The sequence below is a fragment of the Dasypus novemcinctus genome, chromosome 11 (assembly GCF_030445035.2).
Source record: "Dasypus novemcinctus isolate mDasNov1 chromosome 11, mDasNov1.1.hap2, whole genome shotgun sequence".
NCBI lineage: Eukaryota > Metazoa > Chordata > Mammalia > Cingulata > Dasypodidae > Dasypus > Dasypus novemcinctus.
In genome coordinates, this window is record NC_080683.1 from 33,921,218 (window position 1) to 33,993,306 (window position 72,089).

Sequence of the window (72,089 nt, forward strand, 5' to 3'; positions counted from 1 at the left end):
TCAAGGTTCTTAAACCAATTTGAGTTTAAGTAGAGCTGGCATACCTCTGACTCTCATTGCAAAAGTGTTGTGAACATCTGTCACTCCCATACCAACTCCCATACCTCCTGCCCACAATTGTTTTGTAAGATTTTAAAGAGTACTCTGTTGGGAAATTATGATTTTAAAGAGTACTCTGTTGGGAAATTATGATGAAAAGAAGTATATTTACATGATCACAAAGTTTTCTTCTTAGAAATATATGTTAATTGCCAAGAAAAAAATAATAACTACAGTGGAGGAATCTGGTGAAATCACCTTAACCAAGAGACCAAAGTTAACATCAGTAGCAGCACAAAATGATGTCATGTAATTCCTGATATGATACAGTGAAAAGGAATATCTCTGAGAAGCCTGCCTTCCCCACCAAAAAATTTAGGTAACCTAGATATAATCGTGAAGAAGCACCAATACAAACTCAAATTAAGTCACATTCTACAAAATAACTAGCTTGAAATCTTCAGAACTGTCAAGTCATGAAAGACAAAGACTGAAAAGTTGTCCTAGAGTAAAGGAGACAAAAGAGACATGAGAAGTAAATGCTATGTATGATTCTGGTTTGAATTCTAGACTAGAATTATTTTTTTTCTTTTATTTTAAAGGATATCAGTGGGACAAATGGCAAAATTTGAATGTCTTTGGACTAAGATCAAAGTATTATATCAGAGCTAATTTATTTATTTTGATAGCAGTACTATGGTTATATAAGAGAATCTACCAGTTTTTAAGATATATGCATTGAAGAATTATTTAGAGTAAAGACATCATGTTTTCACTTCTGAGAATGACTTGCAATTCAAAAAAATATATATTACATTAAGATAATATAAAGTGAGTGTGGTAAAATGTTAACCTTTGTGAAGTTGAATATAGACTTGCCATGTGACCCCGTAATATTATTATTAGGTATAAACCAAGAAGAACTGAGAGCAGTGGCATGAATAGACATCTGCACACTGATGTTCACAGCAGCATTATTCATGATTGCCAAAAGTTGGAAACAACTCAAGTGTCCATCAACTGATAAACGGATAAACAAATTGTGGTATATACTCATGAAGGAATACTATGCAGCTGTAAGAGGAAATGAAGTTATGAAGCATATGAAAACATGGATGAACCTGGAGGACATTATGTTGAGTGAAGCAAGCTAGACACAAGAGGGCAAATACTGCATGATTGTGCTATTATCACCCAAATATATTATGTAAACTCAAAGAATTAATAATTAGAATCTAGGTCACCAGAAAATAGAATGACAGTAGAAAATGGAAACCCGAGGGTTAATCTGTGCAGAATTGGTTAAAAGGTTGCTTGTAAAGCTTTGGGAATGAGTGGAAATGGCAAGGGGTGTTTATGACTAGCAGAGCTATTACATGGGTGTGACTGTGGTTGAAAGGGAAAGTCTAAGGAGATTTATACTACTAGAAGGAAACCTAAAAAATGTAATATATTGAAACCTCATGTAAAATATAAATATGGGTGACATTGCATATATAGGACTGATTTTACAAAATATAAATACAAATATACTAGAGAGAAGGAAACAGAATATGCATGGCAGGGGAAGCATAGAGAGATTGAGAGGTCATGGTTTTGTTTGGTTAGTTTTTATTTATTATTATCATTATTGCTATTACTGGAATAATGAAAATGCTCTAAAAATGATGATTGAAGTGATGGTGCACAACTATGTGATTATACTGACTACCATTGATTGTACATTTTGGATGAATTTATGCTTTATTAATATGTATCAATAAAGTTCTTTTTTTTTAAAGTTATCGTTTATGGAATCTGGGTCAAGTTTACATGGGCATTCTTTGTACTAGTTTTCTGAAAGCCTGAGATTATTTCAAAATAAAATGGTTTTAATAGTGCTCCAGCATTTTCTAACAAATTATTGACATCCATTCTGCAAGTTTTGTTGATGGTGTTTTAGGTTCACAAATGAGTGGGCAATGCAGCTACTGCAATTTTGATGCCTACCTAACAACAATTTTAAGATACTGATTTTAAGAAGCACCCCAATTTCCAAGATGTTAAAATGAAGAAAATATGCATTTTGGAATTGTAGATATATATATTATTGGTATAATATAATAAAACATAATTTATTATTATATATTATCTCTTCCCATCCTATCCTATCCTGTCCTGTCCTGTCCTGTCCTGTCCTGTCCTGTCCTGTCCTATCCTAGTGAAAGGAACTTTGAGTTGACTTTCAGGCCCTGGGTTACAAAATAGTTCCCAGCAAAGGAGGCACATGAGATGGATGCCTTGTGCTGATGCAGTCACACTTCAGACATGCGCAGCTTAGAGAATGAGACTTAATGCTTACAAGAAATAGGATAAGAAAAAGAAGCCTAAGCTCTGAATAAGCAACTTCTAACAAGTTTCCTGCTGCCTCAATGTTCCAATAAGCCGCTATAGTAGCACGCAATGACAACTGTACCATCCTTGTTGTTGTTGTTTTTTAACTATAAATTACCAGTACTTTCCCCCCTCCAACCCCACACTTTGGAACAACTACTTTTCTTGGTGTTTCCTAGTTCATGAATTGATATACTATTAATAAAACTCTCTTCTTTCTATTTGCAATAGCAGTTCTTTGGACATTTATTTTATATTATATTGCATTGTACTTTATTACATTGTATTAATATTATATAATGTATATTATTTGTCAAAATGTCCACATATTTAAACAAATTGTGATTCTTCCATTTAACATCTGTATTAATTTCCTACGACTGCTGTAACAAATTACCACAAATGTAGGGGCTTAGAACAACACAAATTTATTATTATTTTACTGTTCTGGAGGCCAAAAGTCTGAAATAGTTCTACAGACTGCATTGTTTCTGGATGTTCCAGGGGAGAATCTGTTCCCTTGCCTTTTCCAGCTTCTTAGAAGCCACCTATTTTCCTTGGCTTATGTTTCTTCCTCTTTCATCGAAGCCACCACTGCAGCATCTTCTCTCCTCTCTGACTTCCTACCTCCCTCTTTAAAGGACGCTTGTGATTACATTGGGCCAACCCAGATAACCCAGAAAAATCTCCCCACCTCAAAATCTTTAACTTAATCACATCTGCAAAGTTCTTTTTGCCATATAAAGTAACATATTCATGGGTTCTGGGGATGAGGACCTTAGCATATTTACAGGGCATTATTCTATTTACTACATTATCCCTGATTACAAAACGTCTACATGGCTTGAGCAATTAAGAGGAAATTTTGTCTAGAAATGAGAAAAAAATGTTGCTGGTGACAAAATGTTAGAAAAGTCTGACCTTTCAAGGAAGACAATGTAACATTTTGGCACAAATATTTCTTTATCAGCACAGGAGCTCTGCTTAGGTTTTAAGGCTTCTGCTGTTATTATTGATGTTGATTTTCTAGGGCAATAAGAAGATATTTCAGTGAGAAATAATAATTCATTTTTTTAACCATTATGGTAACCCATGAATACAATTGCTAATAAATAAATACTTCCAGGAACTTTTATTCAAAGTACCCAGGAGTAGCTAAAATAAAACATTATTGGTGTACTTTATGATCAATAGGGAATTTTGGAATTGTATTAAATTAATTAATATAATATATATAGTAAAAAATGCCTAGCAACAACTATGAAAGTGTTAACATTATTATACACTTATGTTTATATTATGATAAATAATTACTGTATAGCAATGATTATTATCTCTCATGGCAAATGTATAGTTTGCATTGAAATTACAAGGAGACCTTTAGAGATTTTTATTCAGATTCTTTAGGTTGGTTCATGAAGCAAAATATACACTCTTTTGTGTGTATATGTGTATATAGAGATGAAGTTTTCTATTTCTTTTTTACTTACCTAGAGGGCTTATTACCAAGAGCAGATGACAGAGCATTTCTGAGCAACACCAGTGGGGCTCTCAGCAGAGAGCAATGCAGATAACAAACACTCAGAAGTACTATTTGAAACCTAAGAAACATAAAAAATATTCCCCATCCTCACTTCTCTTAATCAATAGTTTCTATTTATTCAGGGCCAAGCTTATGAAGGATGAAGATTGTCTTGATGAAGAGCAAGCCCTCTGGCTACTAACACTGACATCTAGAAAAATCACTATTCTTGGATTCAATATTCTGCACTATAACTCCCTAATAGAGTCAAGCAAATGGCAATGTACATATTCAGTCTGTGCCGAGCATTCATCCAGCGCATTTCTCTTTTATTTCTTGCCTGATTATCTAGCTGCCTCTTACTTGAGCCCAATACAATTTCAAATATGAGGAAAGGAACCGATAGAAAAGAAGAAGGGGGAAGTGGGAAATTATACTTTATTTTATTCCCCACCCCCCAGCAACTTGTCTACTTTCAACATTTGAATGAGTTTGCTAGCTGGAACAAGATTTCTGGGTGAATGATATTCATTAAAACACTCAGGGTGTGTTTCTCTCTGTTTGTTTCAGGACTTAAGAGCTTAACAACACTGTACATTGACAAATAGCCACTATTTTGCCCAGACATTACTCTGCAGAGGGAAATTCTTCCTGGTTATCAAACCCAGACAAAACAGAACAAAAGAAAAATGTGGGGTGCCATCTTTCTGTTTTTCTCAACTTGAAGAATTGCTCCCATATTAAGAAAATTACCTTTGATCCAAAGATACCACAAAAGAAGCAGACAGGTATTTACTGATTATCCTTGACATTATAGCCATCAAATTTTAATTGGTTTTCTTATTTAGAAGCAAAATATCCTTACAGGAACAGCCACCTGTCCTCATCTGGCTTATGGTAAATATTTTCCACTTAGTATTCAGGAGCCAGTTAAACTTTTTAATCTTTGGCAAAAAATTTTAAAATAAATTTTAAAAAGTATGACATACCAACAGGGAAAGAGCAACTTCACAACGGTGTGAGGGGCCAGCAATCCACCAAGCAGCAGTAGAGCCGAAATTTAGAATAAGCTTCTGCATGGCCTGAAGGCAAATTTTCCATAGCCTTCCAATTGCTGCCATCCTGCCTCCCTTACTCGGCCTTTTGCTCCAGCTCTCCACACTCAGTTTTGGTGAGTTTGTTCATTTACTCATTCGTGCAATATATATTTATTGAGAGTTTACCATATGTCTGGCACAATTCTCCATGTTAGAAATATAATGGTGGTCAGTGTAGACAGGGTCTTTTTCCAGGCTTGTTTACAACCCAAAAGAACACAATATGATGTGAAGAGTAACACACCATGGGAAAATGCAACCAGGGGAAATTCAACTTGATATAGAATGGGCATCTAATGCAGGCTTAGAGAATCAGCCAAAGCTCTCTGGAGGAAATAATCTAATGACTGAGAAAAGGATGATGAGGATGAGTTAAATAAATGAAGAAGACCTCCTGGAAAAGCTATCTGAAAGAGAACAGCATATGCAAAGGATTAAGGGTAGGCATGGTCAAGGAGCTCAGTTCAGTTTGGCTGCAGCATCAAGAGTAAGGAGGATAGCAGCAAAAGATGAAGTGAGAACGGTAAGGCAGCTTCTATGCATTAGTCAGGATTGTTTAGATTACATTTCAGCAACACCAAAATATCAACGATTTGATGCAAATATAGTTTCTCATTCACTATGCATATCCACTGTTAGTCGGTGGCAAGTTGTTAATGGGATCTGTGATGCACACACCACTCAAGAGACCTGGGCCAACAAGAACTCACCATCTTGTAGCTGCACCACCAGAAACACTTGGTTTTCTTCATCATCACATCAGGAGAAGGGATATCTGGATGTCTTTTATATGCTTCAGCCTAGAAGTGACATTTGTCACTTATACCCTCTACATATTTGCTAACACCAGTCTTATGACCCCTCTCCCACAAATACAAGGACCTAGACAACAGAGAACAGATAGGAGGTTTACTGAGTGTTGCTGTTTGAGCTATAAATAGCCAATGAAGATTGTTAAGCAAGATGACTGAAGGATCATATTTTCCTTTTTGTAGCACTGCAGAGTTTTCTGCTCCATTACTCCTTCTTACACACCCCTCACCTCTAATTGGACAGAGGGCGTTAGTATAGTAACCATGGAATTAATGCTGTTAGAGAATGAGAGTTGGTTAAAATCAATAGGAGAATGGTTTATTTGCCCCACATTCCTCAGTAAATACACCCACATCTTTGAGTGTGCCCTAGAGTAAATACCAATAAAAATTAAGCTCCTACTTGTGATGGCACAACTTTGGGGAAGATGGATCAGGTAAGCACAGACGCTTTCGTAAATAGAACCAAGGGGAAGGAGATACCCTGGACCCAGAGCTCTGAACATGAGGAAAAACTGCTGTTTTCTTTGGCACACCCTTTCATTTCATCTAGACAAGAGCCTCAGGAGATACCAAGTGCCATCGGATCATAGTTAAAGAAGGGCATTAAACATGGCTGAAACTTGAAAACACTGGGCTGAGTGAAATAAGTAAGACACAAAGGGAAAATATTGTATGATGTCACTTATATAAAATATCTGGAAATTCCCATTCATAGAGATAGAAAATAGATTAGAGGTTACTAGGGTGGAGTGAGGAGGGAAGTCATTTGCTTGCTAGGTATAAAATATTTATAAATTTTGGACATTTTTAAGTCATATTAATAACAATTTAAAAAGTCAAGCCTAAAGGATCACAAATAGTATGATTCCATTTATACAACATTTTGAAATGACAAAATTATAGAAATGGAGAACACGGTTACCAGGGCTAAGGAAAAGGGGTGAACAGGACAAAAGTGTATGTGGCCACGAAAGGGGAACATGAAGGATCCTTGTGGTGATGGAAATGCTTGTTTTTAAGCAGTTTTACTGAGAATATTCACATACCATACAATCCATCCAAAGTGTACAATCAATGTTTTTTACTGTAATCACAGTGTTGTGCATTCATTACCACAAAAAAATTTAGAACAATTTCATTACTCCAAAGAGAAAACCTGCAAACCCCTTAGCTGTCACCTCTCAATTTCTCTATCCTTCCCAACCCTACATAACCACCAATCTAATTTCATCTTTATAAATTGAATTTATATTTACATTTTACATAAACGGAATCATACAATATGTAGTGCTTTGTGTCTGGTTTCTTTCACTTAGTATAATGTGGGTTTTGGTTTTTGTTTTTTCCTGATATTATTAACATCTTGTAACATTAACATACACTTATTCAGTATCAGGGAAAAACAGTTCTATATATGTAATATCACCCTATCCATATTTAACATGAGGTTTTACTCTGCTATACAGTCCCCTATTAAATTTTTAGCTTTCCTTCTTGTAATATACATAACCTTAGACTTTCCCTCTCAGCCACTGTCATACCCATATCATAGCATTTCTAGTTAGAAATGCTGTGTTGTGCTTTCACTTTTTCTATTCATTTCCAAAAATTAATAAACAACCTTTTACCAATTCTGTACAAGTTTCCATTCTCGAACCTCATTCTAAATTCTGATAAACTATAGTCTAGCTTATTAACTCAGTAAATTTAAACAATATATTTAGTTCATAATAGAGCAATCATGCAGAATTTGTCCTCTTGTATCTGGCTTGCTTCATTTAACACAATGTCCTCCAGGTTCATCCATGTATGTCATATGCTTCACGACTTCATTTCTTCTTACAGCTGCATAATATTCCATCGTGTGTATACAGCACAATTTGTTTATCTATTCATTGGTTGATGGACACCTGGGTTGTTTTCATCTTTTGGCAATTGTGAATAATGCTGCTGAAAGCATTGGTGTGAAGATATTGGTTTGTGTCACTGTTCTCAGGACTTCTGGGTATATACCTAGAAGTGGTATTGCCAGGTCACATGGCAAATCTGTAGTCAACAGATGACAACAGAAATGGTCAAACATTCCTCTACAGTGGCTGTATCATTCTACATTCCCACCAACAGTGAATAAATGTTCACTCTTCCCATCCTCTCCAATACTTGCAGTTTTCTGTCTTTTTAATAAGGCCATTCTAATAGGTATGAAATGATACCACATTGTAGCTTTGATTTGCATTTCGCTACATGCCAGTAGTGTTGCACATTTTTTCTGTTTTTTTGTTTGCTTGTTTGCCATTCATATATCCTCTTTGGATAAATGTCTACTCAAGTCTTTTATCTATTTTTTAATTGGGTCATTTATCTTTTATTGTTTAGTTATAACATCTCTTTTTTATTTTTTTTATTATTTTTCTTTTCTGTAGCATCTCTTTTTATATTAGGGATATTAAACTCTTAACAGATACATGTGATTTCCAAATATTTTCTCCCATTGTGTTAGTTGTCTTGTCACCCTTTTGATAAATACTTTGAGGTGCAAAAGTGTTTAATTTTGGAAGCAGGTATAAATCAATGGTTGATGTAGCAGTTTGATAAGGTTATGAATTCCAAAAATAGATATTGGATTATGTTTGTAATCTGGTCTGTACTTGGGAGTGATTAAGTTATAATTAGGGCTTTGATTGGGTCACGTCATTAGGGCATTGAGTCCCCTCCCACCAAGGGGTGGGGACCCACAGACAAAAGGCATGGCAAAGGACAGAATTGATGGTTTTTGATGCTGGACTTTTGATGTTGGAGTTTGACACTGAAGCCTCAACCTGGAGCACCAGGAAGTAAGCTCACAGAAGAAAAAGAAGCCAATCCCAGGAAGAGAGGAAACCTGAGCTCAGGAAGAAGAAAGCCCTGGGAAGAAAGGAATCTTGAACCCAGAGAGAAACAGACCCTGGAAGGGAGGAACCCAGGAAGCCTGAACCCTTGCAGCCATTGGCAGCCAACTTGCTCCAACACGTGAAAATAGACTTTGGTGAGGGAAGTAGCTTATGCTTTATGACCTGGTATCTGTAAGCTCCTACCCCAAATACATACCCTTTATAAAAAACAATCAATTTCTGGTATTTTACATCAGCACCCCTTTGGCTGACTAATACAGTTGAGTATCTCCTTCCCATATACAAGGTTCTCGGTTCAACCCCTGGGCCCTCCAAAAGAAAAAAAAGTATCATTTTGAGGAGATCCTATTTATCTAGTTTTTCCTTTGTTGCTTTTGCTTTCAGTATAAGATCTAAGAAACCGCCATCACCCACAAGATTTTAAAGATGGTTCCCTACATTTTCTTCTACTAGTTTTATGATCCTGGCTTTTACATTTTACATTTAGGTTTTTGATCCATTTTGAGTTGATTCTTGAATAGGGAAATGAGATAGGGGTCCTTTTCCATTCTTTTGGTTATGGATATCCAGTTCTCCCAGCACCATTTGTTGAAGAGACTGTTTTGTCCCATAAACATGAACATTGTCAAAAACCAGTTGGGGAGCAGATATAGCTCAGTGGTTGAGAGCCTGCTTTGCATGTACAAGGTCCTAGGTTCAATCACTGGCACCTTCTAAAAACAACCAACCAAACAAACAAGAGAAAATAGTTGGCAATAGAGATGAAGGTTTACTTCTCGACTCTCAATTCAATTCCACTGATAAATGTGTCTGTCTTTATGCCAATACCATGCTGTTTTGACCACTGTAGATTTGCAATATATTTCAAGGTCAAGTCACTTCCACATCATTCTTCTTTTTTAGAATGCTTTTGGCTATTTGCAACCTCTTTCCCTTCCAAATACATTTGATAATTGTCTATTACTGTAAAGTAGGCTGTTGGAATTTTGATTGGTATTGCATGGACTCTATAACATCAGTTTGGGTAGGATTGACATCTTCATGATATTTAGTCTTCCAATCCATGAACACAGAATGTGTTTCCATTTATTTAGATCTTCATTGAGTTTTAGCATTGTTTTGTAGCTTTCCATATAAAGGTCTTGTACTTCTTTGGTGAAATTGATTCCAAGGTATTTGAGTCTTTTTGTTGCTATTGTAAATGGAATTTTACCCCTGATTTCCTCCTCAGCTTGTTCAATACTAGTGTACAGAAACATAATTGATTTTTGCATGTTGATCTTGTATCGTGCCACTTCACTGAACTCATTTATTTGCTCAAGTAGCTTTGTTGTAGACATTTTAGAATTTTCTGAGTATAGAATTATGTCATCTGCAAAGGTGAGAGTTTTACTTCTTTTCCTATTTGATGCCATTTTTTTCTCCTTGTCTAATAGTTCTATCTAGAACTTCTAGCTCAATATTGAAAATAGTGGTACCAGTGGGCATCTTTGTCTTGTTTCCGATCTTGGTCAGAAAGCTTTCAACCTCTCCCCATTGAGTAGGATGTTTGCTGTGGATTTTTCACATATGCTTCTTATCCTATTGAGGAATTGTCCTTCTAGTAGTATTTTTTGAAGTGTTTTTATCAAGAAAGCATGCTGGATTTTGTCGAATGTATTTTCTGCATCATCGAGATGATCATTTGTTTTTTTTCTCTTCAATTTTTAAATGTCATGTATTATGTTAATTGATTTTCTAATGTTGAACTATCCCTGCATACCAGGAATAAATCCCACTTGGTGATGGTGTATAATTCTTTTGGTATGCTATTGGATTCTATTTGCACATATTTTGTTGAGAATTTTTGCATCTATGTTCATTAGAGAAATTGGTCTGTAATTTTCTTTTCTTGTAATATCTTTATCTAGCTTTGGTGTTAAGGTAATGCTGGCTTCATAAAATGTGTGGAATAATTTTCCCTCCTCTTCAATTTTTTGGAAGATTTTACATAGGATTCGTGTTAATTTTTCTCAAAATGCTTGGCAGAATTCACCTGTGAAGCATCTAGTCCAGGGCTTTTCATTTTTAGGAGGTATTTAATGACTTTTTACTCAGGATTGTTTGCTAATTCTTGAATTTATTATAGAATCAATGTAGACCATGTGTTTCTAGGAATTTGTCCATTTCGTCTTGGTTGCCTGTTTTGTTGACATGCAGTTTCTCATACTATCCTCTTATGATCTTTTTTATTTCTGTGGGGTCATTCATAACTTACCCCCTTCCATTTCTGATTTTATTTTCTTGCATATTCTCCTTTTATTCTTTCTTAGTCTAGCTAAGAGCTTGTCAATTTTGTTGATCTTCTCAAAGAACAAGCTTTTGGTTTTGTCAATTTTCTATGTTTCCCTCCCCACTCCCCAGATGGCTCTCTCTTCTCTTTGTTCGTTGTTTTTTGCTCATTGTATGCATGTCTGTGTTTTTTTTTTCACTCGTCTGTTTTTTCTTTAGGAGGCAATGGAAACCAAACCCAGGACCTCCCATTTGGGAGGTAAGTGCTCAACTGCTTGAGTCACATCTACTTCCTGCTTGTTTTGTTTTTGCTCATTGTCTGCTTATTGTTTGCTCATTGTCTTACCTGTTGTCTGTTCATTGTTTGTCTTCTTTAGGAGGCATTGAGGACCGAACTCAGAATCTCTAATGTGGGAGGCAGGATCTCAACTGCTTGAGCCACATCTGCTCCCCTCTCTATTCTTTTTTTGTTCTCAATTTAATTTATTTCTGCTCTAATATTTATTATTTCTTTCCTTCTGCTTTAGGAATGGTTTGCTGTTCTTTTTCTAGTTTCTTCTATTGTTCAGTTTGATCTTTGATTTTTGCTCTTCTTTCTTTTAATACAGGTGTTTAGGGCTATAAGTTTCCCTCTCAGCACTGCCTTCACCATATCCCATAAGTTTTGATAAGTTGTGTTCTCATTTTCATTTGCCTCAATATATTTACCTATTTCTCTTGCAATTTCTTTTGACTCATTGATTGTTTAGGAGTGTGCTGTTTAGCCTCCACACTTTTGCAGATTTTTCCCTTTTCTGCCTATTATTGATTTCCAGTTTCATTCCATTATGTCCTGAGAAGGTGTTTTGTATAATTTCAATTTTTATATTTACTGAGACCTGTCTTGTGACCCATAGGTGGTCTATACTGGAGAAAGATGCATGAGCACTTGAGAAAACTGTATAACATTGGATGTAACATTTTGTATATGTCTGTTAGGTCTATCTTATTTATCATATCATTCAAGTTCTGTTTCCTTGTTGATCTTCTGTTTAATTGTTCTATCTAATGGTGTGAGTGGTGTGTTAAAGTCTCCAGGTATTATTGTAGAGGTATCTATTTCTACCTTAAGTTTTGCAAGAGTTTGCCTCATGTATTTGGGGTATCCTGGTTATGTGTATAGATATTTATGACTGTTATTTCTTCCTGGTGGACTGTAGATTTTATTAATACATAATGACCTTTTAAGTCTCTTCTAAAAATTCTGCACTTAAAGTCTGTTTCATCTGGTATTAGTATAGCTACCCCTGCTCTTTCTGGTTACTGTTTGCATGGACATCTTTTTCCAACCTTTCACTTTCAGCTGTTTTGTATCCCTGGGTCTAAGGTGAGTCTCTTGTAGATAGCATCTGGATTGCCCATGTGTTATTTTTTTAAATCCCTTCTGTCAGTCTATATATTTTGATTGCAGAGTTAAATTCATTCAGATTCAATGAAATCACTGTAAATGCATTATTTACTTTCACTATTTTATTCTTTGGTTTTCATATGTCATATCTTATTTTCAACTATCCTTTTACTCTTTTGGATATCTTTTCTGCTATTTTTGCCTTATAGCCTCTCTCTCCTGTCTTTTTTATTTGGGGGGGGGGGGGGGCGTGGTTAAGGCTGCCTTTAATATTTCCTGCAAAGAAGGATTCTTTTTTATGAACTCTCCTAGTTTCTCTTTATTTGTGAATATTTTAAACTCACCTTCACAGTTGAAGGAAGTTTTGGCCAGATAAACAACTCTTGCCTGGAAATTTTCCTCTTTTAGCATCCTAATTATATCATACCACTATCTTCTTTTCTCCATGGTTTCTGATCCACACTTAAGTCTTACTGGGCACACCTTGTATATGGTTTGCTTCTCCCCTTGCTACTCTGAATTTTCTCTTTATCTTTGATGTTTGACAGTCAGAGTAGTATGTGTCTTGGTATAGTCTATGAGGATTTATTCTTATTGGGGTATGCCATGCTTTTTAGACAGGTAAATTTGTTTCTTTCATGAGAGTTGGGAAATTTTCAGCCATTATTTCCTCAAATTCTTTTCTGCTCCTTTTCCCTTCTCTTCTTCTTTGCAATTCCCTTTACATATATGTTGTTGTGCCAGAGGCTGCAGCTGCAGCTTCTACTCATGGTCTTTCCATAGAGGGTTTTTTCTGTGCCCCTCTCTCTCTTATGGGTGGTGTCCAGCCTTCCCCTGGTGTTCTAAACCCTAGAACATTTTTTTCAGGAAATTTCTGACTGCCTTTTAGCTATATTTCTGGGTGAGAAGAGAATCCCATGTCTTCCTAATTCGCCATCTTCCTGGAAGTCCCTGTCCTTTGTTTCTCAGAAATGTTTTAAATGAAAAATAAATAATTAATTAATTAAGAGAAGAGGATTAATATGATATCCATAATCAGTCACAATTCCTTTGAGGGCCAATACATGCACATGAGTGGAAAAATGGGAGGGAGGGTAGAGAGTTGATATCATTCTTTTCATTACTGCTATGGCCAATAGCTTTGTTATTGTTATTATTATTGTTTTTGAGGTCCCAGGGCTGGTGATTGAACCCAAGACCTCTATGTGGGAAGCCAGCACTCAACCACTGAGCCACATGGGCTTCCCTGATTTGGTTTTATGGCTTGTTTTGCTGGTTGTCTTTTGTTTTTGTTTTTTTCAGGAGGCACCAGGAACTAAAATAAACCCTGGACCTCCCATGTGGGAGGCAGGTGCCCAACTGCTGAGCCACATCTGCTCTCCCAATAGCTATTTAAAATTCCCCCCATGCCTGATATTAAGAGATATTTGTATGATCTTATGGGTGTGTCAAAACAATTTAAAGCTGGCCTTTCTTACCTAATTTTGTTTGGTGATCACTATCTAGATCATCAGTAGTACCTCAGAAGCTTTTATAATATGCAGATTCTTAGACTGCGCCCTTCATCAGCTGACTCAAACTATCTAGAGGAGGGTGCAGGAAACTGTTTTTCATGTTTTTTGTTTTGTTTTAAAAATTTTGCCAGCTGATTCTTAGAAAATGTTCCTCTAGTTCAGGGGTTCTTAACATTTTTTGTTCCATGGACCCCTTTGCCTGTCAGGTGAAAATCACAGACCTTTTATTAAATCCCCACAAGAACAATTCTTTTTGAATTTCAGTTTAAGCTCATGGGCCCCTGGTTAAGAACCCCTGCTTTAGTTGATATAGGAACATTCTAGTATAAATTATTTTCTATCTAAAAATCTATCATGGCTTTCAGTTATTTGAAGTTTTTTTCATCATTTAATTGTGTCTATTTCAACTTACCTCACTCAAAAACAAGTTTGCCATGAAACAGAAAACTTGTCTTCCTTCCTGCTCCTGAATTTCTGTGCCACATCACAATTTATAGGCACTCTGCCGACACCTCATAACTACAGAAGAGAAAGCGTTAAAATCAAACTGAATTGTCATTCTGGATAGAGAAGAGTTTGCAGACTCATATCACAGGCAAAGAAACAGAATTCCTCCCTAGGGCACAGAACTATTTTTATGTTGAAGGTGCTTTCTTTTGGTAGACAACGTCATAAGCATCACCAAGTTGAAGCTGCTCTGTTTGACAGGTGGAGAGTTATGTGATTGACTCAGTAAGATTTACTTTCTAAAAACATTTTTCTCAGCTCTCACAGAGAAATTAGGAAAGGGGCATTTTTATTTCTCAGGCTGTAAGTTGGCCAACAGGGCAAAACTATGTATCATTGTTTCATCAAAATGAAAAGTATCTATTTTCTCTTTTTTCTTCTAATTATTTGTGCCTTTGTGCTCATTCTAGATGTCATAAGTTTTATTTGTCTTTTACATGTGTTTTTGCTTTTCATACAAATTTGAATATTCTCTGAAATGTTATGAAAACATAGACACTCTATTTGTAATTTGATCTCACTTTGCTGAAGAAAAGTGTGGGAAAGTCATACTCAGTTGAGAACCAAGTAAGTAGCTATTAAAGGTGATGACAATCAATAACCTATGTAACAACACTGAAAACTACCCATGACACAAAGTTTTACTATTTTTTTCTAATTACAAAAGTAATATATGTTCAATGCTGAAAAGTTTAGAAAATATCAAAAACAATAAAGAGCAAAATTGAAATCAACTCTTGGGCACAATATGGCAGACTGATTCACAACTCCACCCCAATCCTCTGTAACTGCCCTAATGCATTTTAAAGGATGAAGAGCTGAAAATTAGAAGAATCCTAGGGTTCAATATCCATCTGCTTCCTGGCTTTCATCAAGCAGACACACCCATACAGATTTGGAAAGTGGAAAGAAGTTTGCATCTGTACTTCTGGGTTTTGCTGGCAAGCACAGTCCTAGCAATGTTAGTTTTTCTGCAGTCATGGTAACAGAGATAACTGGTCTCTGGTTTAGTGACTTCACCTTTTGCTGTTATAGTTCTCTGCTGGATCTCTGGCCCCTGATCCAGGAGACAAGCATCAGGATGACAGCTTCTGGATCATGGCAAAGGAGCAGCCACCTTGGCAATCTGGCATCATTCTGGGGCCCTCAGTCAAGAATCTGCTTCTCCTACTCTTCCAATGATTTTGTAACCACCTTATTCTCTGTATTAAATTCCTTACTAAAATATCTTCTGTTACTTGCAACTGAATTCAAACTATTTTAACAATAATATCATAAACTAAATGAAACCACCAACTTTTGTCTCTCTCTATAGTTATTTATACATATAGCTTTTTAAAATGGAATTATGCAGAATATACAATTAGTCAAATTTTCCTTATACCTATAGACCACAAACAATTTTCTTAGTAAATACACACACTTTGACTACATACTTTTTATAGCTAAGTATTATTCCATTTATTTGACCAATTTTCTATTTTTGTAGAACTATGTTTTTGCCCAACTTTTGCTATAATAAAACACTGATAAGTATTCTTGAACATAAATCTTTGGTAATATCTTTGATTTCTTTGAAAATTTCTCTAGATATAGTAGTGCCAGGTCAAAGAGTGTGAGCATTTTAAGTCATCTGCTATATATTAGTAATTTTTCCTTTAGAAAAATAACTACTTACACTGGCAGAGTGTGTACAAAATTTCTTAATTGGAAAGAGAAGGCTAAACAATTATATGTACAATATAGTTACAATCATTCAAATAAAAACTGCTTATAAGGAAGGTCACTGGAAGGAAATATCCAAAAGGGTAACAGTGATTTTATTAGTGTGGCAAGTTTACAGAAGATTTTTAGGTCTTTTCTCCATTTCCTAATGTTTCTGTAATATTACTTTCCTAATTCAAAATGCAAATAATAATTATAATAAAGCAAGTAAGTTAGCCTTCTTTAAATGAGCCTCCTTTTGCAACTGAAGCAGGTAGAAATTTGCCATGTAGTTGTATAAAAGGGTCATGTCTTAGTATGCCAGAGATGCTAATCACAAATACTACACAATAGGTTGGGCTTAAACAACAGAAATTTATTGGCTCATGGTTTTGAAGCTGGAAGAAGTCCAAAATTAAGATATTAGCCAGGCTTGCCTTCTCCTCAAAGACTATAGTGTTCTGGTGCTGGCTGCCAGCAATCGTTATGTTCCTTAGCTTGTGTTTCTGCCTCTCATCTCATGGTGATGTCCTATCCTCTCTGACCTCTGTGACTTCTGGGTTTTCTTTATAAGACCTCCAGGAATCTGGAGTAAGGCCCGCCTTGCATCAGCTGGCCACACCTAAACTAAAAATAATGTCTTCAAGAGATCTATTTACCATGGGTTCACACCTATAGGAATGTGGATTAAGAATATGTGTCTGTTGGTATATATAATTCAATCTATCACAGGTAACAAATCCACAAATTATTTGCTACTTAGAAGAACAGTTTGTAATAGAAAACAGACAACTGGATGCCAATTAATTTAAAATCAGGGAAGTGGATGTGGCTCGACTGATAGATTGTCCATCTGCCATATGGAGGGCTCAGGGTTCGATCCCCAGGGCCTCCTGACTCGTGTGGTAAGCTGACCCACGCACAGTGCAAGGAGTGCCATGCCACGCAGGGGTGTCCCCACATAGGGGTCCCCCTTGCACAAGGAGTATGCCCTGCAAGGAGAGCCACCCCACATGAAAAAAGCACAGCCCACCCAAGAGTGGCACCACACACATGGAGAGCTGACACAACAAAATGATGCAACAAAAAAAGAGATGCAGTTTCCCAGTGCCGCGGGATAATGCAAGCGGATGCAGAAGAATACAGTGAATGGACACAGCAGACAATGGGGGGGGGGGGGGTTAGGAAAAAATTAAATAAATCTTAAAAAAGAAATTTAAAAATCAGCTGTAATCTGTGGACTGGTGTCATAGAGAAACAGAATCAGAATCCACACCCTAAGTAGGTGATCACAAATGCACTATAATCTTTCCTCTGGCCTAAATTTTAACCACCGTCCGTAAGTTTCATCATTAGGTATTTGACACTAATAGTTAAAGAAGATGGTAGTACCAAGACAAACCTTGCCTTTTTCTCTATGCCTTGCCCTTTTCTTGGAAATAACCTCTGACAAATAATGTCAAACAGACCAGCATTTTCTTAGCTGAAAGACTTTTCTGTACAAATTGATGCCATTTGATGTTACTGCTCCTAAATGGTAACCATGGTTACTACAAACCTTACCTTATCACCACAGCTTTGCAGAGTAACCCATTCATCTGGGAAAAAAATTAAATTGAACCAAAATATGGTCATGATGACAATACAGTCATACCTTGGTTACTCAATTGCTTTGAAACCCATCGAGTTTGGTACTAGACTCATTTTGATGGAAAATTTTGTCCTGGTATAAAATCATCATTTGTTTGATACTCAACACACAAGCTACACCTTGTCAATGTCAGTTGCCTCATTACTCACTACCCTTTCCAGCTGAAACAAAAGGTCACCCTTTAGCCATGCAGCAGCACTTGCCTTGTGCACATCTCATTGAGGTCTTAGCTTCTGTGGTCATTTTGTGTATTTTTGCATTTTTTTTTTTGGCATTGTGGGTCCTAAGAAAATGAGCAGTGATAGTGCTGTGCAGGAAAGAAAATTACTTTGCACCATCATTGAGCAAAAAAAAAAAATATGAAAGAATAGGTAAATATGAGAGCAGAATTCGCATTACTGCTCTTGCTAGGGAATACAGTATGCCTAGAACAATGGTCTCCACCATCATTAAGAGTAAAGAATCAATAAAAGAAGGCTGATGGTGCAAAAGGAGTTAAAACAGTAACAAAGCAGCACTCCCACTCAAGGAAGTTGAAAAGCTGTTATTAATTTGGGTAAAGGAGAAGCTGTTAGCAGGCGAGTGTATTGGAAGTCATGATATGTGAAAAACTGAAAGTGTTGCATGCTGATCCTCTGAAAAACAAACCAGAACTGAGTGATGAGAGTGTTGACGTTTTTAAGGCCAGTCAAGGCTGATTTGTTAATTTTAAAAAGAGAGATGACCAGCATCCATAGTATCATGAGGCATGGAGAGGCAGTGAGTGCTAATAAAAAGGCTGCTGATGAATTAGTCTGTGAATTTCAAGACTACATAGAGGCTGAGGGTTTTATTCCTCACCCAGTTTTCAAATGTGATGAGACCAGAATTTTGGGGGGAAAAAAATGCTAAGTAAGACCTACATCACAAAATGGGAGACGGCATTCTTGGGTCACAAACCGATGAAGGACAGACTCATTCCATTGTTGAGTGGGAATTTTAGTGGGGATTTAAATCTCAAACCTCTATTAGTCTATCATAATGAAAACCTGCAAGTTTTCAAGAAGCATAATGTCATAGAAAGCAAACTCCTTGTGGTGTGGTAGGCGAACAGCAAAGTTTGGGTCATGAGGCAATTTTTCACTGAGTAGAAAAATGAAGTGTTTGGTCACTCAGTAAAAAAATAGCTGCTAGAGAAAGATTTACCTCTGAAAGCTCTTCTGCTTTTGAACAATCCATCTACCCACTCTCCAGGCTTGCAAGATGACTTACTAAAGGAGTTCAGCTTCATCACTGCAAGGTTCCTGTCCCCAAACACTACTCCTCTCATCTAGTTCATGGACCAGCAAGTCATTTCAAACTTCCAAGCTGCTTTTCCAGACATGCTTTGAGATCACCTCTGACAACCAGTTGACCCTCACAGAATTCTAGAAGAAGCATTTCAATATCCTGCACAGCCTTAACCTTCTTGATTAGGCCTGGAATAAAGTCTTATAGGACAATGAATTTAGTATGGAAGAATTTGTGACCAGAAGTGGTGACTCAGAGAGACTTAGGAGGGTTTGAGGGTGAACCCAAGCCTGCAGGTACAGAGCGTACAATTGTGCAGGATACCGTATCTCTGGGTTAATCCATGATCTGGAAGTTGATGCTGCTGATGTTGAGGAGTTAGTGGAGGAACATCATGAAGAGCTCAGCACTGAGGAGCTGCAGGAGGTACAGAAGGAGCAGCAGCGAGAGGTGGCTGAAGAGATTTCTTGAGGTGAGAAGGAGATAAGGGAGGATGTCCCCAGTTCCTTGATAAAAGAAATATGTGCAAAATGGGTAGAAGTTCAAAATTTTGTGGAGAAATCCCATCCAGACAAAGCTCTGACAAGCAGAAATATGAATTTATTGATGACCAAACAATTTCACACTTTCAAGGAATTCTGAAAAGACAGAAACAGTCTTCATTGGATAAGTTTTTAGTGAAGGTGACAAAGAGTGTGTGCAAAGAATGTGGTGCAAGTTGAAAAAAGGTAGGAAAGAGAAAGAACACCTGAAGTGCAAGTACCCAATATTCTATTGGAGAACTCTCCTTCAAAGCAGCACTCCATGTAACCTCTCCTTCTCACCCCTCTCCTCCCTAAATCCCATTAGACCCTGGGCTCCTCTCAGTACAGGTAAAGTAAAATTTTTATTTTATTTACTTTAAGTATTTATTAATTTTTATGTTTATTTCTCATAATAAAAGTAATGATGTACAACCCTATCTTCTTACATATTGCCTTTAAAATGTGCATTTACTTTGATTTAGGAACACATTAAATTTATTTATATTATTCCTTATGGGAAAAATTTGTGTGGTACTCATAATTTTTGGTACTTGTGTGCCTGCCAGAGCCAATTAATGAAGAGTACCAAGGTACCACTGTAATAACAATTAAAAATTGTAATAAAATGCAGTGGACTGGTCAATATTACCAGTTTATCTTGTAGACTGCAGAAAGTGTTGCAGCTCAAACATTTCTGACTATTTTGCTCCTAAAGTATGGCATTATACCTGAAAGCATAGTGTCTTCTGAGAAAATAGAAATGTCTCTCTCTGCCATTAGTTGGAATTCAACAAAAAGTCACAAAGCAATAAAACAGTTTTTTTAAATTACAAAGAAGATATTCCTTACTGACTGTTTGACAGACCTTAGTCTAATATCATATCATGTTTTCACACTCATGCTGGACCTACCAGCACACAAATAAAATCATCTGGAAATGAAAATAAAAGTAGTTCTCAAATGGCTTACTTTTTCAATCATTTATGTTTTTCTTCTTTTTTAAAAAGAAAAAGAAAGCATTTATAAAAGGACCTTTAAATATTGTATTTACTTGACCAAATATATTGAATTTGGTAGCTAAACATTTAAAAATATTAGGGAATGCTATCCACAGCTCTATATATACATGTGTTTTAGTTGACTAGGCTGCTTAAAGCACATACGATGAAAAGACTTGGGTTTAAACAATGGGAGTTTGAGGTCATGAGAATGTCCAAATTAAGGCATCATCAAGGCAATGCTTTCTTCCCAAATACGAAAGACTGGCTGCCAGTGATCCTTGGATTCTCTGCTATATAGCAAGGCACATGGTAGTATCTCCTGGTCTTCCCCTTCTCTTCTGGGATTCATTGCTTTCAGCTTCTTGTTTCCATGGTTTTCTCTCTCTCTCTCTGTGTTCAACCAGTTTATAAATGACTCCAGTAAGAGGATTATGACTAATCCTGAATGAGGTAGGTCACACCTTAACTGAAGTACCCTTGTCAAAAGATTCTCCTTACAACAGTTTCACACCCATAGGAATGGATTAGCTTTAAAAATATGATTTTCTGGGGTATGTACAGTTCCAAACCACCACGACATGCGTATAAAATACCTCTCCCCATAAATAAATACTAGTAATAATGTTTATTCAGCATTAAAATCCCAGCTACCCAAAATTATTGTGTATGTACAGTCTATTGGATATGTCTTATGCATCATTTCAGACACTCTTCGCCTCTTCTCTCTCTTATTCTGGCCATGGGCAACCAGTCTTTGTACCTCCAACTACTTTCAACATGAGTGCCCCTTGACACAGGTTGGTACCAGGAGGAACCTCTCACCTTCTTGTAATCACTTCATGGGATTACATACTCTGCACCTGTGCATGTCATACCCAGAAGGGTAAGGCCAATCATCTGATTTTGGTCAAGGGTAGGTTAAAGGTTTTCCCCCATCTTACAAGGTCAGTTCTAAGACTTACTTCATGTGACTGAAGTGATTGAGCAGTGAGTTGTCTGTCGAGAGATCTACCTGATCCTCATTTTGCATCCTCATTTTGCATTTTTTCCCTTTCCTGTTTGCTTCACCAATCACTCATTTTTGCTCCCTGGCCTCAAACACCCCAATAAAGTGGTTGCCATAAGCCTTTGTCTCAAGCTCTATTTTCCAAAGAAACCAAGTGAAGATATAACTATATATTGTATAGTTATACATAATATGAATTACAATAGTCATATATTGTTAAGTGCCAACTGTTTGAGTGGGTAAAAAGCAGCAGCAATAACAAGACGAGGAAGGAAGGAAGGAAGGAAGGAAGGAAGGAAGGAAGGAAGGAAGGAAGGAAGGAAGGAAGGAAGGAAGGAAGGAAGGAAGGAAGGAAGGAAGGAAGGAAGGGAGGGAGGGAGGAAGGAAGTAATTACCTGGGTCAATGATCTCCATGATTTGGTATATGACCCACATCCTAATTAATGAAATAGCTACAGGCATATATTTCAAATACGGAAGACATTTAGCTGCTTAACTTTCTGTTTGCTTTAAGAATTAAAATTCAAGCACCTTTTAAAAAACGGATTTAAAAAAATTCCTTTCCACAATGATGGAAGGAAAATTAACTTATTCACACATTCATAACCAGAAAAATGAACACGTATACCTTGCTTAACCATCACACTCACACACACATCATGCACTGGAGAAGGAACAACTGCATATTCACACAGGGAGAGGGATATAACAACAGAAAGGACTAAAGCTCAGAGATAACTAATTTGAATGGGGCAGTTTTTATCCAGGTATCCTACATTATCTGATAATTGCAATGCAAATTATGCCCTCATAATAAAAATGACGGATTATATTAATTTTGCTAAGTCTTTACTGTACTAAATCCCTCTCCCAAAATGCACTGGATGTAGACAAATCAAAAACACTAGATTAAATACTATTAATTATAAATTATAATAACTTCTAATATCTAGGTAAAAATATTTTTTAAGATTTATTTATTTATTTAATTACCCCCCTCCCCCGGTTGTCTGTTCTCTGTGTCTATTTGCTGCGTCTTGTTTCTTTGTCCGCTTCTGTTGTTGTCAGCGGCACGGGAAGTGTGGGCAGTGCCATTCCTGGGCAGGCTGCACTTTCTTTCGCGCTGGGCAGCTCTCCTTACGGGTACACTCCTTGCGCGTGGGGCTCCCCTACGCGGGGGACACCCCTGCGTGGCACGGCACTCCTTGCACACATCAGCACTGCGTGTGGGCCAGCTCCACACAGGTCAAGAAGGTCCGGGGTTTGAACCACGGGCTTCCCATGTGGTAGACGGACGCCCTAACCACTGGGCCAAGTCCGTTTCCCTAGATAAATTTTAAAGTTCAATAAATCCTTTCACCTAAATATCTTATTTAATTCTCCAAATCTATTGATTACCATCCCATTTTCCAAATAAAGAATTAAAGTTCTGAGAGGGTAAATAACTCAACTAGGACAGAACATACTACCCTTACTATTAATCAGGATTTGTGGAAATACTTCCTGAGTCATCCTTTCAGACTTCCTTTACCTCATTTTATCTCTGGTTATCCAGTACCAGTCATCTCTCATACACTGGCTCCTCTCCTAACTAATTCCTCTAACTTGACATTCTGAAAGAGTCCCAAATGTATGGCTTTTCTTCTTAGTCTCCACCAGTGCTTCTTCCCTCTGGCATAGCTTATTCATATTTTTCTCTGCTTCTAGTCCTTTAGGCCAACCCAAATTACCCATAGGCTACAAGCCCATGATTATTGTGACACAAATTGGCTGCCTTTCTAACAGCTCTTACCTTCTTTGCTTTAAGGACTCTGATTTCATTTAGATATTCACTTCTTCCCACCACATGATAAAGAGAAGGGTCACCCCATCCTTAGTTCCAACCAAAGCCCATAATTATAGCCCCATTTCTTTCTCCAGAGATTGGTTTAAGCATGAGTACAAAACAATGCTGGCCAACAAGACATGAGAGGAGACTATGAGGAACTTCTGAGAAGTTTTCTACTATTTAAAAATGACTGAAGGAAGAAAGCATCCTTTCTATCTATGGACATTTTCATGTCTAAATATGAAATAGGAACTACTGTAAGTATCTTGCAACTATGCAGAAAATCCATGTGAGAACAGGTTTACCTGCTTACATGCTATGACAGATGACCAAAAAAGAACAAACAAACAAAAAACTGCTTCCTTGACAATACCATTCAACCACTGAATTAACTAAACCTGGATCGGCCTACCTCCAAGCTTCCTTTTACATACTAAATATATTTTTCTGATTTCTTTAAGCCAGTTGAGCTATGGTTTTCTCTAACTTACAGCCAAAAATCATCAAATTGCTATAATCACTTGACTAAAGTTTAGTTTTTGACAAGCCAAATCTATTTTAGCAATTGCTCCAGATTTTACTCCCATATTCTTGACCTGTTCTTAGTCATATTCCATTTTCATCTAATTCCAAACTCTTGGCTCTTAAACTTTGCCTCCAACCTGTCTCTGACCTTATAACATATTATCTATGGTTATTTGTCCCAGCATTTGGCTCATAATTACACCTATAGACTCTAACTTAATCTCTCTTAGGTGGGAATTACCATCACAGATTCATCTACTTATAATGGACTCTTACTCCAAAATGTAGGCAAACGCAGAAAGATAAGCTAATAGCCCTTTCAGTTGGCATGCTCCAACACCCCCCCACACACACAATAACTGTGGTTTGCTCTGTTTATAAGTAATGGCAAGTTGCTGAAGGGCTGACACCCAAAATTACACAGGCGGAAAGTCTGAAGCATCAACCCCAGTCTTCTGGCACCAATCAGCTGCTATCTCCATTATTCTACATAATCAAAAATTAGATGTACACTTGTTGGCACCAGATAATATTCACTCAGCAGCTTTGAAAAAGTTAAAGAATGCAATTGGAGAAAGGCACAAAATTTTCAATCAATTTTACAAATAGCCAGAGGTTAAGGGACTTACAGATTATTAAAAGACACCTCAGGGGAGCCAGTGTAGATCAATGGTTGAGCACCTGCTTTGCAAGTACAAGGTGCTGGGTTCAATCCTCAGTACCTTTGTTTTAAAAAAACAAAAGCCTCCTTAGAATTATATACTCCTTCTGCCCTACTTGGAAGTATGATGAAATCCTTGGTAAGTCCCCTAAGCTGGGTCCCTAAGTAGATGTAACAGTTTGAAGCTTTTTGTAGAACCCAAAAAAATATCATGTTCTTTTTTTTTTTTTTTTAAAGATTTTTTTTTTTTTTAATTTAATTCCCCCCCTCCCCTGGTTGTCTGTTCTTGGTGTCTGTTTGCTGCGTCTTGTTGTCTTGTTTCTTTGTCCGCTTCTGTTGTCGTCAGCGGCATGGGAAGTGTGGGCGGCGCCATTCCTGGGCAGGCTGCTCTTTCTTTTCACGCTGGGCGGCTTTCCTCACGGGCGCACTCCTTGCGCGTGGGGACACCCTTGCGTGGCACGGCACTCCTTGCGCGCATCAGCACTGCGCATGGCCACCTCCACACGGGTCAAGGAGGCCCGGGGTTTGAACCGCGGACCTCCCATATGGTAGACGGACGCCCTAACCACTGGGCCAAAGTCCGTTTCCCAAATATCATGTTCTTGAAGCTAATCCATTCCTGTAGGTAAGGGACCCATTGATTGGATTTAATTCAGTTGGGGATTGAGTGAATTACTTCAATGAGCCATGACCGAGGGTGGGTCTTGGTCCTCTTGCTAGAGTCCTTTATAAATCAGAACTGAAAGCAGCAGCCATAGAGAAAAACAGCAAAGACAGAATGAGCCCAAGAGCTCAGAGAGGAAGCCACAGATGGAACAGCCAGAACCTGAAAAAATGAGACCTGGAAGAGAAGCAGATGCCTTCCTCCATGTGCCTTGCCATGTAGAAGGAATCCAGGATTGCCAGCAACCAAACTTAGGTGAGAAAGCATCTCTGACAATGCCTTGATGTGGACATTTTCACAGCCACAGAACTGTATGCTTTTAACCTAAAATTCCATTGTAAAAGCCAACACATTTCAGATATGTTGCTCCCAGGAATTTTTAGCAAACTAAAACATTAGATATGGACAGACAGGGCACATAGAAATTAACCTATAAGCCAAAGGTACATGAAAGAAGATGAGTCAGCAGGTAAACGTTCCCCTTTTTTGTGGTTTAACTACAAATGTATTTACCCTAATGTATTTTGGGGGATGAATATCAGTGACTTTCAGAATTTTTTGGCTGACACTCTTCATCTAATTCCCTAATCCTATTTTGACAACCTCCCTAACATATTGCAACCTAATTACCTACTTTTTGCATCTGCTTCTTATCAGATACTAATTTCTCTATTTGTAACCATATCAAGTTAACCTAAATGTCTGTCTTGAAAATTCTCTATACCAATAATTCAATTTCAATACTCTTGATGCTGTGTGATACCTTGACTATAAACTCAGCAATGAACTTCAACAAAAGAATTCAAGTTCCTTTCCCTGAATCCATACATGTTTGAGGAGGGTAATCTATTAGAAGGGTAATATGATTTCTGAAAGGGGATATCACAGTTATCTACTCTAATAGGATTCTTTGAAGGGATAAATTAGAAGATGAACAAGGAGAACAATCTGTCCTAAAGTACTGAGATTTTAAATTCCCTTTCATTCAGAGATTATATTAAAGTTGAATCACTACTGGATTGTATTCACAAAAATGTTTTATCTTGGATAAAGAAATGGCTTATTGACAAAAATAAGAGCATGGGAAAAGAAACAATCAATGGGCAGACACCACAGGGCTCAGCACTTAGATTAATTTTAATCAAAAATATTAGAAATAGAAAAGAAATGTAGAGTATAATTTCATAATTTGAAAACTATTCTTCTAGATAGTGAATTGCAAAGATAAGGAAAAAGTTTAAGAAATTTCACAAACAAAAAGGATGGGCAGAAAATTCATATTTAAGCTTCCTGGTACACAAGGTCATGTAGTATAGATAGAAATAAATAATAAAACTAATGGTCAAAGATCTGAACAGGTATGGGATGCAGACTTGACCCACTGGATAGGGTGTCCACCTACCACATGGGAGGTCTGCAGTGCAAACCCCGGGCCTCCTTGACCCATGTGGAGTTGGTCCATGCACAGAGCTGATGCGTGCAAGGAGTGCCGTGCTACACAGGGGTGCCTCCTGTGTAGGGGAGCCCCACACGCAAGGAGTGCACCCCATAAAGAGAGCTGTCCAGTGCAAAAGAAAGTTCAGCCCAACCAGGAATGGTGCCACACACACACAGAGCTGATGCAACAAGATGATGCAACAAAAAGAGACACAGATTCCTGTGCCGCTGACAACAACAGAAGCGGACAAAGAAGAACATGCAGCAAATGGACACAGAACAGACAACTGGGGTGGGGAGGGAAGGGGAGAGAAATAAATAAATCTTTAAAAAAAAAAAAGATCTGAACAGGTAAACAAGGGCTGCTTTACAGTTTCAGTATAAGCTGAACCAACCATTCAGTGTACAGACAATGTATAACAAAAGCTTAGACAAGAGGGAGAAACTGACTTTCAGAGTAAGTGCATCAAAATAATCACAGACAGCAGCAAAAAAATCACAAGCTATAATAAAATACAATGAAACAAACTGAATTTTCAGAAGAAACACAAACTTTGGAACAAATAATTACAAATAAGTTCAAAGAAATCTCCTAAATCAATTAAAGGAGTTGAAGAAAAATATGGATAGAAATATACTAAATATAGATAAAGCTAAAAAATATTAAGAAGACAACATGTGACCAAAAGGAACAATGAGAAAGTTCAAAAAGAAACATAACAGAATTTATGGGGATGAAAAACATGACAATGGGGAATAAAAATACATTAGAGGCATATAACAGGATATATGAACAGGCAGGAGAAAGAATCAGTGAACCAGAAGACAGGACAATCAAAATCACACAATTGTGGGTGCTAGCAGGGGAAGGTGGCCTTTTGGGTTATTGAGGAGGCTGCAAGTCACCACACCAGGGTCCAGAGGGAGATTATACCAGACTCTGGGCTGGGGCTCTTCTGCAAGCCTGTTGGGTGGCTGGACATGAGCCATGGCTCCTTGCACCATATCCAACCAGACCAGCTCTCCTGGTACCACCCTGTCCTGCCCTGCCAGCCATCCATGACTCCCATTTGGCTCCCTACAGAGGACAACTATGACAAGAAGGTGAAGCAGGCAGCCAAGGAGAAGGCAAGGAGGCAGCACACACCCATGCCCACGCAGCCCACAAGCCTGACCTGCAGATGTACCTGCCACTATGCCAAGATGTCTCTACCATCTAAGCAACCTAGACTACGAGGAGTCTGGTGAAATCAGCAGTAGTAGCAGCTCTGAGCTGGAGCTTTCTAGGGACCAGCTCTTCTGCTTAGAATACAAGGCCTACAACAGAGAGGTCACATCAGTTATCATGTTTCAGGATGACAATCCATAAAAGGTGAGTAAGGAGGTGTCAGCACACATGCCTCTGGGTACACCCATGAGAAAGGCCCTCAAGTTGCACATCCATGATGAGATTGCAAAGCACCAGAGTCAACACTGACCAGGTTGAAAACTTTATCTCCATGCTGGGCTCACTGCAACACTTGAAAGAATCTTGCTCTGGGTGCTCACCCCTAGTTTGGGCATGACAGAACACATCCGTGCTGACCTTGAGACAGACCACCACATCCCACTCCTAGGGCTGCTGCATCCACAAAAGAAGGGTGTTACTGGACTACACCTTGCCACTTTCCTTGCAGCCATTCTTTCCTATCTGCTGCCCCATCTGACCAGGTAATATTCTGGAATTTTCGGAGAACTCTGTTCAGCCAGCTTGGTGTGTTAGAAGCAAAGACTCCCGGCAGAGCTGGGGTTTATGAAGCTTTCTCATTGAGGTCTCATGCCATGGGACACCTGGCTCTGCAGCTACACCCAGACCTATGAGTCTTATTTATTATTTTATTGTTCCTTTCTTTTGTGTTCCTGCTTCTTTCCAAGCCAATGCTGTCTTTCCCTAGCTCTTTTTTTTTTTTCAGCTCTACTTCTCCATGCTGTCCTTCCTCCCAATGTTCTGTCTCAGGTAGAATCCATCATTCTCCTTCCACACCCCCACCCTCATGTGACTGCCCTCTCTGGTTGTCAGTCATACAAGAGTATTATCAAAGTTGTGGCACCTCCAGCTGCTTAGAGCTTTGCAAGCAGGGAGTTCTGAGAATCTCCATTTTTCACAAACTCTCCAGGGAACTGATGCCCTTAAAGTGAGAGACCATTTGCTTTTGAGGTCTACTTGCAAGTATGTCTCCCTCCCCTTCCATGGCTCTGTCAAGTTTCTTACATGCCCCATTTCCTTGCATTATCTAGATAGGAGACCCAGGAAGAAGATGCCAACACTAAACTGCAAGGATTACGTCAGGGAAAACCTGCCTCAGTTAGAGAAATGAAATTCTAACTTTTTACTTCATCCCTAGCTGGGAACAGGCTATCCTCTGCTCAGAGTAAAGGACAGTTATCAAAACAAGCTTGAAACTGACTCTCCAAATGTGGTTTAACAGTCTTGAACATATGTACAAAGGGAAATTCAACATTAACAATAATTGCCTGTTTGGAGGCCTAATTGAAAAAAAAAAAAAGTCCTGAAAAATGCCCTCAAGGAAACAAAATGAGCCTCTCTTGTCTGTCCCCTCTCCTGCTCCGTGTTGTCTCATTTCCTACCTTCTATGAGTATATATAAACTGAAATCATTGGAATAAACATCCCCAGGAATATAACTACTTCCACCAAGTGAAAGTTTTCCCTAATGCTAAGGTCTGAGAAGTCCACAAGATATCCTGTGCACTGAGGTTTGAAGTCACTCCAGTTTCCCAGCAAGTTGGCCTAACCCAGGTGACTTGAAATGAGAGGGTTAAATGAGTTTGGGAGCATGCTGAGACTTCCCAAACCCAAAGCCCGCTGCCCCAGGAGTTCTCCACATCAGAGTCTCAAGATCAGTCTGGCTGTTCCATCTCTCTCAACAGCTTTTCTCTTGAAGGACACTGAGGGTGATGTTGGTCTGCACCTTGAACCCCTGAAAATCTACCACCTCAGAAATGGGGCAAAGCAGTTACTTAAACTACACCATTAAATTGCAGCAAGACATAACTTGCAGTGCTAGAAGAATGCTGGGAAGTTCAAAAGACCAATCACTTTAGTCTTCCAGCTCTTCAACCAATCTTATGACCTGGAACACAGAATTTCACTGGAACTCTTAGGCATCCTAATATGGAAATACTTTTTGGGTCTGTCTGGCTCATATCTGGATTTCCTGTTTCCTGGTGTTATTGTAGAACTTACAAAGAAGATCCAAAGAGGAGTTTGGGGGCATGGCACCTGAAATTTCAGCCTCCTTTCCCATTTCATGAGAAGGGAAGAAGGCAGCATTTAGTGTGCACCTATCGTGTCCTTTTATGTGGTCGTCCTGTAATCCTCACAAAGACCCTTTCAGTAGGAGACTGATGGGAACACCTAGCTTGTAAGCTTTTTTCTTGAGGCATTTTGCTTATACAGTACATATATTTTCAACACAAGAAAACATTCTAATTCTTAGCTAATTTATGTAGTGTTTGTATGTAGCATGAAGGTTGACATTTAAATGAGAAGTTGACTTCATAGTTGGTCCATTGGAGGTTTAGACACACATTTGTGTGATGCTACCTGTAGCAGTTTGATATGGTTATGAATTCCAAAAATAAATACTGAATTATGTTTATAATCTGGTCTGTACCTGTACATGATTAAGTTATGATTAGAGCTTTGTATGGGCCATGTCATTAGGGCCTTGAGTCCCCAGCCCTTGGTGGGCAGGGACTCACAGATAAAAGGCAATGCAAGGGGCAGAGTGGAGGGTTTTTGATGTTGGAGTTTGATACAGAAGTCTTAAGCTGGAGCCCCAGGAAGTAATCACATAGAAGAAAGAGAAGCGAGACCGGGGAAGAGAGGACCTGAGCTAGGAAAAGAGAACAGAGGAATAGAGACGCTCCTTAGACACAGCAGAAACCACAGGGAGAGAGACAGTCATTCACCGAATAGTCTACAGCTGACCTTGTGGAGAAAACAGAGGAGCTGAGCCCAGAGGAACCCAAGAAGCCTGAACCCTCACCGACTTCGGCAGCCATCTTGCTCCAATACATGGAAGTAGACTTTGGTGAGGGAAGTAACTTATGCTTATTGGCCTGGTAACTGCAAGCTCCTACCGCAAATAAATACCCTTTATAAAAACCAACAGATTTCTGGTATTTTGCATCAGCACCCCTTTGACTGACTAATACACTACCATGGCTTCAGATATACCTGAAAGGCTGTCTGGAGCTGGTCCTCAGAGCCAGCTCATGACCTCGTATAGTTCAGCCTCATTGTTTATTGAACCCCTCATCTGGGGTCCAAGAAGATGCTATCCAGTTTATTCACCAGACTTGCTTCCACTCATCATTTGGCGGTTTTAGAAAATAAGTGCTTTTCCGTCAAGGAATATGTTCCAGAGTGTTTACCACAGGCTCTATAGATGTCCCAAGGAGGATCATCCCTCTCTGTGCAGTTCAGTGAGTAGAGCTCTCTAGTGGGCAGCTTCCAGAATAAGCACTCATTTGACTAGATTCATTCTTCGCTGTCAAAAAAAAGAAAAGTTTGATAGTCTAGTAGACATGTCTTATGCCCATTCAAAATGGAATGTTCTTACTGAGGGTAAGCATTGAATTATAAAGGCTTTGTGTTTTCTGGGCTATAGTGGATAATGTTACAAATAGAAGGATACTGGTGTTTGTAGGGCCTTTGGGGCTGTGTAAGAGTAAACACTGAAGCTCATGTTCTAGCCATTTGGCAAGCATGGAAGTCTTTGAAAAGCTTAATGCAAGAAAGGAAAGGAAGAATGCAAAGTTTTTGTAGTGGGTAGGACCATATGGAGCCCATCCAGAAAGTAGAACCTATGTGGGAATAACATTGCTTTCTCCCATGGAAGAGCCCCTCTTTAAGAGACATTCCATCTCTGTGATCCACTCTGAGGGACTTGGCCAACTAGAGATTAAGCCATGTGGAAAGAAGCCCTTTGGGATGGTGAGTATACAACCTGTTGTGTATCTGGCAGTTTCCCATGGGTGACAGGCTGGTGGATTCCCAGCTGGTTCACAAATATAAATGAGGACTTTGCACAGAGAAATAGAAGTAGACATTACTTTCCTACCTCTGAGCCTTCTTTTTTATAGAGTCACCATGGACTAGCAATAATTTGAAATATTTTGAGCCCCCTCATCAAATTCCTGTCCATAAACACCCAGAATTCCATAAGCACCCATCCCATATTTCCCTAGGAGGTGGAGTCATAGTAGAGGTAAAAACCTTCTGAGTTAATGGTTCCAGTGCTTTCTTAGAAGCAACACAATGAGGAACTGGTGGCATTGGTTATGTTGTAACATTAAATATATAAAAACACATGCATTCTTCTGTTTTATTACTTCCAATATTTCTGTTATGTGTATGAATAAAATGAAATATGCAAATTAAATCATCATACAGTTGGAAAAACAGAGAAAAGAATATAAAAAACTGAGAGTTTAAGTGACCTGTGTGATAACATGAGGCAATGTTGATATATGCATCATGGAAGTCACAGAAGAAAAGAGAAAAGGAGAAGAAAGAATATTTGAGGAAATAATGGCCAAAAATTTCCTAACTCCTATGAAAAGCATAAATATTCAAGCACAAAGTACTCTAAACAGGATAAACCCTAACAGACCTACTCTAAGATACATACTAATCAAAATGTCAAATACCAAAGATAGAGAATTCTGAAAGAGGCAAGGAATCCTCAATAAGACTATATCAAACACTGACTATAAAAGAATAGAAGATCTCAAAAGATCAATTACAAGTAAAGATATTGAATCAATAATGAAAAACCTCCAAACAAAGAATAGTTCAGGACCAGATGGCTTCACAGGAGAACTTTACTAAACATTCCAGGAAGAACTAATATCAGTCCTGTTCAAAGGATTCCAAAATATTGAAGAGGAAGGAATATTCTCTAACTCATTCTATGATGCCAACATCACCCAATACCAAACCCAAATAAAGATAACACAAGAAAAAAAAATTGCAGTCCAATATCCTTTATGAAAATAGATACAAAAATCCTCAACCAAACACTATCAGACCAAATTCAACAGCACACCGAAAGAATTATATACCATGATCAAGTGAAATTTATTGTAGGTATGTAACGTTCAGTCAACATAAGAAAATCAATTAATGTATCACACCACAATAACAGAATGCAGGGATAAAACCTCATTATCATTTCAACTGATGCAGAAAATATATTTGACAAAGTCTAGTACCCTTAAAAACAAGTAGAAAAATAGGAATAGAACAAAGGTTCTTTTTTTTTTTTTTTTTTTTAGGCAGTATTTATAAGAATCTTTACTGTAGAATTGGACATAATGGACAAAGGGTATGGGGAAAGGCAGGAAGAGATGAGAGGTGGAGGCGTCTTCGGGACATGGAGCTGCCCTGGATGGTGCTTCAGAGGTAATCACCGGACATTGTAAATCCTCACAGGGCCTACATGATGGAATAGAGGAGAGTATGGGCCATGATGTGAACCAATGTATATGAGGTGCAGAGGTGCCCAAAGATGTACTTACCAAATCCAATGGATGTGTCATGATGATGGGAACGAGTGTTGTTGGGGGGGGGGGGGGAGAGGGGGGGTGGGGGGGTGGGGTTGAATGGGACCTCACATATATATTTTTAATGTAATATTATTACAAAGTCAATAAAAAGAAAAAAAAAAGAACAAAGGTTCTTTACAAGGGGTCCAAGAGCTTGAATTAAAATTAAAAAAACATTATTCTTGTGGGGACGTGTTAGTACAGGGGTGATATATTTATTGAAGAATACATAGTATAGTGTGGACTTAGTAAGGGGTCCATGGTTTTCACCATGGACTGGTAGGGGTCCATGGAACAAAACAGGTTAAGAACACCTGGAATAGAAGGAAACTTCCTCAATATGAGTAGGAAAACCCTCTGCTAATAATACTCAAAGGGGAAAGACTATAAGCTTTCCCATTAAGATCAACAAGGTGAGGATACCCACTGTCATCACTACTATTCAATATTGTGCTGGAAGTTCTAGCTAGAGTAATTAGGCAAGAGAAAGAAATCAAAGGCAGCCAAACTAAAGGAAGAAGTAAAACTTTCACTATTTGCTAATGACATGGTCCTATATATATAGTCAGTCCTAAAAAATCTATAACACTATAAGAGATAATAATTGAATTCAGTAAAATAATAGGATACAAGGCCAATATGCAAAAACCAATAGTATTTCTATACACTAATATGAACAATCTGAAGAGAAAACTAAGAAAAAAATCTATTTACAATAGCAATTAAAAGAATTAGATATCTAAGAACAAATTTAACCAAGGATGTAAAGGATGTGTATGTGGAAAACTATAAAGTATTTCTAAAAGAAGTCTAAGAAGACCAAAATAAATGAAAGGACATTCCATGCTCATGGATTGGAAGATCAAATATTGTTAGATGTCATTTCTAGCCAAAGGGATTTACACATTCAATGAAACCCAATCAAAATTCCAATAACTTTCTTTGCAGATATGGAAAAGCCAGTCATCAAATTTATTTGGAAGGGTAAGGCTTAAAATGTAGAGATCCTATTTAGAATGATGGAAATGGTAAATGGATTGCAGTAATGGTAGCACAACCTTGTGAAAGCAATGAACAGCATTGAGATATACATCTGAATGCGATTAAAAGGGGAAATGTTAAATATACATATATACATATGTTACTAAAACAATAAAGTAATAATAATAATGGTTAGGGGATAATTGGCTCAGTGACCTTTGGAAAAACGAGAAGCCTCGTGGTCAGTCTAATGTGATTCTAACATCAAGAAGTCCATCAGATTGTTGAACAGCATTAGACAATGAATCGAAAGCAGAATAGAATATATCTTATCCTTGGCTGTAACTGTGTACATTCACTCAAAAGCCATTTTGGGATGCTTATATTTAAGCACAATGCACAGGAGGTAGTAACTCCTAGTACATCTACAAAAAAAGAAGTGCAAATAAGATGAAAAAGAAAAAGAAGAAGAGAAAGAACAGATGAGAAGAGCTAATGCTTGTGTCAACTCATTTAATTCTTACAATCACCTTAAAAGTAACTAATTTACCATTATTTTCCCCACTCTGCAGAAGAAACTGAATCACAAGTAGGTAAAGTAAATTGACCAGGTCACTCCATAAGTGAAAGAGATAAGATGAATAATAGATCCATTAGAAAGAATAATAAAAATAAACTATTTTCTTCTACTCTCAATGCATTGTTATTCATAGAATAGAAAAGAAACTTACTTTCTGTTTTCAGATAGAGAGGGAAAGATATTGTGTTGAATTCATCATATCTTCTTTTCTTATGTTTCTACATTTTCATTTTTTATAAAGTAAATATAACATGCACTCAATTTAGAACAGACTAGCCTTATTTTGTCAAAAGAGTCTATTGTTTTCTTCCACCTCTATACTTGACCTTATTGCAAAATTTAACACCATGTGACATAATGTTGGATGAGGGGAAAGGAATAGGAAATTCTTAATGAACTATGTGGTTTAATCTTAATGAAAATCCTTATGTTTTGAAAAATGACCCTCTGTGATTCCTCTAAATCTTACTTGTATATAAAACAATTGGTTGATACTATGTTCTCTGAAACTGCTACACAGTTGCATTTCATTAGCAGGTATGTAAACCACTGAATAGAGCCAGCCACGATATTTGGGAAATCTACATTTACTAATATAAAATATCATGCCAATCCTATTATTCCAATGCAGGAGTACTCAAAGGTGATGCACACAGAACTAAATTGCCAAAGATCATAAAGTAAAGTTACTACTTATTTTTTTTTAATACAAATACACAAACAATTCAGTGCTGTCTAGAAATGAAGTGCATGGACTATAAATGTATGCTTCAGAGTTCAACAGCTTTTTCTACTCCTCCCCCCACCAAAAATATAGTGAGAGAAAATTTTCTAGGTTGAGACTAATCTAGCCTAAAGAAAAGATGTCTTTTGTGAATATTAAGTAGAGAAACGGTGGGAAAAGAAAAGGAAAAGATCCTAAGGGTCTAAGAACCTGTAAAAAAATAAAAAGTAACTCTCCATCAGAGGGATTAGAGCCCCTTTCTTGTGCAATGTCACTGTAGACTTCGCTTACACATTATTTATTGAGCTCTTGAGCATGTTTGCCACAGTTTTTTTTGTGTTTTTTGTTTTAAGAATAAGAAGGAAAAAAGCCCACTACATTCAGAATATTTGGGGAAAAAAAAAAAAAAGGAAGAATTCCACAATGTGGATTAACTGTTATCTCCTAAAGATACATGATTTAGGACAAAATTCACCATGTCAATATAAATTGTTGTTTATTGTTATTAACAGGAAGTAAATTGTTACAGACAATTTGAAATTCTTCTATTGAAAATTGAAATTGAATGAGCTTGGATAATATTCCTTAACTTTCTTAATTCACTCCATCCAAATTCAATTATTGGAATTGTAACTATTTGAGTTGGAGAACATGAAATACTTTTATTTTCTCTTTAGATTAGAGCAGGGGTTCTTAGAAAGGGGTCCATGAGCTTGAATTGAAATTTTAAAAAAAGAAAACATTATTCTTATGGGGACTTGTTGGTGTGGATGTAATATATTTATTAAATAACACATAGTATCATGTGGACTTAGTAAGGGATCCATAGTTTTCACTTGACTGGCAAAGGGGTCCATGGAACAAAAAAGGTTAAGAACCCCTGGATTAGAGTTAATCTCTAATAAGTTTCATAGTCTCTAATAAATAGACAAATAGATTTATTGAATATTATCAGATCTCAAATACTCTTTATAGAAAGGACAATTATTCAGGTAAGACTTACTTAGGGCCATTTTAAGCCTCATTTTTAAAAAATATGATAATAGAGATGAATTTACTGTTATATAATTTATTTTCAATATATATAGATGCCCTTAGTAATCAGACTCATTTTGATTTCAAAAAGCCAAGATAGTTATCATAGTGGATGATGGTGATAGTAGCACAATAGTATGTATTCAATTAACAGCACTGAAATATATTAATATATACTGGAATATGACTAAAAGGAGAAATTTTAGATTGTATCTGGCAGCAGAATAAAAACTTTTTTTAAAACCTATGAAACCACACTACACAAACTGCAAACCCTAAATTAAACCATGGACTTTAATTAATAAAAAAAAATTTTTTAAAGACATTTACAAGGTATCTTCATTGGTGTAAGTTTGAAACTGCACAGGTAAGGGAGAAGACGTGATACCTTAGCAACTACTCAGCCAGGCAGCTGGAACTATAGTTCATTCAAGACACAGACTGTCCTGGGGGGGCGGGGGGGGGGGAGTGGGAATCGGTAGCATTTGACAGCAGCCTTTACATCCAACAGTCATGCATACAGAGGTCTTCTCAGTAGTAAACTTCTGTTGGTTCCTATGACAAGGATTCCATCAAATCATCAGATTTGTGACTGGATTTACTTCCGTCTTTGCTTCTTTCTGCTTCCGTGTCTCCCAGTGTTAGTTCCTTCTCTTCTTTCAGGATGCTGTTGAATCCTCTGACTTGTCACTTCTGCTGACTCAGTGTAACTCTTGGCTTCTTTTCTCTCTTTAAGTTTCCATTCAAAAACTCCCAAGAGAGATCTGCTCTGTGGTTTAGTACTTATCAAATATTGAGCCCCCTCATGATAATGGAGGAGATTGTTGTTATGGGGGAAGAGTGGGGTGAGGGGGGTGGGGGGTATATAGGGACCTCATTTTTTTAATGTAATATTAAAAAAATAAAGACAAAAAAGAAAAATATTGAGCACCCTTACTGGGCAGAGCTCTCAGACCGGGCTGCTCCACAGGCTGATGGCAAAGGATTTAGCTAGCCATTCTTGGTTCATATTTTAGTTATGAAACTAAGCAAATTAATTCAGTATGTTAATTAACTATGGTAAATGACGAATTTAAAAATAATCAAGTTATAACCATCAAAAAATGAAGTGACAAGGGCAGAAAAGTTTAAACAGATGATATAAATATAGACCACACTGGAAGAATGTAACTTGCAAAAGGCAAATCCAAACCAATCTACTCATATTTGACTCTAAGATAAAAGTGGGAATAATCCATAGGAATAATATTGGCCATGGGCCAGGGAGGTGGAAATTGCACCATGTTTTCCATCTTGCACCTAAGACCTGGTTAGTTCTAGAGAATCTTTATTAAAGCAGGTACAGTTGGGGCTGCAGAGATGTATTAATAGTATTTAAAAGTGAAAGATAGATTTAGGATTTTAATTTGGTCAAGATCCCAAAAGTAAACAGATGGCACACTAAAAAGTTTAATTAGAGGAGTTTAATGAAGAGAATTCTTACAGGCATGTGAGAAAGGCTTAAGGCAGCCAGGAGAGATTGTAAAGCACCCAGGAACCAGCAACTGAAAAGGCCATCACTATTCCTAAGAATGAAGGAGTGAGCAGTAACTAGAATTCTGAGTACTACAAGGTACTCCTGGTTTTGGGTTTTGTTTTCTCAAAGAAGTAGAAGGTGAAGCTATATTGTGAGTGTGACAAGGTGGAGGTTACACCAAGTTTGAAGAAAATAGATATCTTTTTAAATAGTTTAGATTGGGAAATTTGGCTAAAAAATGTTATATAATTATCAGGCACTTGAAAGGCCACTAAGACTGTTGAATATCAATTCATAGTGATATCAGTCTGCTTGCCCTTGTGACTTTTCTCCAGTGGTGTTCAGATGCCCAGGAGTGGCCTGGGGAAAGATGATATTTGGGCTCATCCCAGGTTGCTTTGCTAAGAAAATGTGATGGAAAAACAGAAAATCAAATTTGTTTAATATTTCACAATTTTTTTAAAATGTGCAATTAATCTAAGATGGATAGGGAGAGAGTGGACAGATGGAGTAAAGAGTAAAGAATAAGGGCCAAAAAATTCTGATTACTTCTAAAAAGTGTGGCCATGGGAGAATTTGAACCCTTAAACTGGCATAATATTGGACTTTGCTCAGGGAGCAGACTGCTTGAATTAATGATTTTAGAATTGTAGCCTGACTGATGATACCTAGGCTCGAGATGTAACCATGGAAACAGATGAATGAATTGGAATGAGTTGGCCATTGGAAATGAGGATTCACTAGTTAAGAGGTCAAAAAGGGAGATGGGTGATAAATGTTGATATTAAAGTCAAGGAAGCCTCTGTGAAATGATCGTAGGTTATTGCCTTAAATAAAAGTTTGCATTTATTGGCTGGCAACTATGAGGTAATTTGGAGGTTTGGATTGGGATCAAGTTGATGTAATATTAATATTTGTGGTTCAGAGTTCCTTCCAGGCATAGAAGGCCAATAAGATGTACAGCATATATCAAAATTTGTGGGATGCCATTAAAGCAGTATCTAGGGGCAATTTATAGTACTAAATGCCTATATTAGGAATAATAAAGGTCTCAATTCAATTACTTCAGCTTCACCTAAAGAAACTAGAAAAAAAAAAGAGCAAATAAAATCAAAAGTAAGCAGAAACATGAAAATAATAAAGATTCTTTGTAAAAATCAATAAAATGATAAACCTTTAGCCAGACTGATCAGAAAGAAAGAGAAGACACAAATTAACAATATCTGGAATGAGAGAGGTGACACCACTATAGATTCTATGGATATTGGAAGATTAATAGGGGAATATTATAATAGTGGACAGACTTAAGATGTTCCCCATAATTCCCACTTCTTTGAGCTTATGACTTTGTGTAATACCCTCCCATTGAGTGTAAGCAGAACCCTTACTTGCTTCTAACTAATAGAATGTGGTAAAGACAATGAGATATATGTGATCCTGCACATGTGATTATGTAAGCAACCAGCAACTGTCTTGCTAAAGGCTCTCTTTATCTCAATTTCTGGCTTTGAAAAAGAAAATATCCATGAATCCTACAACCACAAGGAAATGAATTCTTCCAACAACCTGATAGAGCTTGGAAGCAAATCCTTCCCTGATCAAACCTCTGATGAGAACACAGCCCTTGAAGCTTTGTGAGACCCTAAGCAGAGGACCCAACTAGACTTGTGCCCAGACTCTGGATCCATAGAAACTGTAAAATAATAAATGTGTGTTTTAAGCTTCCAAGTTTGTGGCAATTTGTTACACAGCAATCGATAACTAAAAACAATTTTAAGTAACTTTAAGCCCAGAAATTTAACATTTATATGAAACAGACAATTTCCTTGAAAGATTACAAAGACTAAAACTCACCAAAGAAGAAATAGGTAATAGATGGAATCTAAAAAAAAAACACCTTTAAAACTAACATGTGCGTTTAGAAAGATGTCAGGACATATGATCAGTATACAAAAATCAATTATATTTCTAGCAACAAATAACTAGGGATTGAAATTTTTTTAAAATATATTTTACATTATCAAAAAATATGAAATACTAGGGAAATATCTGACAAAAGATGTTAGATCCATTTAGATTGATGCAATGTTTCCTTAGCTACATTTTTGGCAGTCAAATATTAACTGATCAGCCTTCTCAGTCTTTTCAAGGCTATTTTAGATATGTCTAAACATCTTGGTCAAGTCTTTATTTTACATAAGTCTAAGAAAAAACAATTTTTTTTGCTAAATTTAAACTATGTCTAACCGTTGCTGTAGGTTTTGAGATCAGATGATCTTATTTTAAATGTTACGTCTCACAGTTAATATCTGTATAACCTAAGACAAGAATTCTATATTTTGGACCTCAGTTACCTCATTTTTAAAATGACAATACTTACTATCTCTAAAGTCAAATGCCCTTTTTTTTTTTTTTTGAGCTCCGCCACTTTCTGTATAATGTTGGGCACATTGGATAATATTTCTGGTCTTCGGTTCTACCTAATCTATAAAATATGATAATAATACTTCATAAGGGGGCTATGAAAATTAAATGACATAAATAATATAAAATGATTTAGAATAGTACCTGTCACTCAATAAATTTTAGCCTTTACCATGTCTGTGAAGGCTGGTCCAGGTCCAACATAATGTCAATGGCCATTATTCTTTTTTCATATTATCTGTAAATGGGCCATTCCAAAACTCAGTAATGAATATATATTTGTCAAAATATTTTAACTTTTTATAGACAGCCTTTAATCAAAAGTGAGTAAAGTCTTGATGGAATGAATATATGAATATTTTAGTATGACTGAAACAAGGGATGTCTGAGACCATTAGTTTTTCAAATTTCATTGAGCAGCACACTTGTTTTCAAATAAAATATTACTTGGAAAAGCAATATATAAAGCAATTAAAAGGAAAATAGTTTAGCCGTAAGTTCACAAAGCTAACATTTATTAAACTTTACTATGTGTTAGGTACAATTCCAAAGTTGTACTATCACCACCCCTCCTGGTGGCTCTGGGACTTCTCCATGGACCCATAAATTAAAATGAACACATTTCAAAACAACTCCTTTGGAACTGTGAGCCACTCAAGGGCAAGAACATTATAATGTATTATTAACCAAATACCAAATATTATTAGGTGCTTTGTAGGTGCTGAATAAATATTTGTGGTATTTGGTAGCATGGGAGAATCTAAGAAAAACTAAGGGTGAACCCACATTCTAATAAATGGCAGTAATGTCATCTTCCAAACCCACACTTCTTCCGGGCAAGACTATTTTCTCTTAAGTCTTAGGCAATGAGGTTTGGTATAAATCTAGACTAAGGGTCTCAGTTCTGTCTATATCCTAGGAATGTTTAGAAGCACAGATTGGATCACCTACAAAATTAGTATGAAACAAAATATGCTTGGAGTTATCCTAAGTGTTTCTCCAAAAAAATCACACCCGTAGTCCATTGCTGCAGTGGCCTCAAGACTACAGAATGGCCCCCAAGACCCATTCCTAGAACTGATTAGAAATTTCACGAGGAATAAAAGTGACTGTCCCAAAGTTCTCCAGAGTTTTCTTGGCCAAAGTCTGCTTTTATGATTTGAAATGTTTCTAGGCATCAGGAATTCCGGTGTGAGCTAACATTTACTTAGGCACTCTCCCCATTGTGTTCAGTTCTAGGTTGGGTATCAAGTAAAGGGGATAGCAGGTGAGTGGAAAATAGGCAGAGGAAACAAAGAAAAGACATACCAGGACATAGCCTTTGGTTGGACAATACCACCTTCCTAAAATGCATTACCTCCTTTACTAAATTTCAGGACTTCGATCCATAGTTCTATTTCACTGCTCATGCTACTAATGGTACTACTACTAAGGAACTTTTATAGATGCCCTACTAGGTACCCAATGCTGTGCTAAATAATTATCAGGCATTAATAATTGTGCCAATACCCAACAAACACTTGACAATTAAAAAGTCTAAAATAAAATATGTTATGTAGAAACATAGGTAAAGTAAGGCAAATAAAACAGTATGAAGGCAAAGAGAAATATTAAAAATAATGATTTTTCAGGATTGTTTTTAGAGACTTCAAATGAGAATGAGTTTGGAGGAAGAGATATTGATTAGAAAGTCATATTCTGACTTAAGTTAATGGTGGGAGAATGGAAAAACTTGCAGGGCATTACAATTCCTATAAATCATTACAAAAATCTGGAAAAGTAAAGACAGTATCTGATTAATAAATGATAATAAAATATAAAGCTATGCCATATATTGCAGAGGAGATCTGATCATTAATTTTAAAAATATGTAATTCTTTGGCATCTAATCATATTAGACATCCATAGACCTTTATAAAATGAACTGTAAATGCAACCCCTATATACCATCAAGGACAAGTGATAATCCCACAGAATTATATTCTTTTACTAAACCTGTAAAATCTTTCTTCTAAGAAATGGATAAATGCTATTCCAAAATTTGATGAAAAGAATTATTAGTTAGCATTTATTACCTAAATGATCATTTCTCTTAACATCTCATTTTACTCCATATTTAACTAGATTTGTGAGTGATGACATTGCCTTATGAATAGAATGAGCACTGTTTTAACAAGTGGATCATTGGGCTGGAAATAGAGACTCCTCACCTCTATTTGCAGCTCTAACTAGTTCTGTGACCTTAAGTAACCTTCTCAGTAGGAATCTCAAATCATCCTAATCAAAACTAAATGTAATTTCCCAACTACAGGACGTATTGCATAAGTGTTGTTACATGATTATCCTCTTTATATAAATAATATTAGTTACTCCAAGTAAAGGTAAAAGATCATAAAATTCTTTCCACACAAATGTCATGTTTAATAACCTATAATGACTTAGCTTTAAAGGACAAGAAAATAACAGAACAGAGTTTTTATTATCCTTTAAAGTTAGTAATTCTCGTGAAAATATATAGTCATTTTCTTATGTGTTCATATAATTCAGTTACATTTTGTTGAATGATTCTGATTATATTGTTATTAGAGGCAGGAGGATTAGCCAATTTGAGTGGCTTTAACTAATATTACTAATATAAGGTGGATTTTGAAATCAAACACTGCACTTCCTCTATCATGTATTGCTTCATGACCTTAGTCAAGTCACTTGACTTCTCTAGAATTAGAAAATGAGGATACTACTACTACTTCTCTTCCTTTTCCTTCTCTTCTCTTTTTCTTATCAGAAGATTAAATGAGTTAATTGATGTAAACCATCTGACACAGGCCCTGATACACATAAGGTTCTCAAAAATGTCAGGTTTTATATTATTTCCAATGTTTCTTCCATTTTAACAATAATGTAGCTGAAATGAGATTATGCTTGCACAGCCAGCAGGGAATTATATTCAGAAGGAATTATCTTTGTTAGAGAGATATCACCCAGACACTCAGAAGTGCATGGACATCCTAAGGCCAAGGAAATAGACAAAGGGCCATGTATGGAGAAAGGGTCACGCACTTCCCTCCAAGTGATTATTTATCCTTTGAAACTTACATAGTCCTGGGTAAAATAAAGAATCCTAGGGGATTAAAGGAAGAGCTTCCTTTTTTCTCTGCATATTTAAGATAATGTCTGTATTTATTATAACTCCTTTGGTTACATGAAAAAAATCTTACTTCTCTAGATTAACTAATGAATGCTAAGTGTACCAGAGAACTGCAAGGCAAGAATTTAGTGAGGCCTCTGGAGGAATGAGAGCTGTCTCATGTCTCTGCTCTTTCCTGCAAGATTGCCTCATTCTTCTTTTCCTAGGCAGACTAGTCTATGGTGCTCTGGCAGTCCATGTGGCAGGTGGCAAGAATTTACCCAAGAGCTCAGCACTTACTTATATTTATTTCAGCCACCTGAAGAGTATCTGTCTTTCCATCTTTCTCTCTAGCCCACTCTCTTTCTCCCTCTTGCTCTTCCTACCTCTCCCTTTCCCTTTCCCCCTTTTCTCTAGCATTCACTCAAATTTCTCCTCTCCTCCCATCCCCAATTCCAAAATTCATGTTTATGGCCCAGCTTGAATCAGGGCCTCTTTGAGTTCAGTCACCTGTAGCCAAGGCAAGTAGGGCCACATTATCGAAATGGCTACTAAGGTAACAATCCTACAGTGAGCCATGAACAGTCAAGGAGGGCAATGTGCTGGTACTTTCCATTTGCTCCCTCCAAATTCACTCCCCACCCTGCTCTGTGTTATGAGAGCTACCTGTATAGACTGTCAGTGAGGCATCAACAGGAGAAGGAGAGAAGGAGGAGAATACTATCAGGATATTTAGACCCCTGGCTCCCTCTTGCCAGGTCATGATGGATGGATAACTCTTACTGACCAAAAGCCACTGCTAACTGTGGTGTAGCATAGGGCTATTGTCTCTGGAGTTGAGACCTGCTCTCTCCCCTTCCCATTCAGATCTAGGGGTACTAACCATTTCCTCACTTGACAAGTCCAGGTTCATCCATCATTCCTTGTTGTTTTCCCTAAGACCTGCTTATACCTTTGTAAATGTCCTTTATTAAACCCCTCAGTACACCACCTGCTCTGTCAGGATTCTAATACAGTTGATAGGGTTTGCTGTGGGCTATACAGATATTTTAAAATTGTCTACTACATCTTATTCATATTTTTCTAGGAGGGTTATTGATATTTATACCTCACATATATAAATAAAGTGAAATATTTTTATTTTATTATTTATTTTGATGGAAGAAAGCAGTGAAATATACGCAAGCCATTTCCTTTTAGCTCAAGAACATTTATAAATTACCTACTATCTGCACAGACCTGGACCAAATGCTGAGTAACAAAGATAAATAAGACCAGCTTTACTGGATTGTGGAGAAAATTTCTCTCTTTTGCATTTTCGTTCAAATCCAATGAAAAGTTCTTGTAAATATCCCCAATTCTGGAAAATCTTCATCTTTTAACAATAATAGCAACTGACACTATGCAATGTGTTTGACCTACATTTTGACACTTAATCCTTACAACAGCCCTATGAGATGGATATCTTGACAAGAAACCTAAAACTCGGCATTTCATATAATTTGACCAAGATCACCTTGCTGGTAAATGGCAGAGCCTGAATTCAAATCCTAATATCTGTGACCAAATTGGAAACTGCATTTTGAGGGTGGAATTACTCTTTCCTTGTTTGGGGGTGACCAAGTCTAATTAATAAGGTGAGTCATTAATTTGGGTGATTCTATTTTGGATCTAAAACAAGGTGTCTTTATCAAACAAAAAAACTTTGAAAGTTCTCAAACTAACTCTGAAAGAATTCTAGTAATGAAGCCAAAATATATTGTAATTAGTGACAGCACTGATAGAAGAAAATATGATTATTTATAGAATATAATAAATTTTATTATATGAGCCTTGGCATGTAAATTTTTAAAATCCGTACTTTTTCCCTTAGGATCATACTTTATATCCTGAGTATCCAGAACCTCTACTGCTCCTTTTACTACCATCATCACCACCACTAGAACTATCTGCACTTAATGATCACACTGCTAGTCTAATCAAATGCAAAAGAGGCTGAACACCAAAATGTTGTTACTGTAAAAATAATAGCACTTTAGACGTGGTTCTAGATAGGAGATTAAAAAATCATTGAAATTGACAGATCAGATCTTTCTACCTAATGCTTATGAATGTCAAATAAATAAATGTGAAAGTGCTTCATAAACTATAGAGTACCTTGGCAGTTTGAAGCTGGTAGACTCCAGAAGATTATGTCCTTAGAGCTAATTCATTCCTGTGCATGCAAACCTACTGTAGATGGGACCTTTTTCATTTTTTTATTTTTTTTAGGAGGATCTCACACATGCAAAGCAGGTATTCAACCACTGAACTATACCCACTTCTAAAGATAGAAACTTTTGATTAACTCATTTCTGTAGGGCATGACCCAGGATAGGTCGTAATCCTTTTACTTAAGTATTTTATAAACAGAGGAATAAAATCCTCGGACACAGAAAAAAAGTGGCAAAGACAAAGAAACCCTGAGAGGCTGAGAGAGAGAGGTCCTGGAGGCCAGAGACTGGAATCAGCAGAGTACGGAGGCGTCCAAGAGGCTGGAAGAGGCCCAGAGGAGAGGGGAGAGATGAGCCATATCCCTGATCACCACAGCTGAGCTCAGGGAGAAAGTAAGCCTAAAGGAGAATGCAGAGACTGGCAGAGCTGCCATTATGCCTGGCCATGTACCTGATCACCCATGACTGAGTTAGGATAGAAGGCATCTTTAGATGATGCTGTCATGGTTTTTGTCACCAGCAGCTGCAACTTGGTGAGACAGCATTTCTGGATGATGCCTTGATTTGGACTCTTACCTGGCCTCAGAACTGTAAGCTTTTAACCTAATAAATTCCCATTTTAAGAACTGACCCACTTCTGGTATATTGATCCCAGCGGCTTTTAGGAAACTAAAACAAGTACTATATAAATATATCATATTTTACACATGAGAAAAGTAAAGCCCACAGAATATTAACTGATCTGCCCAAGACCACACAGATAATTGTGGTAAAGTCAGGGCTAAAATGCAGGTTTTCTATTTCCTAGATTCAAGTCCAGGTCTATCTAACACCAAACTCCATATTTTGTTTCCAGATATACTGGCCAAGTCAGTCATGGAATCACATACCCACAGTTCTCTTACATCCCCTTACTATTTGCCCCCCATCCTCTATCTGATGAAATATTCCTCTATTATTTTAGTGTGAATGGTCATCAGTCTATATTCCCATTCATAGCAACAACTGAGTATTCAAAGAGTAGATAGTTCACACAATGGAAATCAAGCCATGGTGGCCAAGCCAGTGTTCTGGAATGAAAAACTTTGTCCAAATCAAGAAATTATGGTTTGATAGACAAAACAAATTCTCTATTTGGATTTTGAACTTTTAAGTACAGAGAAAATCAGTCATTTATTCACAGGCCCAAATGCTGAGAAGATACATAGAGAAAGGTTATAGGTAACATGATGAGCCATTGGGAAAGTCATAGTTATCAGAAAGAGAAGGTATAATGGCAATCCATGAGTAAACAGAAGCTGCAGGTCACAGAAACTATTCACCTAGTGAAGGACATGATAGTAGGCTGTTTGTCGTTAGAAGGTTAGAAGCAGAGGCAGAGAAGAGCTTGCTCAACATGATGGCAGAGGATGAAGGAAACACTGCTGGGGGGAGCGAGGGGAAATGAGCCAGTCAGTCCCAAACCTTTTGACCTTTCAAGTTCATAAATTTCATTCCACTTTCCATGTGCCTGGTTGTATAGACCTTTCCCAGCATCCTTTGAGACTCTTGATGCTTTCGTTGCCACAAATATCTTTAAAATATAGCCCCATTGTAGCTAGAGTAGCTGCAATTTGATGTCAAAGGAACTTTCCTTACATTATGCCCTGGTACTTCATGAAGTTCTAAATTCTTGAAGGATTTTACTTTCCACATTTTCATCCCATACTTTCATGGATGTAAGATAAGCAGTGCCATATGAAATTTCTCTCTTTAGTTATTTTGCAAACATCCACACAAAGTTGCTTCAATAGGTCATTCATTATTCTTTCATCTAACCACATCAAATACATACATAGAGAATGCATGCATTGGAATGAGGCCATTTGTCTGATCTAATAAATAAAATAAAACAGCCAGAATAAAATAAATGGTCTTGTTCCTTATTTTCCTGACCATTGAGGGAGAAGAAACTCATAAACCTAGATCCTTTCGTCTCTATCTCAAATTTCATCTTCCCCTTCCATTTTTCAAAGTAGATGCAATAAAAAATAATAGCAGGGTATTCTGCTGAGGGTTGGCTTCCATGTCTCATCTCTGAAAAATTTATGGAGAGGCAGCATGATTAATTGCCACTGACTCAAGTGCTCCCGCAGACAGAGAATCATCTGCCAACACTGGGATACATGCTTGTATTAGAAGAATTTAGCACTCCCCAAAGTAGGGTGAGCACTCAGTTGCCCAAAGGTTACCTATAACAGAGTAAAACTGAGAAGTAATGAATACATGTCTTTGGAAAACTATATTCTATCCTCTCAAATCACTCAATTTTGCTTTACACCTCTCCTTACTTTTCTTTAATATATACTCTAATAAATGAAATTAAAAATGATCACATTAGCAGAATATGGTTTAAAGTGAACTGCAACAACTCATAACTAGAGTGGTTTCAGTATTTTGTATCCAAAATTTACGAAACGAATGTATACTTTATTATTATTTTTTATATTTTTAAAACCAGAACATTTATTGCACAACTAAATGTGAACTTAGAGAAAAGAAATAAAGTGCTCAGTCCTTACCAAAAACATACCATATAACATGAAAATAATTACCAAATGACAGCCTGTGCCAGTGTTTAAGTTACTGTCTCTTGGATCCAAACCCACCTTTTTTTTTTCTTTTTTTAAGGAGATATCAGAGAGTGGACCCAGGTCCTTGAACATGGGAAGTACTTACTCAACCACAGAGCTACATCCACTCCCCTAAACCTGCCCTTCTATACTTTGCTTTGTGTTGTGGGAACTGGAACTTAGCAGACCACATTTCTGCCTCGCCAGCTGGCTCTAGGAGGCACGGGACAGAGCCTGCAAAGCTGGAGGAAGAAGAGACTTGCTTCTTCCTTCTGGTTCCCATTCCTACGAGCATCACACCAGTAACGTTTCTTTAGCTCAGCAGCAGCAGGTCCTTGCAATGGCTGCAGGTGAATCCAGTTTGCAGTTTTTCCAAGTCAAAGACCCAGTCTCATCATATTCACACCCTTCCACCTCAAGGTCCAGCCAAATGGCATGCCCTCATTTGGAGCCTGACTTCAGCCTCTCCTCTAAGTTCCTAAATTTTAATGTTTCCTGTCTCTTCTCTTTGTTCTCTCAGTCTTAAGAAGAGTATCTGAAAAAAAAAGAAAGAATAGCATATGCTTACTGTAGTTGTTACTTCCTTGATGACTAGAATTCACTTTTCACTCTTTCAAGTTACCTAGATAACAACTTGATATTTATTTAACAATTCTTTAAATTCTCTGTTCAAATAATGGGTATGTTTTCTATCTCCTGACTGGATCCTGACAAATATACTGCTAAACACATATACAGTGGCATTATATAAACTAGATATGCAGAGACTATTTTAAAATAAAACTGTATATAAAATTGTGGGAAGAGAAGAAGGTAAAGTAAGGTGTATTTGTCAGAAGTTGTTAGATGGAGGAGCAAGAAAAATGGCAGAAGAAAGGGAAGGCATGCTAATAATCTTTCTTAAAAAGTAGGTGGGGGGGACAATATTTTCTGTGGTAGACACAATAATAAACAGGTGTGACTATAATTTGAAATTGTATAGGTGACCTGTGGAAGAACTTGGATTAATAACATACAACAATGAAACTTAGAGAAAAAGAGAAAGATAGGGACAGTATAAACTAAATTATTTTAGAAACAAAAAATTTTTAAATAATATAATAAGCTTATTATCAAATTATATGGAGGTAAGCCCAGAATGAATTAGAAACAAATAATTAAAGTGGTTATTTTTGAGGGATAGTACTGGATATGGGCAGGAGTGGAACAAAGGATTATTGTTTTTCTCACATGCCTTTCAATTTCTTTTGTTTTCTAATTTTATTATGACAACATGTGACAAAATTTGCATGTTACCATTTTTAAGCATATAATTCAGCACCACCAATTATATTCACAATGTTGTACAACCAACACTGTACATTACCAAAACTTTTTCATCACACTAGACAGAAATGCTGTACCCATTAAACAATAACTCCCCATTCCCTACCCCACCCAGTCCCTGATAACATCTAATCTACTTTCTATCTCTATTAATTTGCTTATTCTAAATATTTCATATAAATGGAATCATACAATATTTGTATAGTTGTGTCTGGCTTATTTCATGTAACATATGTTTTCAAGGTTTATCCATATTATAGCATGTATCAGAACTTCATTCCTTTTCATGGCTGAATAATATTCTCCTGTATAGGTATACCACAGTTTGTTTATTTATTCTTCTGTAACGGACATTTAGGTTGCTTCCAAATTTTGACTACTGTGAATAAAGCTGCTATGAACATAGGTATACAAGTATCTTTTTGAGACCCTGTTTTCAAGTGTTTGGGGTATATACCTAAGAGTGGAATTGCCAGGTCATATAATAAATCTATGTCTAACATTTTAAGGAACTGCCAAGCTGTTTTCCACAGCAGCTGTATCATTTTTTCCCACCAGTAATGAAGTGATGCATTAAGGTTTCCAATTTCTCCACATTCTTGTCAACATTTGTTATTTTCCAGTATTTTTATAATAACTATCCTCGTGGGTTTCTATTTCACTTTTAAACCACATACATTTTATTAATTTGATTATGTAAATTTAATTTTTAAAAATGCATCTTCCAGAAAGATGAAGGGAACATTTATTCCTCCTACTAATTACAACTCAAAACCCGGGATATTATATACAAAACAAATGTAAGAAAGCTCTGAAAGGTGAAAAGAAGAAGACAGACTAGCTAGGAAATTTGTGACCCAAGGAATAACACAGAAGTGAGATACCTGCATTTCCTTTTTGCCTCTTTTATTCCAGACTTGAAGCTGAAGAAGCCAGCAACTGGGAAATGTTAATGGACAGAGACAAAAAATTCTCAGCTAAAGGCCTGTTCTCTCTAGCCATGGTACTAGGAAAGAAACAACCTAGCAAGGCAAAAAAAAAAAAATTAATACAATAGGAGCACACAAAATCATTTTCTTCTAAATGCTATTAATAAACATGTAGATCAAAATTAAAAATTGCAAAACCATTTACAATTAATCAAAGATAAATAAATAAATAAATACTTCCATTTAGAGCTAAAAAAGAAAAATGTACGAACTTCGATGTGAAAACTATAATAGGACTTTATCAAAAGGATGAAGACAGCTGACTCAATGGGAGAAAATATTTGGCAATCACATATCTGATAAGGGTTTAATATCTATGATACATAAAGAGATAATACAACTCAACATAAAGAGATAAATTACCCAATTAAAAAATGGGCAAAAGACTTGAAAAAACAATTGTCCAAAGAAGAAATATAAGCAGTGAAGAAACACATGAAAAAATGGTCAACATCACTAGCGATTAAGGAAATGAAAATCAAAACTACAATGACATATTATTTCACATATTATTAGACTGGCCATTATTTTAAAAGTTGGAAAACTATAAACATTGGAGAGGATGTGAAGACATAGAAATGCTTAGTCATGTCAATATGAATGTAGAATGGCACAGCCACTGTGGAGGACTGTTTGGCAGTTCCTAAGGATGTTGAATATAAACTTGCCATGTGACCCAGCAATACCATTGCTAGATATATACCCAGAAGAACTGAGAGCAATGACATGAACAGACATCTGCACACTGATATTCACAGTGGCATTTTCATGATAGCCAAAATTAGGAAACAACCCAGGTATCCATCAACTAATGAATGTATAAACAAATTGTGGTGTATACTCATGATGGAATATTCTGCAGCTGTAAGAGAAATGAAGTCATAAAGCATATGAAAACATGAATGAACCTGGAGAACATTATGTTCAGTGAAGCAAGTCAGACACAAGAGGACAAATACTGTGTGATTGCACTATTATGAGCTAAATATATTATGCAAACTCATGGAATTAATAATTAGAATATAGGTCACTAGGAAACAGAAAGAGGGTAGAGAATGAAAACCTGAGGGTTAATTTGTGCAGAATTGGTTAAAAGGCTGCTTGTAAAGCTTTGGAAATGCTTAGAAATGGTGACAGCACATCATGGTGTTTGTGACCAGCAAAGGTATTACATGGGTATGACAGTGGTTGAAAAGGAAAGCCTAAAGACATGCACATTACCAGAAGGAAATCTAAAAAGTGTAACAAAGTACTATATAACATAATGAAACCTCATGTAAAATACAAATATGGGTGATATTGCATATATAAGACTGCTTTTGCAAAATATAAATACAAATAAACTAGAGAGAAGGAACAAGAATAGCAGTTATGTACAGTAGGGGAAGCACAGAGAGATTGAGATGTAATGAGTTTTATTTGGTTGGTTGATTTTTGTCTTTTAATATCACTTTATTATCACTGGAATAATGAAAATGCTCTAAAAATGATCAAATGATGAAGGTGAAACTATTACTGAATACCACTGACTGTACATTTTGGATGGATTTATGCTTTTTTAAGATGTATCAATAAAACTGATTGGTTTAAATAAATAAATATTTCCATTTAGATCTATTAAAAAAGTATAAAACTTCTATGTTCAAAACTATAAAAGACTAATGAAAGAAATCAAAGAAGATCTAAATAAATGGAGACAGATACTATGCTCATGGATTGGGAGACCTAGTAAAGATGTTGATTCTCCCCAAATTGTTAAGGAGGTTTAATGGAGTTATAAAATTCCCAGCAAGATTTTTAGTAGAAATAAACAAGATTATTCTAAAATTTATATAGAAAGGCAAGGAAACTAGAATAGCTAAAACAATTTTGAAAAAGAATAATGAAGTGGGAGGAATCCACTAACATGATTTCAAAATTTTTATATAGCTACAGTAATCAAGACTGTGCAATACTGGGAGACTATTAGACAAATAGATGAATGGAATAAAATAGAGAACCCGGAAATAAACACACACAAACATGCAAAACTGATTTTTGACAAAGGTGCAAAAGCAATTCATTATAGGCAAGATAGCCTTCTCAACAAATGGGGCTTGAGTAATTGGGCATCTGTGTCAGTAAAGGTAATAAACAGAGTTGTGTGTGTTTGTGTGCGTGCATGCACACACGTCTATGTATTCATGCAAAAAGATATGCTTTAATGAATTGATTCACAATTGTGGAGACTGGCAAGTCTGAAATCAGAGGCAGCCAGCATGCTCGAAATTCCAGTAAGAGTTGATTTGCAGTCTTGAATCTAAAATCTGTAGGGGAGGCCAACAGCCTGGAAACTCAAGGAGGGGTAGATAGTATAGTCTGGAGGCAGAATTTCTTCTTATATTTGGCACAATCAATTCTTTGCCTTTAAGGCCTCCAACTGATTGAATGAGGTCCACCCGTATTATAGAGGGTAAATTACCTTTACTTAAAGTCAACTGAGTGATTGAAGATGTTAATCCCATCTACAAAATACCTCCACAGAACATTTGACCAAATAACTAACACCATAACTTAAACAAGCTGCCAGATAAAATTAACCTTCTCAACATCTCTAGGCCAAAAAAAAAAAAAAAAAAAAAAAAGAATCTGGATCTCAGTCTCACACCTTATACAAAAATGAATTCGAAATGGATCACAATCTTAAATGTAAAATGTAAAACTATAATATCCTTAGGAAAAAAATAACATGGGGAAAGGTCTACAAGATCTAGGGCTTGGCAAAGTGTTCATAGACTTGACGCCCCAAAGCATAATCCATTAAAAAAAAACTGATAAATTGGACTTCATCGATTTGTAATAAAACATTTTCTCTGAGGAAAAACCTTGTTAAAAGGATGAAAAGACAAGCTACAGTCTGGCAGAAATTTGCAAACCACACCTTCAACAAAGGACTAATATCTAGAATATATAGACTTTCAAAACTCAACAGTACATTTTGTGTGATCTATTTATCTGTTTGAAAAAAGATAATAAAAAATTCAACAGTAGAAAAGCAAACAATTCAATAAGAAAATGAACAAAAGAAATGAAGAGACATTTCATCAATGGCTAAAAGCACATGAAAAGATGCCTAATATTAGAAATCAGGGAGCTGCAAATTAAAACCACAATGAGGTATCACTACATAGCTATAAAAATGACTAAAATAAAAAATAGCAACAGCACTAAAGGCCAGTGAACATGTGGAGAACATATATCATCCATACATCACTGGTAAGAATGCAAAATGGTTCAGCCACTCCGGATAAAAGTTTGGCACTGTCTTTAAAAACTAAATATGTAACTATCATGACTACCTAGGCAATTATCCCAGAGAAGTGAAGATTCATTTTAACACAAAAGCCTGTACATATATGTTTATAGCTCTAAATGCTTGGTTTTATTTGTCCATAAATGTCCTTCAATGAGTGAATGATTAAACAAACTGTGGTATAGCCATACCATGGAATACTACTCTGTAGTACAAAGGAACAGAACTTTGGGTGAATCTCCAGAACATTAGGCTTAGTGGAAAAAGCCAAACCTAAAAGATTACCTATTGGATTTCTGTATTATTCTACTTATATAGCATTGTTGAAATGACAAAATTATGGACACGGAGAACAGATTAGAGTTGTCAGAGATGGGGTAGAGAGAAATGAGTGCAGCTTTGAAAGGGAGCACAAGGGATCTTTGTGATGAAGGAAATGCTCTATCTTGACTGTAGCAATGCCAAGTTCTTGGATGTGATAGTGTATATAATTTTGCGAGACACTGCCATTGATCAAAATTGGGGATGGGCACACAAATTCTCTCTGTATGTGTCTTACAACTGCATATGAATCTTCAATTGTCTTAAAATATTTGATTTTGAAAGTTGCTTGTATGTTAAGTCCAGGAAAAGAGATCCCTGTTTTCAGCAAATTGACATGACAAATACTTGGAAAGAAGATGGCAGTGCCTTCAAGTCATAGACTATGATACTCTTTTTCCCAAAATACAAAGAGTGGTTATTTTTATATTGTATTTCATAAAACATATTAACTCCTTATCATCAAATTTTTATGATCCATAGGGATTTGATTCCCCCTTCTGAATTCTGCAATTCTAAAACAAATAAAATTCAAGCTGATCCAACTGGGAGTGGATAAACCCCATAAAAGTAATCATAGTCATAAAGAAATGCAGTAAAATTGACATTAAAACTATTCAACCTACAGCCTCCTCCCATCCCTCCACCTCCTTCACATGCATACAGACAAAGTGCTAGTCTTTTATGTTTGTGCTTGGAGTGTATCCCTGGCAACCATAGGCTGCGTAAAGGTATTGATTTTAAATTCTCTTTCATCAAATATAGTCCAGAACAAACTATTACCTTGACATTCTGAATGACTACAGCATAAAATAGCTCATGAAACCAATGTGTTCTATCTCGTCATCCTCCACAAATTTGGGCACAATTAATGTCTTTTTGTATTCAAATAGGGAGTCCAGGCAATTTAAAAAATAGTTACCTAAGAATCAACACCTGGGAATTTACAGATCTTTTTGTTTTTTCCACAGTTGCTTGTTTTTCTTTTTTTTTTTTTTTTTCTTTTTCTTTTTCAAGATAATAAATGTCATGGCCATGTTTTGCTGCAAACTACTTTTCCTCAGCCAAGGTGCTGGGAAACTAAAAATATAAGCAGAGGTAGATTAGAGGGGGGAAAATAGGCTACTCCTTTTTTGCTTTTACAATTTAAAGTGTCTTAATTTTAAGTTGACTCTTGAATTTTGAATCTGGTAATATGAAATATTTTGAAAACAAACATGCAGAGCATGGAACAGTCCATAGCAATTTGGCAGTCAAATTAGGGCTCTTGATCTCTAATCTTTTTCCTAATAGCTTTCTCAGAGTTTTTTTAGTTACTAAATTATTAAAAATGTGTTTTTTTTCCTTTGTGGATGACTTGGTTAAAATAAGATTATGAAAAGGGACACTGCCTTCTTGTGACAGATTACAGAGGACTGTTAACATAATCAAATTAACAAAATGTCAAAAGTATTCTGGTTCCTCAAAATTCTGCTTACATCTAAAATCAATCTGAGATATAATGGATAGATAAAAATTTATACCAATCAGGTCAAATAAATTTGTGGCCTGCACTGGAGACCCATTATTTTTAAGTTAACAATTTAAAAGTTACTAGCATTCACCTAATTATCTAAATATCCCAGTATTCAATGGGGCAGCACAATAAATATGAACATGATCATTTTAAATTCAATATGTAATTGAAATCACATGGCAGAATATAAATTATAGCACTTAGATTATACTGTTTTCATACAAAAGTACCAGGGAGCCAAGAGTGCCTAAAACTGCAAGCAAGAGAATGGCATACATCATCTATGTGGAATCTAAGCCCCCTCTTGATGTAGAGGGAGACTGGACATAACCATCCCAGGGTCCACAGGATGGAGGAATAGAGTATGGATTAGAGTGGACTTACTGGTGTTCTACTATGGAACTATTGTGATTAGTAATGGAAGAAATTGTAGCACTGATGTGGCAAAAGTGGCCACGGTAGCTGCTGATGGTAGGGAGAGGTAAGAAGAGGTAAGATGTGGGGGCATTTTCAGGATTTGGAGTTGTCCTGGATGGTGCTGCAGGGACAGATGCCGGACATGGTGTGTCCTGCTGTGGCCCACTGGTGAACTGGGGAAGAGTGTAGACTACAATGAGGACCACTGTCCATGTGGTGCAGCAGTGCTCCAAAATGTATTCACCAGGTGCAGTGATTGTGCTACAATGATGGAGGAGGTTGTTGGTGTGGGAGGAGTGGGGTAAGGGGGTTGGGGGGTACATGGGGACCTCATATTTTTTTAATGTAACATTTAAAAGAAAATAAAGAAGAAAAAAAATTAAATGAAAAAAAGTAAAGCAATTATTTTTGTGATTTCCCCATACTTAGAGCAACATTCCAGTTGCTGTCAGTGTTTATTTTCTTTGTAGCCAAACATGACTATTAATATCCCCTCATATATTAAAAATAAAATGTTTGCAAAATAAAGCAGGTCCCCCACCCACCTTCTTTCCCAATAAAATGCTGCTTGTGTTCCAGTTGGTATACCCCTCCTTAATTAGGTAAATCTGCTTTTAGTTTTGTGGCTTGGAAATGAGGTGTTTGTCTTCGGTATTGGACAAATGAATAAATAGGGACATAATTCTCTTAAATAAGCAGGACATTCCATCAGAGCCTGCACAACAACTAGACATGCCATCTTGTGACCCAGAACTATCTGCAAATTACAGCTCCTATTCATTCACTCACATTCCAGGGAATGTCCTCAAATACTCATGATTGTTGGGAAAAATCAGAGTGTCTGATGTTTCAGTTTTTGCAAGGTGAAAGTTTGTCTGAAAAGGTGAGACGGAAAATTTTTTATCTAAGAAAATTGTAACTGACCTCAGCAAAGGTCAAGAAAAACAGAGAAAAATCAATGTTTAACTTTAGTGGTTTTGGACACTTTTGATTTAATTCTACAAATAGGCAATATACAAGACCTCAGGAATAAGCAGTGACAAGGCATTCATAGTGTCAGAAACGAGGAGCCCACAGTCTAATCAAAGACAATTATTAAGCAATTATTGCAAGAGGGAAAAGTGTGACAAAATAGAAGAAATGTGGTATTGGGCGTAATTATCACTGTTTGAATTTTAGTACTCTATGAATCCGGCTGTCAGTTTTTACTTCCTCATTCACCCTCTACCCCCACTATTGTGGGCTAATTCCCCACACTTCCCAATGGCTCCCTCATCTGTTTGCTAGTTGTTTTTTCTTGTTGTTAGTGCTCATTGTCTCTGCTGGTTGTTTGTTGTTTTGCTTGTTTTTTGCTTGTCTGTTCATTGTTTTTTTCTTTAAGAGGCACCAAGAACCAAACCCAGGGAAACGGACTTTGGCCCAGTGGTTAGGGCGTCCGTCTACCACATGGGAGGCCCGTGGTTCAAGCCCCGGGCCTCCTTGACCCGCGTGGAGCTGGCCCATGCGCAGTGCTGATGCGCGCAAGGAGTGCCCTGCCACGCAGGGGTGTCCCCCGCGTAGGGGAGCCCCACGCGCAAGGAGTGCACCCATAAGGAGAGCCGCCCAGCGCGAAGAGGGAGCAGCCTGCCGAGGAATGGCGCCACCCACACTTCCCGTGCCGCTGATGACAACAGAAGCGGACAAAGAAACAAGACGCAGCAAAAAGACACAGAAAACAGACAACTGGTGTAGGGGAGGGGAATTAAATAAATAAAAATAAATCTTTAAAAAAAAAAAAAAAAAGAACCAAACCCAGGACCTTCCATGTAGGAGGCAGGTGCTCAACTACTTGAGCCACATCCACTCCCCTAATTTTTAATGATATATTTTTATTGTATCTTCTCAAACCAACTATAAGCAATGTCTATGAAAGGAATATGCTGTACCATTTAGGAAATGAACCAGCTGAAAGTAAAGAAATTCAAAAGTCATTTACAAAACAAATCTCAGGACAGTACTTGCAAGAGCTAATGTGGAGTTCAGCAACTCCACCAGGGACCCAGGCTCTTCCCTTAGCATCACTCTCCTTCATCTTCATGCCTCTTACCTCCTGATTTCAAGATGGCCGCTGCCCTCTAAAATAGCATGTCCTCATTCAAGGAAGAAATGAAAGGAGTAATAAGGGGATTTGCCATCCATGTCTGACACATTTTATGAGGAAAGCCAAACTTTCCCAGAAATGTCTGCAGCAAACTTCCTCCTGTATCATGTTGATCAGAATGGAATCACATGGTGAGCTCCTTTGCCTTTTGGCTTCTGGTTGGGATGGGCAAGTGAGAGCCATGGACAAAGTTTAGAGGATAAGAGCTGAGAGAGGTTAGGGAAATCCTTCCCTATTCTTCTTCCTCCTTCTGTTTCAGCTCTACAATTCTGGTAGTGGGTATATCCCTCCATAATGCCAGCTCCAGCTGGGCAGTCTCCTCTACGACTCCAGCTGTAATAGGGCTCTGGTAGCAACATCCATCCCTTGCCTTTCAGATCCTTTCACTGGGGCTGGTCTCTGGGTGTCTCAACAATTCTTACTGGTGGTGTTAACCTTACCCACATGTGTGTAAATAGATCTGTTACTAAAACCTTTTTAATTGATCACCTGAGTGAAATTCCGTCCCTTGCCAGTACTCCATCCAATACACATATGCCTTCAACTGCAAAGGAAGCTGTAAAGTCAGGGAATAGCAGTGTCATATTGACTCAGACAAATTATAATCGATGGCCTGAGGTCTGGCATATTGCCACCCTGGACAAAAGTACCGTTAACAAAGAAAAAGCAGTGACATGGGTATTCGATATGTGCCTAATAATGTCTAGTATATATGATTTACAATTAGGGATAGTTTTAAAAAGCAACTAAGTGAACATACCTTATTCAGTTTTTATTGCCCTCAATTAACTCAGGGTCTGACTGAACACATATCTACTTACGAGTAGATAATAATACCTTACCCCTCTAGAAAGCTTTGCAGTCTATAAAATGCCTTCACATAAATTATCCCATTTGATCCTCAGAAATAGCCTTGTAAGGCAAGACAGGTATTTTCATCCCCATTTTACAGATGAATAATCAGAAGTTCAGAGAAATTAACCACCTTGCCTTGGATCACAAAATTAGTAAGTGGTGCAAGTAGAAATCAAATGGTTTTTCTGACTCCAAATTCAGGCCTCCAAAGCCCAGTCCTGTAAAATGTGCCTGGCTGGGTTCAGGGTATAAAACCAAAACCCATGGTGATGGGAGGCATCCAGAAGAGAAAGTGACTCATCTTCCACAGGTTCTCCCATACCCAGATGCCACCATCTACCAGCAGAAAGAATGGAGGACTCCTATGAAGTTCTTTTGAAGCCATGGATTCTGCTTCTCACTGAATCAGTTAAGAGCATGCGTTTTGGAGGCAAACAAACAGGAATAGAAATCGGCTCTACCAGCTACTGCTTGTGGACAAATTACTCAACCCCTCTGAGCTTTATTTTCCTATTCTGAGAAACGCAGATACTAGGTGCCTATCTTATGATATTGCTATGAGGTTTAAGATAAGTCATTTATATAAAATGATTCACTATGTGTCTGACACATGCAAAGAACTTAGTAAATGGGGCATCTTATACTCATGATTATTATCTTTGTAAATTATCTTGACTTCTATAACTAACTTTCATAAGTTTTGAATTTCATGGAAAAGACTGCATTAATATAGACTTATGGAGAAATTAAATAAATTTATCAAACAACTATCAGATAGGAATAAACCTCAAAATTACCACACAATTTCTATAGCTTCTGGTCATTCACAAGATTCTGATAACTAACATTTATACAGACTTTTTATGTGCCAGGTATCAAAAAGTGAACATTTTTATGTTTCTGCACAGTTATAGCTTTCTGGGAAAATTTTACTCTGACCTAGGTTAAAGAGCAAGCCCTGAAACTGAAAAGATGATTGAATAGATAGTAAAAGATTTACCTCCCAGGAGGTATGTGTTTACATTTCTAAGTAGAGATGAGACCTAAAGCCATAGAGACATTCTGGAGCATGTCTTATCTTCCCACTGAAGATATTTACTTACATTCCAAAGGATGAGAACCCAAGATCTTGTCCTTTCTCATCCCAAGGAGAATTTTTTATGCTAGGAAACAAAAGTATCTCTCCCTTTCTCAGCAGGGGAAGAAAAAGCTATCCCTCTCCTATATAAGCTCCCAGATTCATGTTTTCAAAACTACTTTTATACAGTACCACCCCACATACACATCTAGGCCTGTCCATCTGGCTCTCATCACATCATTCTAGAGGAGAAAGAACTGGAGAAAAAGAGAACCGATAAAATCATTGCTGTAAATAAGAATAATCTGTCCCTGTTCCTGTCTGCTTTTAGAATAATATGAATAGAATTATTAAACACTTATCACTAGGCATTATGTTAAGTGATTTACATGAATTGACTCACTTATTTCTCATAGTAATATTATGAGTTAGATATTCCTATTATTTCTATTTTAAGATAGAAACATTGAGTCACAATTAGTGAAGTAAGCTAGTAAGATAGGGAATCAATAGATGGATGTGGAACCTGGCAAGAAGTCCCCGGGGACATCAACAACCCCCAGGTGGCTGCTGGAAGACCTTCTCCCAAGATCCTGCCACTTAGAAGAAGACTTCCTCCAGAAGCCAAGAAAAGCCTGAATATTCCCTAAGGATTTTATCTTTGGGCCCTCCTGGGAGATTGATGGGGGAAATAAGCAATTAAAACAGTAAACAGCTGGAACTCCTCCCCTGCCATTAGCAAAGAGGTGGTATAATTAATAGTTCAAAAGCCAGGCACAAGGGACACAGATGTGGCCCAACAGATAGAGCATCTGCCTACCACATGGGAGGTCCAAGGCTCAAACCCAGGACCTCCTGACCTGAATGATGAGCTGGCCCACGTGCAGTACTGATGCACACAAGGATTGCCCTGCCACGCAGGGGTGTCCCCCGCATAGGAGAACCCCATGTACAAGGTGTGCGCCCTGTAAGGAGAACTGCCCAGCACAAAAAAGTGCAGCCAGCCCAGGAAGGGCACCGCACACACAGAGAGCTGATGCAGCAAGATGACGCAACAAAACAAGACACAGATTCTGGGCACCACTGACAAACATACAAGCGGACACAGAAGAACACACAGCAAATGGACACAGAGAGCAGACAACTGGGGGCAGGGAAGGGGAGAGAAGTAAATAAAAAAATAAATAAATAAATCTTTAAATTAAAAAAAAAAAGCTAGGCACAAGGCCTGAACGAGCTCTCGTGCTCTCTTGCCTCTGGACCCAGACTCCAGCTGCCTTATCTCCAGCTTAGGTCACCATACAAGTAAAACCTTGGCAATTATAACCTATAATGGGAAATTGTAGCCTATAAATAAGCCCTCTTTATAACTTCTCAGCCCCTTCCTCTCTATCTGGGACCCCTGATCTGTTATTTTCTCCCATTTCTCGTCTCTCCCTGCCTGAATAAATTACTAGCCTAATTCACCCAACATGCTCTTGAAATTCATTTCTGCAGCAAAGTCAAGAACCTAAATGAATCCAGTAACATCAGGAAATAGAGAGATAGGATATGAACCCAGGAGTCTAGCACCAGGACATGCTGCCTCTCACCAGTAATTTTTCTCACTGAATTTTTGTAATTTATACTGAACTAATACTTTATCTCACAACTGGGATTACCATTCAATCATATCTATTTCCTTTGCCAGTTGAGGCAATTGTCCTGCCTAGACTGGGTGATTCTTTAAATAAGTACACAAACAGCTGTTCAATGATTAATATAAAACTCTCTCGGGAGCAGATGTAGCTCAATGTTTGAGTGCCTGCTTCCCATGTACAAAGAACTGGATTCAATCCCTAGTATATCCTTTAAAGCAAAAAACAAAACAAAACAAAAAACACACATTTTCTAATTAAAAGAATTCTGCCGATTCTGCTTAGTTTGGCATTCATCTGTTGACCAGTTGAGAGTTCCCTTTCCTGCTACATTGATTAAGATAAAATGATTTCTATATTTGAACAGCTTTCAATATTTTCAGTAAAATAGTTTAATACATTCCCATTCAGCTTCTCCTGTGGAGAAAACATCTCTGTGTTTCCAGTTATAGGACTAGCAGGAGGTGGCAGTTGAGGAGATTTTAATATAGTAATTACTTACAAAGCAGTAGACAGTGTTAAGGGAAATCAACAAGGGATGGTGCAGCTCCCCAGGATTAGGAACAACTAGGAGCCATTACCACCCCTACATCTGAAGGGGAAAGATAAAGAGAAACTGTAGTTGTAAGAGAGGGCTGCCCTTCAGGAGCTGAGACATTTAGCAGAGGAACAAAGCCAGTCAATTGACAAACCCGCAAAAAGTGAGCCAGAAGAATAAATATCCAAAACCCATTTTCTTCCTATTATCACAGCCGCAGCTGGTGCCTCTGGTTGGCCAAACCCAACCTGAAACCAAAAAGCCAGCGAGCCTTTGCTGCAGTATATAAAAGTCAGCCTTCCAGGACACAAAGCAGAGTGAGGAAGGAGGGAGGGTCTCTCATGAAACAGAAACAGGAAATATCAAACACACTCTGGGTAAAAAGAGTCTCCACACAAGCTCTTCCCTGTTACCTTTTTTATTGCCAAAGGAACTTTTCTTCCTTACAAAGCAGTTTTCACATTCATTAACTCCATGTCTTAAGGCACAAGATATATAAAATTAAGGACTTAACAGCAATACTATAATCCTCTTTCATCAATGCCAAGCTGAACTGTGTCGATAATGGGAGTGTATGGAAAAAGTGTGCCAAATGTATGCTATGGACCATGATTGGTGGTAATAGTTTGATGATATTATCTCATAATCTGTAACAAATGTTCCACCAGGTGTGGAGTTGTATGGGAAATCTACACATCTACATGATTGTTTTGCAAGTTCACAATATCTGTAACAAAAATATATTTTAAAAAAATAGTATGGGTTGGGGGAAAAATACACCAGATGTAAGATAGGAAATATAGTTGGTAGTAATATTTTGATGATGCTCTTGCATTGTTTGTAACAAATGTTTCACACCAATGCAGAGTTGATGGAGGGGTGACGTATGAGACCCCTGTGTGATGTTATGTATGCTTATTTTGTAAGTTTGCAATCTGTACTATACATTTATTGTTTATGTGTATTCACGTATGAATGATATACTTCAATAAATTTTTTTTTTAATTAAGGACTTATCTGCCATCAACAACAATAAAGTTATCAGGTGCCTTGAGGCATTTATGAAGGACAGAAAGCCCTGATCCACCCTGGAAAGGCTATCTAAGTCAGAAGACATTGGCCATGCAGTTGGAGATCTCAGAAGATAAGTGGGACATCAGAGAAAAACAGCCTGAGGCCAACCGAGATGGAACAACTAAATGAGATTTGTAGAGAAAACTGCACTTTGTTCCAGGAAAACCTTGTTCAGCCAAAGAGAAGATTGATTAAGGCAAAATGATAGCAAAAATTAAAGTTTGTTGAGTACCAATTTTGTCAGCTTTACCTGTGTTCTTTCATTCAAAGACACAAACTATGCTACTTCTACTCAAAAACTGATTTTTATTAACCTACATTTTAGCATATGTGATAAAAGAAGTATAATGTAAGTAATAAAGTTAGTAAATAAGTAAATAGTTATAGGCAAGACTCCCAAATCAACTTTGCCCCCAACCCACAAAATCTGTTATCCACACAATGCCCAGAGTGATAATTCAAAAGCATAGGTTAAATAATATGACTTCTCTACTTAAAATCCTCTAATGGTTTGCCATTTCATTTAAAATAAAATCCAGGCATAATTACATCAACAGAAGCCTATCAGAGTTTTCCATACTGTTTATTTTGGCTCATTAATTGGTCATGAAACTAATTCAGTGCGTCACACCCAGATTTTCTTAAAAATCAAATAAAATTGAATTGATCAAATGTTGAATTGAATACAATAGAAAATACTGGAGTATATAGCAAGTAAATATGGTAAATAATGTTTTTTGAAATTTGTCTTTCAGTTATAAGAAAGTTATGATTATAATATAAAAAGTATTTCTTACTTTGAGTAGTGGTCAAAAATTATAAAGAATACTGTTCTATTTGGCCCTTCCCCTTCCCCATTTCCTGACTTCTTCACTGACATCTCTCCCCTGTCTCTTTCAGCTCAGCCATACTGGTCCCCTGGTTTCTGCCTCAGGGGATTGGAATTTGCTGGAAGTTCCCTTGGCCTGGAGGTCTTTTCCCCAGAAACCCACAATGTTCACCACTCTCTTTCTTCAGGTTCAAATATCTCATTCCCAGAGAGAATTTTCCTGACCACCCCATATAAAGCAGCCCCACCAGCCTCACTTTCTCTTTCCTTATTCTTTTTTTTTCAAAGTTTTTATTATCAAATGAAATATCATATATTTATTTGTTTGGTTTTCCTGTCTTCTTCCTAGAATGTAAATTCTATGAGAACAGTGACATTGTGTTCACTACTATGTTAGGTCCTGCATGTCTAGAACAATACTTTGATGTACTAAGGACTCTGTGATGGTTAGGCTAATGTGTCAATTCAGCCAGGTAATGGTGTTCCATTGTTTGATCAAGCAAACCCTGAGCAAACTGTAATATAAGGGCATTTCTCTGACTTTAATCACCAGGGAGGTGATTGCATAGATAGCTGATTACACCTACAATCAACTAAGGAGATGGCCCTCAGCAATAAGTGATGTCTCATCCAATCAATTGAATGGGGAAGTGATTTCAGCATTCAAAGAGAGAATTCCCAACTCTATTTCAGACAAACAGCAACTCCTGGGAATTCATCAAGAACTTTCATCAGAGCCCCTGGTTTGCAGGCTGCCCTACAGAATTTGGACTTGTCCATCCCCACAATCATGTGAGATAATTTTATAAAACTCTAATGCTATATACAAATATCTCCTGTCAGTTCTGTTTCCCTAGAGGACCCTAACTAATACAGCTTGGTACCAGGCATGGTTCTAGAAAAACAGAATCTTAAAAAGGGATTTCTGAACTGGTTCTGGGATTTTTGCAAGTGGGTCTCTACTCTGATTAGATTCAAGGGCCCTAATGACTCACTTTCCAATAATCAAGAGGCCACTGATAGTCCATGGCATAATTTGGCAATATAAATACACAAAACATCACAACTGGATAGGACTACTTCCATGCTTATAAGAGGCAAGGATCTGGGTGGGAGTGTTTTTAACACCTTAAGAGAGTTTTGTGTAGTTAAAGGTACAATGATGCTGACTGATTGTTCCTAAATACGCTGGATACAGTTACAAAAGAAAGGAATGAAATGCAACTTAAGCACTACATGAATGATGTGAAAATTTCTATGTGTGCTCTGAAAGAAAATCTTGTTTCATATAGCCACAGGCTTGAGAACTCTCAAAACCAGACTCAGAGTCTCATTGTACTAGAGCAGAGTTAAAACAGAAACTGAAATCTCAACCTTGTAGGGTGTCTGCTGTTAAAGTTTGGGCACTGATTGGAAAGGAGTGTTACCCTGAGAATTGAGATGAAGACATATGGGTTGAGGTGATATAAGTGGGAATGTTGAAACCCTAAATTCTGCTGAGATTTTGCCAAAAAAATCTGTAATGGTCTTCCCTGAGGAGACCCACCCAAGTGTCAAGCTTGCATCACCCAACCACCAACCTGCTCCAAGGAGTCCAGATCTCCTCCCTGTACTAAGGTGGGTACCACCCAATCTCAAGCCTACACTGCCCAATCAACAACCTGCCCCAAGGAGTCTCACCTCCTCTCTGCCCTGAAGAAACCATCATCCAACCTCCACCCTGCCCTGAGGAGTATGCCATCAAAACATCACTACTCCTAAGAGATAAATCCTTTCTCTTCTAATTTTTCTAATTCTTCTCTTTACTCACCCCACTCCCCCTCTTGTTTTCCAGATGTATAACTAGATTAAAATCACAACACATCCCCAAAGTTGAAGTACAAAGTGTGACCCAGGCATAAGTACATTATACTTTAAAAGACCTGCATGAGATTCCAATTTATATAGACAGAAATCAGAGGAATATGTGAGGGAATGGCTACTAAGTATATGGTATAATGATGGAAGGAATATAAAAATGGATCAAGCTGAATTTATTGATATGGGCCCACTAAACAGAGATTCTGGCTTCAATGTTGTAGCTCGAGGGGTGAGAAAGGGCTTTAAAAGTGTGTTCGGGTGGCTGGCTAAAATATGGACCAAAAGATGGGCTACAATGACTCAAGAACAGATACCCAATTTAACTTGGTATAGATTCCAAAGATTTAGAAAGACTGGAATGCTAGAATGGATTTACCAGTTAAGACCTGCCCACCCACCTAGGGAATGTCCAGAGGACATACCTTTAACCAGGACTGTGACAAATAAATTTACAAGACTAACTCCATCTTCCCTGAAGAGTTCTATGGTTGTTCTTCTCTTAGGTCAGATATTACTGTAGGAATTGTAGTCATGGAACTAGAATCTTTAAATGCTATGGGGATGATCTTATCTTGGACTGGCAGAAGTCAAGTAGCAACACTTAATTGCCAAAACAAGGTGGGCATGGCTACCACAATGAAAGACAGACTCAAAGCATCAATCAAAGGAGTCTGAGTCACATAGAAACCTCTGGCTTTGGTTAATAGAACATGGGGTACTTAGAAGTAAAATAGATGAGCCATCTACTAAATTCCTACGTAGAACTCTTCTAAGTTCTAAGTCAAGGGAACAAAACCCTAACTTGAATTACACAAACAGAAGGTCAGTGCATCTTAATCAATTCCTAGACTTGAGATAGTTTACAGACTGAAGCCTTTTAGATGAGGGGAAGGCCAGGTCCCCTTGAGGAAGGATCCTGTTACACTGCCAAAAATTTATACTGTTAATCTTCCATACAGCTTTCCCCAAAGAGACCTGTGGCCTTTTAACAGGGTAACTACGAATTTGGAAATTAGGAAACGATCAGATATTTTAGGAATTATTAGACCCTGGCTTAGAAGTGACATTAATTCCAGGAGATTAGAATATCACTGTGGTCCACCAGTCAGAGTAGAAGCTTATGGAAGTCAGATGATCAATGGGGTTTCTAATCAGGTCCATCTCACAGTATATCCAGTGGGTCCTTGGACCAATTCTGTGTTTATTTCCCCCATTCCATAATGCATAATTGGAATGGACATTCAGTAAATGGCAAATCCCCACATTGGGCCCCTGACTTGTGAAATGAGGGCTATTATGGTAGAAAGTCCAAGCAGAAGCCACTAGAACTGCTTCTACCTAGCAAAATAATAAATCAAAAGCAATACCAGATTCCTGGAGGGATTATACGAGATCAGTGCCATCATCAAGGCTTTGAAGGATGCAGGAAGGGTGATTCCCACCATACTCCCATTCAACTCTCCTATTTGGCCTGTGCAGAGAAAAGATGGATCTTGGAAGATGACAGTAGATTATCATAAGCTCCAATTGCATCTGCTGTTCCAGATGTGGTCTCATTGCTTGAGAAAATCAACACATTCTCTGGTTCCTGGTATACAGCTATTGATCTGACAAATGCTTTTTTCTCAATTACCATTGGTAAGGTCCACGAGAAGCAATTTGCTTTCAGCTGGCAAGGCCAGCAATATACCTTCACGGTATTGCTTCAGGAGTATATCAACTCTCCAGCCTTTTGTCATAATATTTTCTGCAAGGCTTTGACTGTCTCTCTCTCCCGCAAGATATCACAGTGACATCCATCAATATCATGGATGATATTGATGATATCATGCTAATTGGACTTAGTGTGCAAGAATGGCAAGTAGACTTATTGTTAAGGCAGTTGTGTGAAAGAGGATGGGGGATAACTCCAACAAAAATACAGGATCTTCCAACTCAGTGAAATTTCTCGGTGTCCCTTGGTATGGGGCATGTGGCGATATCTCTTCTAAAGTGAAGGAAAAGCTGTGGCATCTGGCTCCTCCTACAATCAAAAAAGGGGTACAATGCTTAGTCAGTCTCTTTGGATTTTGGAGACAACATATTTCTCATTGAAGTGTGCTGCTTTGGCCCATTTACCAAGTGACCAAAAAAAGCTGCTAGTTCTTGACTGGGGACCAAAACAAGAAGAGGCTCTGCAACAGATCCAGGCTGCAATGCAAAGTGCACTGCCACTTGGGCTATATGATTCAGCAGATCCAATGATGCTGGAAGTGTCAGTGACAAATACAGATACAGTCTGGAGCCTTCGGCAGGTCCTTATAAGAGAATCACAAAACAGACCCTTTGGATTTTGGAACAAAGCCATGCCATCCTCTGCAGATAACTATTCTCCTTTTGAGAAACAAGTTTTTGTCTGCAACTGGGCCCTAATAGTGACTGAATGCTTAACCATGGGTAACCAAGTTACCATGAGACCTGAGTTGCCTATCATGAGCTGGGTATTGTCTGACCCACCAAATCATAAAGTTGGGCATGTATAGCAGCACTCCATCGTAAAGTGGAAGTGGTATATATGAGATACAACTCGAGCAGATCCTGAAGACACAAGTAAGTTACATGAGGAAGTGGCCCAAATGCCCATGGTCACCACACCTGCCATGTTACCTTATCTTTCCCAGCCCAAAACTATGATCTCAGGGGATTTCTTTACAATCAGTTGACTGAGAAAGAGAAAATTCAGGCACGGTTGACAGATGGTTCTGCACAATATGCAGGAACCACCCAAAAGTGAATAGCTGCAGCATTGCAGCCCCTTTCTGGAATATCCGTGAAGGATAGAGGTGAGGGCAAATCCTCCCAGTGGGCAGAACTTTGAGCAGCAAACCTGGTTGTTCATTTTGTTTGGAAAGATAAATGACCAGCCAGAAAAGCATTTGTACAGAGATTCATGAATTGTTGCCAATGGTTTGGCTGGATGGTCAGGGATTTGGAAGGAACACATTTGGAAAATTGGTGACAAGGAGTACTGGAGAAGAGGTATGTGGATAGACCTTTCTGTGTGGGCAAAAAACATGAAAATATTTGTGTCCCATGTGAATGTTCACCAGAGGCTGACTTCAGCAGAGGGAGATTTTAATAATCAACTGCATAAGATGATCTGCTCTGTGGCTAGGTTGCAGCCTCTTTCCCCAGCCACTCCTGTCATTGCCCAATGGATTCATGAACAAAGTGGCCATGGTAGTAGGGATAGAGCTTATGCAGGGGTTCATCAATATGAACTTCTCCTCACCAAGGCTGACTTGTTTATAGTCACTGCTGTGTGCCCAATCTGCTAGCAGCAGAGACCCACACTCAAATGCATATATGGTACCATTCCCCAAGGTGATCAGCCTGCTACCTGGTGGCAGGTTGATTACATTGAACCACTTCCATCATGGAAGGGGCAGCATTTTGTTTTAAGTGAAATCGACATATATTCCATATACGGGTTTGCCTTCTCTGCACACAGTTCTTCTTCCAAAACTACCATCCATGGACTTCCCAAATGTGTTATCCACTGCCATCAATCCCACACAGCATTGCTTCTGATCAAGGAACCCACTTCACAGCAAATTATGTGCAGGAATGGGCAAATGTTCATGGAATTCACTGGTCTTACCATGTTCCCCATCATCCTGAAACAGCTGGGTTAATAGAACCCTAGAATGGCCTTTTGAATAGTCAATTACAGAGCCAACTAGATGGCAATACCTGGCAGGGCTAAAAGAGTGTTCTCCAGGAGGCTGCATATGCTCTAAATCAGTGTCCACTCTATGGTGCTGTTTCTCCCATAATCAGGATTCACAGGTTCAAGAATCAAGAGGTGGAAATGGGAGTGGCACCACTCACAATTACCCCTAGTGATTCACTAAGAAAATTTTGCTTCCTGTTCCTGCAACCTTAAGCTCTGCTGGTCTACAGGTCTTAGTTCCAAAAGGAGGAGTGCTTCCACCAGGGTACACAGCAATGATTCCATTGAAGTTAAGACTGCCATCTGGCCCCTTTAGGCTCCTCATGCCTCTGAATCAGCTGGCACAGAAAGGAATTACTGTATTCACTGGGGTGATTGATCCTGACTATCAAGGAGAAATAGGACTGCACCTACACAATGAAGGTAAAGAAGTTTGCCTGGATATAGAAGATAATTTAGGGTGTCTCTGAGTACTACCATGCCCTGTGGTTAAAGTCAATGGAAAATTGCAACAACCCAATCCTAACTGGACTAACAGTGGCCTAGAATCTTCAAGAATGAACTATTGAGTCAGGCAAAAGACCACAGTCAGCTGAAATGCATGCTGAGGGTAAAGAGAACATGGAATGGGTAATGGAAGAAGGTAGTGATAAATACAAACTTTGACCACATGACCAGTTATAGAAATGAGACCTGTAGTGATTGTGAATATCCTTGTTTAGTTATGAGTATGTTTGTATATGCATATAAAATTAATATCTTTGTTTTCTTCCCTAACCTTTCCCCTTATCATATGACATAAGTTGTATTAGTTTCATGTCATATATTGTCAATGAGGATATCAAGTTTAAGAGTGGATATTACCTCTTAGATCAGTCTTGGTTGTTCTGCTTTCTTCCTGATCTCAGCTATAAGCTATCAGGCAAAATGTTTCATCTCTCCCTAGGGCCTCAGTTATTTGAGCCTTCTCCTTTCTATCACATGACAGGATAAAAAATGACAGAGCTCTCTTTTCTTGTATATCTGTTCATTTATATCAGACCCAGCAAGGGGGCAGTGACTCAACCTCAGTCATGACCACTGATGTAATCACATCAAAAGTCCTAATCATAACAGGTAATCTAATCGAAGAGACCTCTGTTAAGTGTGATGCAATCAAAGATCATCACAACCAGAGGATTAGATTAGTTTACAAACATAATCTTTTGGGGATTCATAAAATAATCTCAAACTGCCACAATTGCATAGGTGTCTGGTAACATCAACTGAGGAGATTGCCATCAGCAATAAGTGATGTCTCAACCAATTATTAAAGGCCTTCAGAGGGGAAGTGATTTCAGTATTCAGAGAGAGAATTCCCAGTATTCAGAGAGAGAATTCCCATCTTCGAACATCCAGTGTCTCCTGGCAACACATCAAGGACCTTCATCAGAGCCTCTGCTTTGCAGCCTCCCCTACAAAATTTGGACTTGTGCACCCCCACAACCATGTGAGATAATCTTATAAAATCTGTTACTATTTATAGTTATCTCCTGTTGGTTCTATTACCCTAAGAACCCTGACTAATACAGGCTCAAAAAGAGATTGTTTATGAATCTATCAGATGGATTGGTGGGTGGACGAATGGATTGGATTATTGCCCTGAGGAAATAATATGCTAAGAGGATTCAGGAGCTAAAAGGGAACACACAGTCTCCTTCTGGAGGAACCACCTTGCCTCACCTCCTGCTTTATAGCTCCCTATGTCACCCCAAACGCACACATAGACACACACTCCCTTACTGCCACCTTGGGAACCCTGTCCACTGCTAATATCAATAGAGGTTTTTAGTCAGGTGAGGCTCCAGCCAGGTAGCAGAAGGGGGTGAAGGAGAGATGTGGAGTGAGAATATCTGCCTTGACCTGCTGTAGCAGTTTGATATTATTGATGAACTCCAAAAAGAAATATTGGACTATGTTTGTAAACTGGTCTTTTCTCTGGGCATATTGGAGT

General features: G+C 37.6%; 1 pseudogene; it reads left to right on the forward strand.

The window, feature by feature from the left end:
• Positions 1–17,663: 17,663 nt before the first annotated feature.
• LOC111766929 (UPF0561 protein C2orf68 homolog) lies at positions 17,664–28,163 on the forward strand (annotated as a pseudogene).
• Positions 28,164–72,089: the final 43,926 nt, after the last annotated feature.